Here is a 71,198-nt window from a genome sequence, read left to right on the forward strand (position 1 = left end):
GGGGCCCAGTGCAGTAGCCTAGTAGCTAAATTTAGTTCTCACCTTGCATGTGCCAGGATTCCCTGTGGGCACCAGTGCTGCTCCACTTCCCATACAGCTCCTTGCTTGTAGCCTGGGGAAAACAGTAGAGGATGGTCCAAAGCCTTGGGACCCTGTACCCACAGGGAAACCAAGAAGCTCCTGGCTTTGGATCAGCTCAGCTCCAGCCGTTGCGGCCACTTGGGGAGTGAACCAGCAGATGGAAGATCTTTGTCTCTCTTTCTCTCCGTACATCTGGCTTTCCAATAAAAATGAATAAATCTTTTTTTAAAAAAAGTGGTAATAGGTATGATGGTCTCAAGTTTGTTCTTCCAGAAATGGCTAAGGATTCTGATTAAGCAGATTCATTGCTCTTCTTTGTAACTTGCTCCTGGTCTTTGTAAACTGCAGTATGTAATCTGTTCTGTGGAGATGTAGGGCTGGCAATTTGGAATTAAAACCTATCCCTCTGCTTTCAACACTGAAGTATAAGTTTCCTGCTCATAATCATGTTAAGAAGATGAGTTTAAGGAGAATTTATGCCTCTATACCGCAAATATTAATATAGAGCTCCTATATCCATACTTCATAGAACCACTTCACAATCCTGTGAGGTTGGGTTATCTGGTATTATGTATCCACACTTAATAAATGAAGGAACTTGGGGCTGGCGCTATGGTGTAGCAAGCTAATCCTCCATCTGCTCTGCCAGAATCCCGTATGGGATCTGATTCCAGCCCCAGCTGCTCTACTTGTGATCCAGCTCCCTGGAAAACAGCAGGGCATGATCCAAGGCCTTGAGTCCCTGTAACTACATGGGAGACCTGGACTGGTCCAATTCTGACCATTGCAGCCATCTGAGGTGTGAACCAGTGGATGGAAGATCTGTCTGTTATCCTCTAATTCTTTCAAGAAAAACAAGTAAGTATGTTTTTATTAAAAAAAAAAAAGTGGAGAAACTGATAATGTCCTGTTCTCTGAACTACTCAGAGTATTAAACTAATCTTGGGTTATAGTTTGGTTGACTTGGTTGTGTTTGCTTTGGGCAAGCTTCAGGCTTGCTGTTGCCACATCAAAGGAATAAAATGCGCAAGACAGGAAGAACAATTGAGCAATTAAAGACACGTTATTTCATTGTTTTCCACAAAATGTAGAAGGCAATAGTAGTTGCTGAGTGCTTACTGTGTGTCAATCCATGCTATCCCATACATTGCACACTTTCTGCTTTAATCCTGCAATCACCATGTGAATATCAGCGGCTCAGAAGCTCCAAGAGGTGGGTAACTCAGAAGAGCCAGTGAGGAGGAGGCAGCCACGCAGAAGTCAGGTCTCAGCTCCGGCGTTCATTCATTCAACACTCTCCCTTGATTCTCTTCAGCTGGGCTTCAGGGCAGTATTATCTAAACTGATGAAGCCTTCCTGGAGTCAAGCGTAACTACTACATTGAGATGCATAGCTCTTCACCCACATTCTTATCAACGCAGTGGGGGGCTGGCGAACTCTTGAGATTGATGATATCATAAGGCCTCCTCAGTTCCGACAAGGAATATGACATATGATAAACATGCTAGAGTTCATCTTCAAGAAACAGGAGTGTCTTTCGATAAAAAGCAAACCTTTCAAATGGAAACCTAGAGTGTAGTTTTTAAATTTTTCATGTTGCAACTCTTCAGCTATTAAAGTGTAACATTGTATTTCCAAGCAGCTGGAGATGCTCCCAGGTGTTATTAATCTATTAGCTGGAAGACGAAGTAGCTGACAGTATTCTAGTACTATGTGTACAGTACTATTTTTTAAGCCCACCATTTGCAATTGATTACATGGACCATCTGTAACTGCTTGCGAATCACGTTAGTAACCCTCTGACATTTACTGAACATTTGTCGTCTAGCAAAATATTTAGCGAGGAAAGGTTGACACATAATCAGCTCGGAGATGTCACTAAATCAACTTTAGACATCAGCCTATAGGTAAAACCCACTGATGTGCAGACAACGGAGAGACACGATTTATGATTTGATTGAAGCTCCAAGTCCCCCGCACGTAAACAAAAAGGTCCTCTGTGAAGCGGCGAGGTAAGTTGGCTCCAACCTCGGCGGGGGTGGGAGCCGGGCGAGAAGAGGCAAGGACTCCGCTGAGAAACAAGTGCTATCAGCCGGCGGCTGGGGAGTCGCCCTGGGGGAGGAAACGCGGCATTTCCTCGCTGGCTGTGGCCGAACTGACCCCCCCTTTCACTGGTCGCGGTCGCGCCATCTGTCAGACGGGAAGAAGCGCCGGGAACCGGCAAGGCAGCAGCCACCGCGCTCTCCGAGCCCCGGAAGCCGGCTGCAGGGAGACAGCCTCCCGCCCGCCACGACTCGGCGGTGGCAGTGAGGAACCAGCGCCGGGCTAAGTCCCCGGGACGCTTCGCGTGGTATCCTCAGCCTTGCGGAGGGTCTGGCCGGGGGCGCTGCCCCAAGCTTGGCCCCGCCCCTGAGCCCCTCGGTTCCGCCCCCAACCACGTGATGCGGCGTCCCGGCGGCTCCGCTCGCGCAGCGCGACTCCTTGTGTTTCTTCCCTCCCGCCGCCGTGCCCTTCTTCTCCCTCAGTTCCCATCCCTGCGCCCTCCCCCCACCTCCTCCGCACGCGCCAATCGCGGCTCGAGCCAGGGAGCTCCCGCCCCTTCGCTTTTTTCTTCGCTGCCTCATTGGCTGAGACCTCAAGGACGCGTCCCGAGGGCGGGCGGCAGCCATTGGTGGGATGAGCAATCCGAGTTCCCGGATGAGGGAACATTCTGCAGTATAAAGGCCGCGGGGAAGGCGGGAGACAGCGCAGTTTGAATCGTGGTGCGCCGGAGGAGTCGGTGGTTGTTGTCTCGCCGGGGGGGGGTTCGCATCAGCCTTTTTTTTTCTCTCCCTTGCTTGGTTGAGCTTCCGCAGAATTCGAAATGGTGAGCTGGGCGGAGGCGGGTGCTGGGTGACTGCGCGGGCTTTGGGGGCAGGCGGGAGCTGAGCCCTGGTTCTCCCCACGGGGATGAAGCTCCAGTGGCGACGGTTGGGAAGGCGCGGAGCGGGGCTGAGCTCAGCGGGGGTGGGGTGGAGGGAGGGGATCTGCCGGGGCGAGCGGGGCCGCGGCCGCGGCAGTTGGGCGGCGGCGGTTGGGCGGGCGGCGCCTCCGGGGGCCGGCGGGCGGGGGCGCCCCCGCGGCGCGTGGCGGCCCGGGGTCCCCGGCGGGGCGCACGGGGGGCGGCGGGGCGCGCCGAGGGCGGCGGGGGAGGGGCGCGCCGCCCCGGTAATTCTATCTTCTCCGATCCTCCTCCGCTCGCGGGCGTCGGCGCGCCGCAGGCTGGCGGTAAGGCTGGGAAGGACTCCGGAAAGGCCAAGACAAAGGCGGTTTCCCGCTCGCAGAGAGCCGGCTTGCAGGTCAGTAGTTTAGGTGGCAAGTCGCCTGCGAAATCTTGCACCTCTCCTTCTTGTGTATCTTCGACCCAGATGGGATTTTCGTCTTTTTTTTTTTTTTTTTTTGCTTTTTTTCTCTTGCGTTGGTGATGCGTAGATGCGCGACTTGCGGGGGCTGCCCGCATGGGAAATACTGGGGGGCAGGTGAGGGAGAGGGTTGGGGCGGTCACGTGTCTGTACTGGGATGCCCGTGCTGCACTGGCGACTGTGCCCCTGGCTTTGGCGCGCGTTTAATTTCCCCATCTTGGACTCCATGTCGTTACGCATGCTTGCTTGTGTTTTTAAATGAAGTTCCCGGTGGGCCGCATTCACCGACACCTGAAATCCAGGACGACCAGCCACGGACGTGTGGGCGCGACCGCCGCTGTGTACAGCGCAGCCATCCTGGAGTACCTTACCGCAGAGGTAACTGAGTGTCCGCCTCGGGTGGGCAGGGCTGGGGGACGGGGGGGGGGGGCCGGGGAGCGGCGAGAGGGAAGGAGGAAAGTGATGCAAGAAAACTCGAGGCCCGAGAGGACGCTAGAGGGAGCCGCTGTCCCCTCTCTGGCCTTGCAGGTAGTGGGGCTGGCACTGGGCACAGGAGCCTTGGTGTGAGGGTTTGCTTCTGTCCTGCATCTCGGTCAGAGGAGACTGACCGGAGTCCGCCTTGCAGGTACTTGAGCTGGCGGGAAATGCATCAAAAGACTTGAAGGTAAAGCGCATCACCCCACGTCACTTGCAACTGGCTATTCGTGGAGATGAAGAATTGGACTCTCTCATCAAGGCTACCATTGCTGGTGGTGGTATGTAACAAAACGGGGGTTTGCTCGTACTGATTCCTTTGAGGAAAAAAATACTTCTAATTCCCATTAGGCTTTGCTGTAGATGATGGCATTTAGGAATATTTTCACTGATACCATTTGGCCGTGATATGAGATTTGGTGTGTGTATACAACTGGATGGGTTTTTGATCACAATCTGTGTCACTTCCCCAGGTGTCATCCCGCACATCCACAAGTCTCTGATCGGGAAGAAAGGACAGCAGAAGACTGTCTAAAGGATGCCTGGATTCCTTGTTATCTCAGGACTCTAAATACTCTAACAACTGTCCAGTGTTGGTGATTCCAGTGGACTGTATCTCTGTGAAAAACACAATTTTGCCTTTTTGTAATTCTATCTGAGCAAGTTGGAAGTTTAATTAGCTTTCCAACCAACCAAATTTCTGCATTCAAGTCTTAACCATATTTAAGTGTTAAACTGTGGCTTCAAAGAAGCTATTGATTCTGAAGTAGTGGGTTTTGATTGAGTTGACTGTTTTTAAAAAAAACTTTGGATTTTAATTGTGATGCAGAAGTTATAGTAACAAACATTTGGTTTTTGTACAGACATTATTTCCACCCAGGTGGATAAGCTCAATAAAGGTCATCTCCCAAACTGGTTGTGTTCTCAATTTGCTTGATTGTGGTAGAAACTAGCTTGCAATGTCTTCAGCAGTAACTAAGCCCATTTCATTTCTAACGTCGAGATTGAAGCATTAAGCTTCAATACGGGTCAGGCACCGAGTGTAATGTTTTCTAATGAGCCAGGTTGCACGTGACTGCACCACCCAGGTACGCTAGTCCCCTGGTGGACTTTGAAGGGAGATGCTTGGCACGCAGAACTTCCTCTACGGAATGAGCAAGCCCTCCGGAGCTTTGAGGGTGCCAGGCACTCCTGAAGTAAACTAGGAATGAATTTATAAAAGTATCTGCTAGAACCATTTGGACACCTGTTTTCTGCTGTGTAGTTCCGACTTTTGAAAGGTTTTGTGACTCTGGAGATTATAATACTTGGCATTAAATGGCGCTCCCATCCCTCCTCCCAAAGATACCCATGAGGCACTTAACAGAAGTAATGTTGACAAATCAGAAAAATGAGCCAGTAGTAACACCCTAAGGGCTGGTTTCTGCCTAACTGGATAATGGCTGCAGATCACCAAAATAACTGGCCAAACCCAAATTAAGCTACCCTACCTCTGATGAGCTTGCCAGACGTGTAGGTCAGAAACATGCAGCTGGAACAGGGCATTTCTGATAACCCCGTGCTCCGGAAGCGCCGAGTTTGGGCAGACCCCGCGGTCCTCACCTGACCACGTCCAGGGGCTGGGGGCGGGGCCACGGGCCCTGGGAATTTTCCCTGAAAACCAGCGGCCCCGTCCCCGGGCTCGCGGGTGCAGGGATGGCCGCGCGGCTTCCCATGCGGCCCGCCAGGCCCTGGTCCCGGCGGATCCGCCGCCCGCCAGGCTGGTCGGCCCCGGAGCTCGATCCGGAGCCGGGAAGGATGCGGCTCGCGGCGTAGCGGCCCGCGGGGGGCGGGGAGGCCGCCGTGAGGAGGCGGAGCTCGAGGCCCGCGCGTCCACCCGGGCCGCCGCCGCCGCGGTCCCCTGCGCTCCTCCCGCCTGCCACCGCACGCCCCCGCCCGGGCCGGCCTCACCTCCTCCGCGGCGGCGGCTTCCGCCCCTCGTCGCTGCGCTCCCGGAGGAAACGGAAGCAGGCGCGAGCCATGGAAGGGAACCGGGATGAGGCTGAAAAATGTGTGGAGATCGCCCGGGAGGCGCTGAATGCCGGCAACCGCGAGAAGGCCCAGCGCTTCCTGCAGAAGGCCGAGAAGCTGTACCCTCTGCCCTCGGCCCGCGGTGAGACCTCCGCGGCCCCCGCCTCCCCGACCCCAGGCCCCCGCCTGCCCTGCCGCGCCCCCGGTCCTGGAGCCGAGGGTCCCACACACCCCGGGCCCGCCCACCTCAGCCCCGGGTGCCCTGGGCTCCCTCTGCACCTGCCCCAGGCTGCCTGCCGGACGCCGGTACCTGATTCCGGGATACTTTTCACCAGTGTCTGGCGCCCCTTCTCCTGGGAGGAGACTTGCTTTGACATCTGGGTGTTCGTTATGGCCTGGTCCTCCCCCACGCGCCCCAGCCCCGCTGTCCTCATCACCGCATCAGGCCTAGGCCCCTAATGAAGTGGGAGAAACAGGGCACTCCAGTGGCTCGCTCCAGGCTCCACATCTCTGGGTTCTCTAGAAAACTGTTCCCATCTCGAATACCTGAGATGACATTGCTTTTCCGGAGGAGGGAGAAAGAGAGACAGAGGTGCTTTACATGTGACACAGATGATCGAGAGGCTGAGTGATTTGCTAAGTGGTATCTGGATCGTTATTGATAAATTCGATTTCTAAGGTGGTACACTGACTTTGTTTAGTTTCAGCTCACCTTGTTCATTGTCCTACTTTCTAGGCTTCTGAGTAATCATGGCTAACCCAAGAGAGTGCCAGGAGTTGTGCCTAGTTTTTTTATTTAAATTGTTTTGGTAACTCCTCAGAACAGTCCTCTGTAGAGGCGCAGGATTCCTTGGGACGGGTTTACTGTTGGGAAAACGGAATTTGAATGAGTGAGGGAGGGAATGAATGAATGAATGAAAACATCTTACCCAAGGTTACAAAACAGTGTCAAACTCAGAATAGTAGCTGAGCTTTCAGATTCCAAAAGGCCTTGAACCATTACCCTGGATTGCCTTACCAATGGAGTACTGCTTCATTTGCAAGCCAGAGCATCTGCTGGTTAAGATTATCGGTAAAAATGTGGGGCTGCCTGTTTGCTTTTCTTGTGGTTTTGTTCATTTTCATTTTACTTGGTTGTGGCTTAGTGCCCTTTGCTTTTCTCTCCGTCCTTTCCATTGCATTGAACTCAGCTAACAGAGGACACAAAAGCAAAGTCAAAGTTAATCAGTTTTCAAGTTGCTAAAAAAAAAAAAAAAAGCACGTTTACCATCATAACCATTCTTAAGTGTACAGTTTCATAATTTTAACAATATTTGCATTGTGTAAGGAGTCCTTTGAGCTATTTTTTTTGTTTGGTTGGTTGTTGTTGTTTTTTTTTTTTGAACTTTCTATCTTAAGTTCTAACCTGGACCACCACTCCCTGGAAACCACCATTGTTTGTTTCCATAAACTGGACTACTTTCAATACTTCATGTCAGTGGAGTAAGTGGAATCCCACAGTGTTTGTGATTTGCTTATTTTACTTAACATACTGTCCTCCAGTTTCACATGACAGCACGCAAGAGCATTTTCTTTTTAAAATGCCTAATAATTCATTGTGAATACACTCACGTTTTGTGGTTTTCACCGTGAAGAGACATTTGGATTCCTTTCCCATTGTGGCTGCTGGGATTAACGTAGCTGTGAACGTTAGTGTGCTGAGAGTTTTTGGTCTCTTGAATGTGCATCCAGAAGAAGGGTTGCTGGATCACACGCTAGTTGTGTTTTTCATTTGTGAGTAACCTCCGTACTGTTCTCCAGAGCAGCGACAGCATTTTGCCATCTTGCCAACGGTCCACAGGGATAGCAGTTTCTCGGTGTCCTCAGCGTTACTCTGCTTTCGGAGGGCTGTGTCGACACCATTGCCACTCTGGGGGCTAGGAGATGACAGCACTGCGGTTTTGATTTTGCTTCTCTGGTGATGAGTTGTTTCATACACTTATCTATTTGCGTATTGTCTTTGAAGAAATGTTAATTCCAGTCTTTTGCCCATTTTAAATTCTTGTGTTTGTTTTTTGTTGTTGAGTTGTAGTTCTTTATATATGCTGGATATTAATCCATTAGATAAAATATATTTTGTAGTTGTTTTCTACATTCTGTATTTCTGTATTCTGTAGATTTCTTTTTTACTCTGTTAATTGTGTCCTTTAATGCACAAAACTTAAATTTTTGTATCTCCCATGAAACTGCCATGTTATCACGGTAGTTTATTCTCTTAGTAATTTTCTGTTAATTTAGTGTAACATGGCATTGTAGATATAGGCAAAGTTAGAAAATCCAGAGTATCATACTGTAGATGGTATATTTAAGTGTTTCATTGGGAGCCCTACTTTTATTTGGGAGTAGAGATGTGTACTGCAATGTATCTTTACTTCCTGGCACGCTAGTCCTCATTATACTGCTCATCTATGAATGCATAGAACTTGGTACAGGTTCAATGTTTGGATATGTTTCATTACACATAGTTAAGAAATCATTGCCAGGAGTTGAGTATTTTTTAATCTCCTCTACTGCTTGAATCCCATGATTATACAATTCCATTTAGTCATATCTAACTCTAGAGGGACAATTGTGTAAGCACTCTGGACAGAGCTAACTTGGCTTTTCAAGTCTGGCCCTCCTCCTAATATTAACATTGGGCAGATTGGAGCACCTGTCCAGCCCTCAGCTTTTTGTTCCATTAAATGGGAAAAAATGGAAGTACTGATCTGATTGTACTATTGTTTTAATTGGGTTATTGCATGTAAAACATTGAACAGTAATCACTCAATTAATTTGGGTATCTGGAATGTGAGGCCCTGAGAGAGGCCTTGAAACTTGCCAGAATCTATATTGGCATGCTTCTGTCATACAAGTAACTTGAATCATTGAACATGACATAGTTGTTGCTGTTATAAACAGGAACACAGGAAAGAATAAGAAGTGTGAGGGTGAAAGCCTGCACTACAAACAGATTACATGACAGTCTGTGATGACCAATTAAAGAGTAGGATATAATTGAGATGCTACATAAAAACCTTAGTGCAGATGCACATTTGGCCTTCCATACTTGGTAACCATGGACAAGTTAGTTAGCTTTTATGAGCCTGGGGGGCTTCAAGAAGTCCATGGAAATTTGCTTTCTTTTTAAGGATTTTCTTTAAATTTTTTGAAACCCCGTGGTATGTAGCACTGAAGATGTCATCACAGGTTGATAGCTGAAATAGTTAGTGCAAGTACTTATCAAAGTATGTTTTATATAGAACAATCTTAGAAAATGTTTATTGGAACAATTGAAGAATTCAGGGAAGGGAAAAAATCTGTGACATTCTAGAAAATGTTTAATGTGGAAGGAAATTGAAGATATTGGTTGCAATGAGATTTTAAAAGTTTTGTGTGAATTCCACTTACTCTTAACTATATCTCAGAAATGTGTTCTTCTGGATGTGCCTGATAATAACAACGTAAAAGGAAATATTGCACTTTGATTTCATTATTCTGTTACAGATGACCTTTGATGGTTTGATTTAGCTGTTTTTTCAGCTTTGTTGTGATGGCAAATCTGTATTTCACAGAAACGATACTTTGACTTTTGGTCTTTTGGTCTTTTGGTCTTTTGTCTTATGCCTTTGCCTCCCACTCAGACCTCCACTCCACACCCACTGGGTAGGAGCAGGTAGCAGGCAGCAGCTGCAGCTCCCCGTCTGCTGTGGGATCATGAGGGGAAGCAAGAGGCACCCTACATCATACTGTGTTGTGAGCATTGGGGGTGTTAAGTTTTCTCATGCCATTGTGTCTATGAAACACCAATCTATATCTCTTGGACCTGTGCAACCATTCTGTTTTCTCTACGAATACAATCTTTAATAAATTACATGGTCTCTTTAGTGTTTTAGTGTAAAACGGGTTTGGTGTTTGATAACTTTGTTGAACAGTAGGCTAAATGTTGCAGGATATGTTTAAGGCAGCTTTAACTGTGATATTCAGTCAACTAAGTGTATCTTCAAAGACATTTTTAATTTACCCATGGGTTGTGGGGAAGATAGCCTCATTGTAAACTAATAAGCATCTGTCCAGTGAATGGAAAAATATGAGACTAAATTCTCGCCAAATTCCAGGATTTTTGTCATCTTAAAAATTAAATGCTTGCCAGGAAAGAAGGCTGATTGATAAAACACTTTTGTAAATTGGCATGATTTTTCCTTGTGGAAAATTGCGTCTCTAAAGGGATCTAGGGCATTGTTGCTCTCCATGTTTTTAGTTGAGAATATTTAATTGAGTACAGTTACTTACTGCAGTAGACGTAGGTGAATTGAATTGTATTTCATACTGTAGGTTAGTTAACCTATATATGATGAAGAGCTAGCACATATGAGCTGTAAGTATTTTGGAAAAAGAATGTCAGCAAGTGAAAAGTAAATTACATTTTGGTTTCTTAAGCTGTGCATTTATTATTGGTGTGTTTTGGACTTATATAGAGGAACACAACTTTATGGTTTTAATGATGTATATCTTTATTCTAAGCATAAGTACTTTAGTGTTGTATGGTGATCAGGGAACAGTTTGAAGTATAGAATTGTTTTAAAAGCACTTTTCAATATGAAAAAATTTTAAATAAAAATAAAGCACTTTTCAAGAACTTCCATAATCTGAATCTAACAGTGGCTGATAGCTTCAAAAAAGGCCATCCTCTGTCTCCTTCATGACTGCATAATGTATATTTGCAGCTTCTGTGTATCCCATCATGTGATAGATAAGTATGTTGATGTTTCTTCTCTTTCTTGCCATATTATTTGAAAATTTGTATTTATTAAATTCAAAACTCCCATTTTGCCTTTTTTAAACTGTGATACAGCTGAAGAATTTTTCAAACCTATTCCTTTTAGGATAATTTCATCTTTTTCTGACTTGATTAAAATTTAGTAATGAGTACAAATTATACATTCAAAACAGTTATTTTTATAGCACTGAATTAAGTCTTACAAAATGATTTTTAAATATCAGCTAATAGCCAAACTGCCTCAGATATTGCAGTTAAAGAATCCTGAATTTGGGTGTGAAGCTTAATTTAATGGTGATGAGGTCTTGGGTAAACGGCATACTATTCAAACATCAGTTTCCTCATCTATGATATGAGGATTTGTTTATTCAATAAATATTTATTGAAGACATTTCTCTCTATGGGAGCTAGAACAATGTTCTTACCCTCATGTGACTTACATTCTAGAGAAAATACGGAGTTTCTGATGGACACATAAAGCTTCGGTTCTTGGCATCTGCTTTTGCTTTTCCAAGCCTCAGTTTCCTTGTGTGTAACTGTAAAATTGTCATAAGGATTTTATTATCTTAAGTGTTCTTGAGAATGCGATCTGTTACTATCCAAGAAAACTCACATGGTTGCTTAGAGATGACACTATAATATTTGTCTCTTCCTTCATTTTCAAAGTATTTGAACAGAAAATAATTGCCTTCATTTAAGGTTAATTTTAATCTGGATTCGCCTGCTGATTCCATTCTTAATTACTATTTACTTTTGCCTCACCACATTTCTTCTTAATAGTTTATGAGGGTATTTTGGAAAAGTTGTAAGAAAATAGAATTCAAAGATAAGTTTGTTCTGGTGCAAAAAAACTTCTGAATGTCACACATAATTTTTTGTAGTTTTTAAAATTGTTATAATTTTCTGTAATACAGTTTTGTAGGTAAGAGGGATTCCAGCAACTTTCTCCACCTTCTCACTTCCCGTTTCCCCCATGTTATCACCATAGTATAGTCTCTTAGTAACAGCTACAAGATAAACATTCAGTTACATATTTTTCTTGAACTTTTTGAAGACCCCCGAAACACATAAAATCACAAAAGTTTTTACATCAAAACTGAATCCATTTGCCATGAAGTTTTGTAAGAAGCACTTATTTTTTTATTTTTTCATTTTATTTGAAAAAGAACTTCCATCTGCTGGTTTACCTCCCAGGTAGCTACAATATAGTAACTAATCTGGGCCAGCTGAAGATGGGAGCCTACAGCTCAGTATGGGTCTTACATGAGGGTAGGCAAGGACCAAAGTACTGAGCCATTGCCTGGTACTCTGAGTGTGGTCATTAGCAGAAAGCTGAATTGGAAATGAGGGAGCTAGGGCACTAAGCAGGCACACAGATTTCTGAAAGCAGGAGTTAACTGCCTTGCCAGATTGCTCTGCCTCCATGAGCTTTTTGAAGTACCCATGTATAAGACTCTTTCCCTGGCTTAAAAGTTCTTTTAATCACACTTTTATTTTCCATAATGCCCAACAATATTCTGTGTGTACTTATGGTACATGTAGATCTAGATTTGCTAAAATGATATTGTGTATTTAATTTTATTCCCTTCACTGTAGAGGATATGTTAAATAAATACATAAATGAAAATCTTATACCTGGAAATCAAACGGTGAACACCCCATTGCTAAAATGATGAACCAAATTACCACCCGTTGATATTGGCCCTGAATGTAAATGGATTAAGCCCACCAACGAAATGTCAGATTAGTAGATTGAATCAAAACACAAAACCCATCTATCTGTTGGCTACAGGAGATATATCTCACCAACAAAGATCAGCAGGAACTATATCATGGATTTTGATTTTTTTCAAAACAGTTTTTTTCTCATTAAATTCTTCACTGACTTATAGGTCATACAGTGGCATCATTTTCTTCAAGAAGGTTATTGATTTTCATTTCATCAGCAACACATTTAGTAGCATGTTATTTAAAGTCATGATGTTTTGAATTTCTGTTTTTCTTCCTGTGTTGATTTTGTTTTGTGGCTTTTCATTTAAGGGGATGTATAGTAACTATTTGTGAAGACTATCATATCCAGAAGTGAGGATACAACACAGTATGTGTCTCTACTTCCAGATCAAAGGTAGACTCCCAATGAAGCTTAACTATATCTTCACAGTTGGATGCTGGACTCTGCCATTGTCCATGCCTGCAATATGAACTTATAAGTATTTATGAAGAACTATACTATTGTAATAGCATAGGGGACGTCAGTGTGTGAGGAGGGGATTTGGAGAGGCCGATAAGGGAAGTCCCAGAGCTTGTGGAACTACGTCATAAAATAATAATGATAATAATAAGCTATGCTCGGCTAATGGGATTAAAAATCCTCTTATTTTTCAAAGATGTTCTAATTGTAGATGATAGATCTTATTTTTAATAAGTATATGGCAGAAACTTATGTAATAGAAATATCTCAGTGTTCCACTTTCAGGTTAATCATATAAACATTTTTAATAGTATATTAATTTGTTTTACTGGCTTTTAATATGCAGTATTATTATATGTGAGTTTTGTTAGAACTCCAGAGTAGTATAACTGGAAATAAAAGCATAAAATAAGGTTTGATGGTATTGAAGACAAAATTTTAGGAACCGTTGTTGTATAATAGGTAAAGCTATTGCCTGAAATGCTGGCATACCATATGGACACTGTAGTTCTTGTCCCAGTTACTCCACTTTCAGTGCAGCTCCCTGCTAATGGCCTGAATAAAGCATTGGAAGGTGATCTTAATATTGGATCCCTGTCATCCTTGTAAGCAATAAATGCCTTTTCTTAAAAAAAAAAAAAAAAAAAAAACAGGTTCTGTGCATTGGCTTATAAATACTGTTGCCCAACTAGTGTTTGTTAATACCGTACCTCACTGTAGATATAATTGTATGTGACAGCTAAGACAGTAAAGCAGAAAAAGAGTCCAGTGTATTCTCAGTTTTGTCAGTATTTAATTTGAATCATGTTATGCTCTCATGATTGGTTGTAGTGAATATAGGAAGCCTCCCTCACTCCACTAAAAAAAAATGTTACTTAAAGTACAAAAAATGAGAACTCCTTAAGTTTCTGGTTTACTTCCCAAAGGACTCCAACAGCTGGAGTTGGGCTGGGAGTGCAGGAGAACCCAGGAACATTCCCAGGAGGGACCCAAAACCAGGGACCAGCTGCCCCCCAGGGACTACGACAGCAGGAGGCTGGAGTTAGGAGATGTAGGTAACAACTGTTAGGCCAGCTGCCTGCTGACATTTATTGTGTTGTGAAGACGAAGAAACTGAGTTTTGAGTCTCAAAAGTAACAGAACTTGTCCAAGTTTTTACTCTGTGGAATCAGTGTGTAGTATGTTTACAAACACAGCTATTGTTAGGCAAAACCCCTGTGCATACATTTGTATAAATTGTAGAGACGTTTTTAGTATCATAACTGCTGAACATATAAAACTATATGATCCTGTTTAGCAGTGTCTGACACACCCAGCATGGCCAGAAGGACAACTGATCATGTTTTTGTGCTACGAATGAAAGTTACAGATAACTTCTGACTAGCATGTGGAGGGTTTTTGTGGTCACTTGTAAAATATTAAACATATAATTATTTTCATATCCAACTCCCTTTTAAAAATTCGTTTGCCAGCTGAACTATTTCTATAAAAGCATACTTCCCACTCACCTGGCTTATACTTACGCAGCCGCACTAATGGTTTAGGTAATTGCTTTTATCATTTATCAGGGAAAGGAGTTGATTCCCATTCATTCTCTAAAAGCAATCCACTAGTGTTCTCTTTGGATCTTTGACTAGTGGGGGCTCCATATAAGTTTCTGAGACCTAGAGCTGTATCTTCAATAGTCCTGAATAGTTACCATTCTCTGTGCGGTAAGAATGTTACAGATTCCTCTTCTACACTTTCTGTACTACATTAGAATCACCTTTGTTTCTTAAAAGCCTATTTTTTGCTATTTTTAGTGGAAAGTGGTGTTTGAGCATTACAATCTGGGTCATCACGATCCTGTGGCTACCAGACTATTCATTGTTTCCAGGCCTTTCAGTACACAGAACTAGGAAATGTGTTGTGGTTTTATTTAATAAGATAAAACAGCATGAGTTCCAACTCAAGTTAAACACCTTGGGCTTGTACTTAAACCTTCCTAGTTTATATTCCCATCTCTTTTTTTCCTAAGTAGTAATTCTGGTTCTTGAATATGGGAAATTCTAGATTATATCATGATTACTCATTTATTTTTGAAATATCTGAGAGACAGATGGAGCAAGCATCCTCTTTCTGCTGGTTCTTACTCCAAATTCGTGTAACTACCAGGGCTCAGAGGGACCAGAGGGAGAAGCCTGAAATGCAGTCACTGTCAGGTCTCCATGGGTGGCAGGATGCCAGCTGCTCAGGCTGTCATGACTACTGACTGCCGTGGTCTGCGTTAGCAGAAACTGGAGTCTAAACGGGAGCCACATACCAAACCCCGGTAGTGTATGGGGTTAAAGGTGCTTAACTGTTCCGCTACACACCTGCCCCACCCAGTTGTTTTAGTCTCATCATGTATATAATCATTTCAGAGTCTTAGTACCAAGAATAGTTGTAGACTTGATGTTTTACTGCCTCTAGAGAATTCAGTGTTTGTTTTCTTTTTGTTGTTGTTGTTGTCAAGTGAGGAAATATGGCACACACGTGAGCCATATTCAGGGATAGAGCAGGCAGAGAGAGGAAAGATGGGAGAGCGATGTTTCTCCTTTCCTCTTATGCAAATGGGAAGAGAGAGCACATCCTTCCCTGAGCCTGCAAAGTTGCGTGGTTACAAGATATCACTCCCAAGTCCTGGTAGGCAAGGGGAGGTATGGCTTCCAGTTCATGTCAGGTAGACTCATTTCCTACCTGTCCCAGTTCATTCTCCTCTTGGAGGTTTCTGACCATTAATCTTCATTCTCCTCTTGGAGGTTTCTGACCATTAATCTTCAGAGTGGCTGAAGAATGCAGATGCGTCTCACTTTCTGTGGATACTTATTGCTGATTAGGGCTGTCGGTCTTGGCTGTGCCAGGTTTAGAAATCTTTATCTCCTCTCATGGGTTTGTTTCACTAGCCAGAGAAATTTCAGTCAGTATCAATGGCCACTGTATTGTCATTGCCACTCCCAGAAGTCATGCATTTACAACAGGTCCACCAATCTGCATCTGTAAGATTGGAAAGAAACATATTGCAGGTATAGTGCTCCCTAAAGGAGGGTTGCATGCTGTTGTTTCCCAAATACTAGGTAATGATACGCTGCTCTTTTGCATATTGAAAAACCATCCAGCTCAGGTACAGATGTCTCTGTGTCTTTTCTGGGACAAGGATGTTCTCATACATGACCACAGTAAAACTATTACATTTATGAAGTTAATGCCTCCATACTTCATTAAGTTCTGCCAAATTTCTCAATTATTTGTGTCCCAGAGGCACGTGTCACATTTATTTGGCATGATATGTTATCCTCTAAATTGGTTCCTTCTTTGATTGGCATTTACATTTTTTTCACGAGGCAGAATAACAGAACTACCATGTACTGGTTCACTCCCTGGATGCCACAGTGACTGAGGCAGGGTTGTGCTGAAGCCAGGAACCAGGAGCTCAATCTGGGTCATCCATGTGGGTAGCAGGGATCCTGTCCCCTTGATCATTACCTGCTGCCTCCCAGAGGCTGCATCTGCAGGAAACTTGCATTATTGTCTTGAGCTAAGAATCAAATTCAGCCTCTGCAATAACAAGATTCTGGCATTTCAATTGGTGTCTTACCTGCTAGGCCAAATGCCTTCTGCTGACTTTGGCAGTTCTGATGAGTTTAAGCCAGTTCATACATCCTTTCTTGCTTTCTAACACGAAGAAATCGCAGACACAGATGATCACAATATACAGATAAGATAGGGGAAGCATTATTTCTTACTCACTTCCTCCTTGAGCAGATTCTTTAGATGTCCTTTTAGGCCCAAAGGCATTCTTCTTGGTACTTGCATGCTTACTTGTTGTTAAACTTGTTGTTGGTGTCATCCTGACCATCAGGAGCTTCTGGCCAGCTGGTAGATGTGTTTCATGAGAATCTGCTTAGTTTTTGAGATGTTTCCATTCACCTTCAGGTATGATCTGTGATATTTGTGGTGGTCAATCTCAGATTCACAGTATCTCCTGAGCAGGTGACACAAAATCCACATCCTTCTCATCCAGGTCACCGTCTGGCATTCAAGTGCTGCGTGCATCCTTTAGCTTACCTGTATCCATATGTCTACCCTTCTGGTGTTGCAGCATGGTTCTCCAGCATCAGGTCCGGGGGTGGATGGGCATAATATGCTGCTTATTGTATACAGTTTGTCTCATTTTGAGTTTGGCTGATATCTCTTCATATCTATAATGATTTATTTTTTATTGGCAAGAGTACCTGACAACTGTTCTTAGTATAAAGTTAGACACAGGGTACTGATTTGGTTCTTAACTTCTGGGGTTGATCATTTTGTTAAGTTGGTTATTGCCAGGTTTCTCCACCATGATGTTACTTGTTTCCTCTGTGTAATAAATGTTGTGTGTGGAGATGCTTTGAGCCTTTGTAGAGGCTCTAGTCCTCAACAAACCTTCCCTTTCTCCTTGTAGCACCCATTGATTCTTTGCTAAATAAATTATGAAGGGCAGTCATTTGGCATAATGGTTAACACACTGGTTGGGATGCCTGCACCCCATACTGTATGCCTGCTTTTGAGTCCTAGCTCCACTTCCAAGTGTAGCTTCCTAATAATGCACATGCTGAGAGGCAGCAGCTGATGGATCAGTTACTTGGATGCCTATTACTCATGTGAGGGATCTGGACTGAGTTTCAGGCTCCTGACTAGGACCTGGCCTGCGCTTGCTTTTGGCAGTCATTTGGGGAGTAAACCAGAAGATGAAAGACCTCTTTCTGTCTTTGTCTCTGTCTCTCTCTGTTCAGATAAACGTAAGTAAATAAAAGAATTTGAATAAATTATTGGTGGTTGCCAAATGTTGATTTTCCAATTTTAAAATTGCTTATACATGTATTAGTTGGCATCACCCTTAGTTGTCTGTGTGGATTCATGTATTCCATTTAGTCCATCACTATCATTTATTGTTGGGCTCAGTTTTCGTCAGTGGGTGCCCTGTAAGATGGCTCATATATCCTTTGACATGTATTCATATAGACCTCATCAAAGTTTATACTCATGGTCCGGGAAAAGCAGTAGAAGATGGCCTAAGAGCTTCTGCCCCTTCCACTCAGATAGGAGAGCTGGAAGAAGCTCCTGGCTCCTAGGCCTGGCCTGGCTCAGTGCTGGCCGGTACGGCCTCTTGGCAAGTGCATCAGTGGATAGAAGACCTCTGTCTCTCTGTCTTCCTTTCTGTAACTCTGACTTTGAAATAAATAAATAAATCTTTAGAACAGAAAGACACATGAAGCATGCAATTTTAAAAATATTTGAGGCATTTCTACACCGTCAGAACACAAATGTTTGGTAATATATGCTGTCTTTCAGCCATCACTTAGTCTTTGTTCTATTAGTTCACTGTTGGTTTTTATGTCAGTGTTCAAGTGCATGTAATTATAGTTATTATGTATTCCCTTAAACTTGCTTTCTAGTAGTTCCCAGGAACTACTAGAAAGTTGGGTCTGTATTTCTAAGTTCCTGACTGCTTGAAGTTACTTTAGTAGAAAAAAAAAAATCCTTGTTTCACATTTTCTTTCTTTGGGCATCTAATTATATTAATACATTGTTTCTTGTACTGCTGATGAGCAGTCTGATGACAGGCCTGCCACCTTGTGCACAGCTGGTCAAGCCACTGTTCAAGATGCCGGCACTTCATCTGAGAGCACTTGTTTGAGTCTTGGCTGTTATACTTCCCATCCAGCTCCCACACATGTATCTGGGAAAGCACCAGAGGATGGCTGAACAACTTTGGCCCTTGCTACTCATGTGAGAAAACTGGATGCTGGTTGCTGCAGCAATTTGAGGAGTGAACTAGCAGATAGAAAACCTTGCTCTCTCTCTCCTGCTCTCTCACTCTACCTTTCAAAAAAAATATATTTTTTAAAACATTTGATGACATTCTAATTATAAATCATTATAAATTATAAATCATTATAAATCTAATTATAAATCATTCTAATTATAAATCTTTGTTAATGACATACTGCATTGCTAATTTTACTGGAATTTATTGGTGTTGGTTATGTTTGGTTCATTTTCTTAGGTGATAATCTGCTTTTTTTATTATGTAGTTTCAGATGTTTTTATGTATCAGGAAATCTTTCTTCAATTATTATTGTATTGTGTTCTTTGTTTTTCTTCTTTATGACTCCTACGTTAATTTTGCTAGATCTTGTTTAGCTGTCTTTAATATTTACCACTTTTTCTTGAATGCTTTTGTTTCTCTTGAAACTTTTTCTTTCCTATAGTTTAGTCTTAATTGATTTTTTTCTTTTACCCCTTTTAAAAATATTTATTGATTGGAAAGTCAGATTTGGAGAGAGAGAGAGAGACAAAGAGATCTTCTGTCCACTATTCACTCCCCGGATTGGTGCCACGGCCAGCACTGGACTAGGCCATATGGGTAGCAGGGGCCCAAACACTTGGGCCATCTGCCACTGCTTTTTCCAGGACAGTAGCAGGAAGCTGGATTGGAAGTGCTAGCCAGAATTTGAACCATAGCCCATGTGGGATTGGTAGAGTTGTAGGTAGTGGCTTAAACTACTGTGCCTCATCACCAACCCCTTTGTTTTCACTTCTCATTCTCTTCTGAGTTTTATCATATAAGTTATGGATAGGAAATTTCTGAGTTGGTTGTAATTCTTACAGAATTGTTTCACTTCATGTGTGATTTCTTTTTCTTTATTTAACATGGGCTTTATTTATTTGATAGGCAGAGAGAGAGACACACACAGAGAGAGAGAAAGAGTGTGATCAAGGGAAGAAATGGCTGTTGTACACAGGGCTGGCTCAGGCTGAAGCCAGGGGCTTCTTTCAGATCTTCCACGCGTGTGCAGGACCCAAGCACTTGGTCTGGTCTCTGCTGCTTTCCCAGGCTCATTAGCAGGAAGTTGCATGGGAAGTGGAGCAACCAGGATTCTACTAACCAGTGACTAGTGGTATGCTGGTGCATAACCACAAATACCACAGCACTGTCCTCTCCTGTGCTGCTTCTTGTCTCTTCAGGTTATGTTGAAGTAGTAGGTTGTAGTTTTTACCAGTTTTGTGTTCATTTTTTGGTGATACAACGCTCATTGTCTTCAGAGATTTACTGTTTTCTTCTCATAATTACTTTATGTCAGCTTTGACTTCTGTCATTTCATTTTGCTGCTTTTTAACATGATGGCCAGTTAGTTGACCTTCCTAAATATACAGTAAGTTTCATGTAGTGTTCAAAAAAATATCCCCTGGCTCTATGAGAATTTCTCATTTTTGCCATCCCCACTTTTATATGGAATTTCTCTCTTTTTTAAGGTTAACTCACTTGCTTCACTTGGTACCCTTTCCCCAGTAGTTACTTCTTCATGTGACTTCATTTTGGAAGAGAACTTTGAGTCTGTTGTAAGTGTAGTTTTCTATGTTCGTGTAGGATTTGTTGTGAATCTTTGCACTGATTTGCTGTTGTAGTGGGTTGAACCTATTCCTTTTTACACACCCTTTTTTTTTTCCACTTTGCCTTGCTGTGCCGTAGAAAGAGTCCATGTTGCTTCTTTTGGGATTCTTATGGTTTGTGGGCCAATACATGCTTGTCAGTTATCCTGTGCTTCTTCCCTGGCAGATGCTAATACTGCACAGATCCTGTAGTTTTGGGTTGTTTGCCCACAGCTTGTTAGAGTTCAGAATTTGAGGATGAATATTCATTTGGCTCACCTGACTTTATGAGAAGATTTGGAAAGATTTGAAATGTTAACTGCTTAAACATTGTGAAGCATTACCTGCTTAAACCATGCTGGCTTCTACTGTGATTGTATTAAATACAAACAAAATAATACTTTAAAATTTACTATATAATATACATAACTCTTGTTAAAAATTGTTGCCATCTAAAATGAACTAGGTTGTTATAAATGTTTTATGTCTTTGATGATCTGTTAAATGCATTAGTTATGCATATACATTGGTAGAAAGATGCTGTGCGTATGCATGTAATATGGTAGAAAGAAGTTCTATATAAATAAATTACAAATAATAGCTACACGTTGGCACATTTGCCAGTAGCACTGCTGGGATTTTAAATATAGAAAATGGTGTATTGAGGTATCATACAACATGTTCATTTAAAGCATATCATTCATTGTATATTCACAGAATTGTGTAAACATCACAACAATCGATTTTAGAACATTTCTTCACCTTAAAAATAAAAACCTGTCCTCACTAATAATGGTTTACTTCCTCCAATGATGTCCTTTTCCCACTGTCAGTGTTGGCAATGACTTATCTATTTTCTGTCTCTGTTATTTTGTCCTTTCTATACAGTTCATATTAATGAAATCATGTGTATATTCTATTGTCCCTAGCTTCTTTTTCCAGCATATTTTTCAGGTTTAAACACTATTGTAGCACACATCTATATTTCCTTTTTGTTTTCAAATAGTCCATTATCTGAATATATCACATTTTATTTAACCATCCACCAGTTGAAGGCTGTTTCATTTATTCTACTTTTTGCCATTGTGAATAATGTGGCTATGAACATTCTCAACTCAGTTTTGGGGTTCCTACATGTTTTCATTGCTCATACATATATAGCCAGGAATGGGATTATTGAGTCAAATGATAACTAAGTTTAATCTTTTAAAGAACTATCAGCTGAGTTTTCAAAGCAACCCATACTATTTTATATTTCCAGTGTATTAAAGTTCCATTTCTCTACATCCTTGCAAACATTTGCTGCTATCTTTTTGATTGTTGCCACCCTAGTGTAAATTGGTGTCTCTTTGTGGTTTTGATTTTCATTTTTCATTTCCTGATGGCTAACGACATTAAGCAGCATTTTCATATGGTCACTGGTCATTTGTCTAGAGAACCATCTGTTCAGATCCTTCACCATTTTTTGAATTGAGTTTATTTATTACTGAAATAATTATGTATCTTAGATATGTTTATTTTAAAATTTATTTATTTTTAAAGCAGACTGGCAGACTCAGATTTTCCATCTGCTGGTTCATTCCTCAAATGCCCTCAAGCCAGGGCTGAGCATATTGAAACCAGGCGCTAGGAATTCAAAATAAATCTCCCTCACAGCAGCCGAGACCCAACTTTTTAAATCATCTCCTGCTCCCTTCCAGGGTGCATGTCAGCCAGAAAGGGAAATAGGGTGCAGACCCAGGGCTCAAAGCTGGTCATTCTGATGAACCATATAGGTGTCTAAATGATGTCTTAGCTGCTGTACCAAACACCTGCTCCTAGATGTTATTTCTTTTATCAGCTGTACAATTTGCAAGTATTTTCTCTCTTTCTTTATCTTTTCACTCTATTGAGGATAGACTTTGAAATGCAAAAATTATAAATTTTGATGAAATATCTCTAATTTTTAAGTCACTTTTGTTGTAGTTAGGGTTGTGTTAGGGCAGGTATTTCGATGCCACTCAGGATGCCTGCATCCCATGTCAGAGTGCCGGTGTCTGAGCCCTGGCTCTGCTTCCAGTTCCAGCATCTCGCTGATGTTCACCCTCAAAGTAACAAATGATGGCTCAGGTCCTGGAGTTCCCACCACCCATGTGGTATACCCAGATAAAGTCTCAGGTGTTTGACTTCAGCGTGATCCACATTCTTTTGTTACAGTCACTTGAGGAGTGATCTCTCCCTATTGCCCCCTCTGCCTTCAGATGAACAACTAAGTAATTTTTAAAGAAAGAGTGTTTTGCTTACACCAAGATCAGGGAGATTTACTTTTGTATTTCCTCCTGAGTTTTGTAGTGTTAACACTTACATATAAGTGTGTATTTCACTTTTAGTTAATTGTGTGTGATACAGTGAAGGGGTTCAGATTCATTCTTTTGCACTTGGATATCTGGTTGTTGACTAGTACAGAATTTACCATGTGGTAATAATTTTTTTGCGATTTGAAGAGGATGATTTTATGATCTTCTATAATGTGATCATTTGTCATTCTTGATGGTCTAATAAAAAGTGAATACTTACTAGTTGGGTATAATGTTTTATTTCTTATATAAAATTGAAAAATTAGATGTTTATGTTGTGAGTAGTTTTTTTTTTTCAAAGATCTATTTATTGGAAGGCAAAGAGGGGAAAGGAAAGAGAGAGTGAGAGAATGAGTATAAGAGAGACGCTCTTCTGTCTACTGGCTCACCTCCAAATCTCCCCAACAGCAGGGGTTGAGACAGGTAGAAGCTGGGAGCCTGGAACTCCATCCATTTCTCCTACATAGGTAGCAGAAATCCAAGCACTTGGACAATGATTTTCTGCCTTTCAGGAGCATTGGCAGGAAGCTGTATCAGAAGCATGGATTGTCTGGGACTCCAGGCATCTGTGGTTATGTACATGAGTATCCCAAGTGATGACTTGACCCACTGAGCCTGCCCTGTCATCTATACTCTCAGGTTTTGTTCTGTTTTTGTGTTTGTGTTTTGTTTTGTTTTTGTAATCTAGCTTATATGTATTAGGAGCTGCTATCATGGTGATAGTTTCGTTGGTTTATTCTTTTCTAGTTCTGTTAAAATTTTTTTGTTTAGTTTTACCTTTGTTTGGAAAAGTTTCCTACATTCATAAAAGCAAAGAAAATGATAGAATCAGCCCTTATTTTTTAACCTGTCTGTAAACTATGAGTAAACAAAATCCCAATGTTTATTGCATGCTTATTGCAGTATCTGCAATTTTTTTTTTTTTTACTCTTAGGCCTAGCAGGAAACATTTTTCTTTTGCCTGACACTTATATACTATGAATAGTATTTTCCTGTAAAATCTTTCCAGAGTAAATTCTCAAGAGTTTTTGTTTGAAAATATTTTTGTTATGTGTAATTTCTGGAAAATTGGTACAGAACCCAAGCTGACTTTTTTTCTGAGTATTTTGAAGATAATATTGCAATGTGACTCTGCTGTTGAGAAATAAACCAAGAGTGTTTATTTTTGTTTCTTTGTGATCTCATTCTCTGAAGACTTTTTCTGTGGAATTCTGTATTTTTACTGTCATTTTAAAAAAGTATATCATAAGTAATTGAGTGATAGTAATTTCAGTTTGTTAGCATTCTACTTGTAAATAGTGGTTGGAATTCTACAAATAGTTAAATACACACAGAAATTTTTACTATTAAAAAGATCCTATGGCAAATCTTTTTGGAGAACACAAAGTAATCTTTTTGCATTATGACTTCTTTTTCAAGATCCTGTGTGTATGTAAATAAGCAGAGTACACTTTTATCTTCCCACAGCACTGTTGGAAATAATTATGAAAAATGGGAGCACAGCTGGAAATAGCCCTCATTGCCGAAAGCCATCAGGTGGTGGTGATCAGAGCAAGCCTAACTGCACGAAGGACGGCACGCCTGGCAGTGGTGAGAGCGCCAAAGGCTACACCAAAGACCAAGTAGATGGAGTCCTCAGGTAGGAGCAGTACCTTGCTATTTCAAGTATAATTGACATGAATATTATGAATATTGATTAAAAAAGCAAGTTTGAAGCATTATTTAGTAGGAAAATAAACATGTAGAGATTGAACTCTAGCGTGTATCTTATGCTTTATATTATGTGCAAAATCATTCTGTGGAAGAACGCATCTTTTAAATTCTCAGTCACAAACCTTCTTTCCAAAGGAAAAATTATTTCATTCTTCTGATGCAGTTCATTTTAAGTAATGGTGTTGAAAATTATGTTGTTTTATAAATATGAAAATCAGAGAAGTTTATCAGAAATTTCAGTGTAAAATGAACAGCATTTTTACTGTTAAGCATATCTTAATAAGAATAATTTTTTGTGTTTTATTTTCAAGGTTATTTTTGTATATGTAAACAACAGAATTTCCTTTAATGTTTTTCTTAGTCTGGTTTTTCTCTTTCTGAGTTAGTATTCATTCCTAATAGACTTGTACTTAAGACAGAAGAATTAGGTGGCATTGAAAAATGATGAACTGGGTTGTAGGGGTCTGGCTTCCTTGATTTATAGATAATGAAAGTTTATCTGGAAATCAAATGATACTTTATGAAGCCATGAAACACTACAGAAAAAAAAAAACAAAACCTGTTTTGTGTCCTGATAAGGAAGATGTATCAATGTTGCCCTCTTTCAATGAAACTAAAATTTAAAGATTAAAAACTCTGAACTGTGGTTTCAGGCAATTCTTATGGAGAGTAAATTTACAGCGTAGCCAACAAAGTTAAGAAGAGTGGGTGAGTGTTACAGTGCAGCTGTGAAGGGTTTGGACACATTTGTCCTCTGTGGGAGGGCTGCTTCTAGTCCCTGCTGCCCCTGGCTTCCACACAGCTTCAAGCTGTTGTACCTGAGATGGCTTGGGTTCCTGCCACCCAGCCAGGCAATCGGGAGGTAATTCTTGATTCCCAACTTTGGCCTGTCCCAGTTGCGTTTGGTGAGTGAATCAGTAAATAAGTAATCTCTCTCTGCCTTGTAAATACATAGATTTTTGTTTTAAAAAGAATAAGGAAAGTTTAAGTATTTTTCCTTCACTATTTTATTTATCATTTAATCTTTTTGTACTTTTTTCCAGTCACTTTTACTTAGAATCATTGGTAATTGAAGTATGTTTTGAGATGTTTTACTTCTTAAAGAAAGTGATCTGTCGCCACATTGAACTTTTAAATCAGATATCAGTATATTTATATTTTTCCCCATGTACTCAAACACTAAAGCTTGATTGTGATACTTTACCTGAGTTTGCTGACAATAAGAAAAAGATTCCCTGATCATGGTGAAGACATATTTGAAAAGGTATTTGAATTACATGAATGGTAGTAAAGCATTTTGAGAGTGTGAGTAATGTTGTCATCCACTTTTATAATTGTAATACCATGTCAGATATGGCTGAATCCATGAGATAAGTAAGACTTGCAATTGAATTTGTTTCACAAAAAGAAGTAATCAGTGTGCTAAAACACATTCCTGTTTGGGAAATGCATTCTCAATGAATGAAGTAAAGCTACTCGTATTTTTTTTTTTTCTTTTTCTTCAGAAAGTTGTTGGAATCATCTATGTATTTGAAAGTTTCATGAGAAAACTACAGTTAAAAGTTTTTAAGGATTAGGAATCTCCTATGTCTAATGTTATTTCTTTAAAAAAAAACCAAACTTCTTCATTTCCTCTATTCTTACCCTGAGTCCAATGTATTGTGGTAGAAATAAGGAATAGCAATTATACTTCTTTGTTTTAGTATTGGGGAGAGAGAGAGTGTGTGTGTGTCTGTGTGCATTTCAGAGCCTGGATGACCTGCCTTTGGACAGGGGGATATCTTGAGAATGGAGCAATGAAAGGTGATGATGAGCATAGATAGTATTTTATATGGTAAGTTGGACACTTAGAAACCTAAAATATTGAAGGAATTTCTGTCTTTGGGTTTGTATTTTTTTCTGTGAAATTGGAAATGGAGTTGATTCTCAGAATTTCGAAGAATAGGGATGAAGTTGAAAGCTCAAGGAGAGTAATGAAAATACGTGAGATTTAGAGAGATGGAAACAAAGGGAGTGAAAAATGACTGATTCAGCATTGAGAGCCAAGCCACAGTTGAGCAACTGTTACCTTAGATCCTTGGAGTGGAGATTAGGTCTGTGGTCAATAATTTTATTATACACTTTTTACTACATAAATGTGATTTGTTTTCCTTTGGGGACTAAATATGTTCAGAACATTCTTTAGGAGAATCCTTTGTTATTCAAAATATATAGGTCAATACTTTCTCTAAGAGTTACGCAGCGGAACCGTGCAACACTTATTTATTATGTTGCCTTTCATAACCCTTGGTGTAGCGAGGGAATAGATCATCAGCAAACACCTATATACTGTATGTTTTTGTATTTTTGTTTTATCTGTACACAGGGGATTTTGCTGAAGAAAGCCGTATTGTTGGTTAGCACAATTATGCAAACAGGTTGCTCAATTACAATTTGGCTCAATGGGGAGAAGCCATGCAATAATGTTGTATCCATTGCATAAGTAAGAGCTAGCTTACAGTGAGAATAACTCAGAAGTATGTAACTTTGCAAATTAATATTTTGTGTAACTAAGTACACTTGTCTTTGAGGTAAAATATGTGAATAAATAGGTTGTCAGGGATCTAATTGAAGAAGTTTTAAGAAACTATTGAAAAAAGCACCAACTTATGTTTAAAAATGTACACAATTGGCATGAAATCCCTAACATAGCTATCATATTTATCAATTAGAAATACTTCTGTGAAAATGTTAAGTTATTTGAATTACAGGAATTTTAATGTAAGAGCTGATTTATGCTACAATTCCATAAATGAAAAAAATTTTTTGTTGTAAGCAATCATGTCTTGAAAGTAAATATTCCTTCAAATATCAATTAAATTTGATGTCTTTAAAAATTCAGCTACAGCGCATGAAAAGAGAATTGAAAGAGGACTGTTCCCTTCAGCTCACTGTGTTTTCATGCAAATGAGTAGATGTCAGAGCAGACAGACTTTCCATTGCTCAGCTCTAGCCATCTTGTTGGCCTTGCTGCACACTCGCAACTTACAAGATGGGTAATGTGTTACCCATCTTTTAAAATTCTTTCAGTGAGACTGGAGGTTTGATTCTTTCAGAAAGGAACAGGTTGTAAGCATTTTGACGAATGCACTTAGCTGATGAAAAGGAACCTCAGGAGCAGCATATGTAAATTTAAAAAGATACATCTGTGGTAAACCTCATTCAGATTTGAAAATGTTCATGAATGAATAGTTCTGGAACATTACATGAAACCCATAGTCTTCAGCCTAGCTAGTGATCTGATGGCAGTTTATAGTTCTCTGTTGGCTTTTCAAGAATTTCTCCTTTAATATAGTGAAGGAAAGACAGTGAAACTGGATACAATTAAGAATTTAACTGTCTGCCCTCTTCCCTGTGTGACTTTAAAATATATATATATTTATTTTTACTTGCAAGTCGGAGTTACAGAGATAGAGGGAGAAACAGAGAAAGACACAGATTTTCCATCTGCTGGGAGCCCGGAACCTCTTCTGGGTCTCCTATGTGGGTCTAGGGTCCCAAGGACTTGGGCCATCCTCCTCTGCTTTCCCAGGCCATAAACAGAGTGCTAGATAGGAGGTGGAGCAGACGGGACACGAACCAGCACCCGTATGGTATGATAGCACCATGGAGCAGGATTAATCTGCTGAGCCACCATGCCCACCTCTGTAACATTTCTTAATATTCTTTTAATGTTTATTTGGAAAGACGAATGAGAAGCAGAGGGAGAGCGAGAAATAGAGACAAGAGAATCTTCCATGCACCAATTCATCCCCCAGATACCCACAGCAGCCGGGGCTGTGCTGGGCTAGGCCAAAGCCAACAACCATAAACTCCACCTGAGTCTGTTGGTGCAAAGGGCCCAAGTGCTTGGACTACCATTATATGCCTCCCAGAATGCATTAACAGGAAGTTGACAGAAGTGGAATTCCCAGGACTTCAATCAGCACTCAAAATTTGGATGTGGGAACTCCCTAGAATGCAGGAATCCAAAACTGTGGCTTAAACCACTGTGCCAAAATGACCACTCCAACACTTCTTAATTTATAACTCATATTTAGAGCTTTGCACATTTTACCGTACATTTCCTCATTCTCTAGCATCGCTCTCTTGGGTCACCTTTTTCTTTTGCTCAACCTTTTGTACTTAGAAATATTGACAAAACAGTGTTAGAAAGTTAATTTGGGGTGTAATCCAGCATCAGATTCATTCACACCTAACAGTAGTAACTTGAAGATGATTGTTTATTTTGTCACAGCCTTTTTTGCCTCCTGTTTTCAGGTATGGCTATTAAATTCTTAGCTCCATTCCTTGCCTCCCATTCTGTTTCATTTCTATTTAGTTCTCTTCTATTTCAAATTGAGTTTCAGTGCCAAATGCATTTCAATATAACATTCATCACCTTTGACCTTTTAAAGTTCTTGCCATTTCCACCCTCAAGTTGAAAACATTATCTACCCATTTCTTCCTTTATCCATTGATCCTTTTTTCCTTTTGTGTATCCCAGAAAACCCCATCTGAATGTTCTACATGGATGGCAGGGGCGCAGTCTTTTAAGTCATCATTTTGTGCCTCTCCAAGTTTCATTAGCAGGAAGTTGGATGAGCAGCAGAGAAGCTGGAACTCAATCTGGCACCTCCATATGTACTGCTAGTGTCTCAATTGGTGGCGTAACCCACTGAGCCACAGTAACTGCCCCTGATTAGGGAGTTTGTGGTTGTTTTTAAGATTATTTACATACTTGAAAGGCAAAGTTACAGAGGAAGGGAGAGAAGGAGGGAAGTGAGAACATATGTGTGAGAAAGAATCAGAGAATCTTCCATCTGCTGTTAGTTCACTCTCCAAATGGTCATAGTGTCTGCTGGCGCTGAGCCAAGTCAAAGCCAGGAACCAGGAGTTTGATAGATCTTCCATGTGGATGGCAGGGGCACAAATACTTAAGCTGTATTCTACTGCTTTTCCAAGCACAATAGCAGGGAGCTGGATTGCAAGTGAAGCAGCCAGGACTCAAACATATTCTGTTACGGGATGCTGTTGTCACGAGCCACAGCTTAACTTGCTGTGCCGTAATACCAACTGCTCTGATAGGGAATTTTAAAAAATTGTTTTACATGTATTCATTTTATTTGAGAGGCAGAACAGAGAACTGTCTCTTACTTGATGGTTCACTTCCCAAATGCCCAGAAGCTGGGGACCCAACCACTGGAACTGTCACCTGTGCCCCAGGGTGCACATTACCAAGAAAGCTAGAATAAGGAGCAGAGTCAAGATGTAAGCCCAAACGCTCCAGTATGGCCAGCAGGTGTCTTAACTGCTGTGCCAGGTGTCTTCCCCTGAACTGGAAGGTTTTGAATGCTTTTTTTTTTTTAATCACTGAAACATCTGAAACAGCATCTCAGACAAAGTAGGTGCTCAGTACATTGTTTTTAAAGAAATAAATTCTCGTTGTTACCTAGCATTTGACTGTGTAATTTTAGACAATTTATTTAGCTACTTGAAACTTCAGTTCCTTGGCTGGTTAAGTAGGAATCAGATCTACCTAATGAGCAGTAAATGAGAGACCTTGTGTCAAATGATCAGCCTAATAATTCTGTGTTTCTGTATGTAAAATAAGTAAACTTGATGTAGTTCAGAATGCTTAATATTTATTTTCATTTTATTTGAAAGGCAGCAATACTGCCTTAAGTCATTTTACCTGTTACATATCTCTATCATCAAGTCACCTGTGGCCAGAAAAGTTCTGAAATCAGAAGTACCCTAGAATATGTTAATGTACCCATGGCTTTTGTGAAGCCAAATTACCAGGTGATGCAAGAATGCTGACATTGAAAAGTACTTAATGTTCTCTGTTCCATTCTTTTCCATTTCCATCACTCATTTCCAAAGAATATGCTTTCCCATTCCTAGTATACTTTAAGGCTTCAATCCATATTAACTTTACAATGTAAACTATGTCAGTAGCATTCTAACAGTATATTCATAGAAATGAAAATTCGGTATCAGACGTTTTTTCAGAGCCATGTCATTTTATCATGAGACTTTTATGTTTTCAGAGAGTTACACTTATGAATTGTCTGTAGCATAAATGGGCTGAATTACCTTGACATTTAAATTACAGGCTATGACAGATGTTTTGTATATACTAATCTTATTTGCTTAGATCTACAGAATTCCAAACTTCTTGGGTTGTTTTGCTTATCAGTCTCAGCTATGGAAAACTTTTGAGAAGCTTCAGAAATTTTTAATCCCACCTAAGAGTAATATTAAATTATTGTTATTCTTTTCTTTGAGTTATCTTCTGTGCATCACCCACAATTTTTACGGGTCCGGGCCCTCCGCTTCTTAGACTGGGAAGAGATTGGAGGGATGATCCATGACCCAAAAATAAAATGGACCACACTAACCCTTAAAGGGATAAGCTGTCACTACATTTTGAAAATGCAGTCCCAGATAGGTTTTTTTAAATACTATTATAATTAAAAACTGGAACATGATGTTATTCCTTGAAATTTATATTCTAACACATTCTCTTGTTCACAGCATAAACAAATGTAAAAATTACTATGAAGTACTTGGCGTTACAAAAGATGCTGGTGATGAAGATTTGAAAAAAGCCTATAGAAAACTTGCCTTGAAGTTTCATCCAGATAAAAACCATGCACCTGGAGCAACAGATGCTTTTAAAAGTAAAGTAAAATCGTTTAAAGCAGTTTTTTTCTAAACTTCTAGAATTCACTTTGTTTTAAAATACTAAATTTTGTTTTTAAAAATATGTATTGTTTTATTGGGTATTCAGGGTTACCAAGAAGGGGAGTTTCCATCCACTGATTCACTCCCCAGATAGCTATAGTGGCTGGAGCTGGGCCTCATCGAAAGCTTTTTCCAGATCTCCCATGTGAGCTGTAGGGGTTCAAACACTTGGACCATCCTCCACTGCTTTCCCAGGCCACTAATAGGGAGCTAGATTGGGAGTGGAGCAGCCAGAACATGTACTGTGACTAATATGGGATGCCGGTGTTGTAGGTGGCAGCTTTACCTGCTATACTAAATGCCAACTCCTAAACTGTGTTTTTGGACTGGTGAATTTAGATGTCAGCATAAGTAAGAGTCATTGCCCTCAAAAATTACAAGTCCTATCTATTGTAAGTTAAAATCATTTTATTTAAATATTTTTACTGTTGTAAAAATGTTTAAAAAAATTTTGAATGTGGGTTAAAATGTGTTTCTGATTTGCTTAGATGATTTTGGTGTTCTGCATTATTGTAAAGAGTGTTAAGCTTGTTCTTTCTTCCACTTTATTGATATCATGTCACCATTATAGCTTGTAACAATACTAGGCACATATACCTGTATTTCTGCATCAGTCTCAAGATATGAGCTATGCAAGTGTCTCTCTAGGATGCCAACTAAACTCTCAAAAGTGGTTGTACATTGGTGTGATATGTTGTGCTATGCACAACTAGAAACTTAGTACTTATGTACGCACTGGGAGGTGATTAACCCCAAGAGATGAGACTCATATTATTCAGTATACAAGAGGTTATTTGTAAATCAGAATGCAAATTCAGTAGTTCCAAAGAGGGTCAAAATTTAGGGAGTTGGTCAATTAATACATTTTTTACTGAACGGAAATGCATAGAAAACCCAACTTGTAATCCATAGATGTTTGTTGAGTATAGGTGGTTAATTTGAAAGTATAAGCTAAAGTCATCATATAGAAATGAAGAATTTCATTCCTTTAGTACTCAGAATGTTTTTATTGCCTTCTGAATTATCTTATTTTTAACCCATTATGTTTTTGGAATATTAAACTATTTGTCTTCAACAAAAACCATATATATGTATATGTGTGTGTGTATATATACATATATATTTATAAAAGCTAAAGTACAGATCCATTTTTATATAATTACTGAAACTTTTTTTTAAAGATTTATTTATTTTTATTGGAAAGGCAGATATACAGAGAGGAGGAAAGACAGAGAGGAAGATATTCTGTCCGATGATTCATTCCCCAAGTGGCTGCAGTGGCTGGGGCTGAGCCGATCCAAAGCCAGGTGTCCAGAGCCTCTTCCTGGTCTCCCGGTGCAGAATCCCAAGGCTTTGGGCTGTCCTTGACTACTTTCCCAGGCCGCAAGCAGGGAGCTAGATAGGAAACAGGGCTGCTGAATTAGTACCGCTGCCCATATGGGATGCCGGGGGCGTGCAAGGCGAGGACCTTAACCAGTATGCTACCATGCCGGGCCCCTGAAACTTTTTTTTTTTAACAGAAAATAGAAGCCATTTACTTTTTCATTTTCTCAGGGAATAGAAAAACAAAAGATAATTGGTTTAAGGGATTACATTAGAAAGAGATGTTTTCATTTTGTGTTTTGTAAAGGTTTAAAAATAAATGATTGTTCTTAAGGAAAATGGATATTTTGTCTTTCTAGTTAGGGCTGGCTGTAAGTTTCCACAAGTAGAGAATATTTCATTTACCTGTTCAGTAACTTACACAACCTATGTAAACACATTTTTTAAAAATATCCTGATGAAACGGATCCCCTTCCTTCTGACATTGGTATCTACATTATCTTTAAAGATGCACAGGTATTTCAGAGACTATTTGAATAATACCAGTGCCTGTTTAAATACACATGAATATAGTAACGGTAAGGCATGAAGTGACTACATATTTGTTTGCTTGTTTAATAATAACGTAGCAGGTGCTATTGCTTTTGTTAGGTGTTGTAGTTCAATCTTAGCAACTAGAATTTATCTCAGAGAACATGAGCGTTAAACCTACTCTTTGGTCTACTTTTTATAGAGATGTACAGTGGGAAAAGATGAGATGTCCTGTTTCTCAAAGAATTTGTGATTCATAAAGGGAATACAGGACTCATACAGGACATTTGCAGCATGTTATGCCGATCATTTGATGGGTGTCTTATAGTTTTTCCATTATTTGTTTGCTTGTTTAATCCCTTTAAAAATCTCACAAAGTAGTCAAGGGACCAGTATCCTTCTAATTTTACAATACGAAAATTGAAACTGTCAGAGATTAACTGGTTTACCCAGGATTTCCCAGAAGACTGGCTATAATTTAAATCCCAAAACAGAGCACAAAAATGTCAGAGAGATGAAATAGCATTACAATCAGGGTAACTGGGAATGCCTTCAGACAGTTGGTGGGAATTAAGAATTTTCTCAAGAGATGAATACAGTATCAAAAACAGGATGACAAAAACCTGAAAGTGGAAGTGAGGCAAGTTTTTAAAAAAATCAGTGAGGAGGGCCCGGCAGCATGGCCTAGCGGCTAAAGTCCTCGCCTTGAAAGCCCCGGGATCCCATATGGACGCGGGTTCTTGTCCCGGCAGCTCCACTTCCCATCCAGCTCCCTGCTTGTGGCCTGGGAAAGCAGTCGAGGACGGCCCAATGCATTGGGACCCTGCACCCGCGTCGGAGACCCGGAAGAGGTTCCTGGTTCCCAGCTTCGGATCGGCGCGCGCCGGCCGTTGCGGCTCACTTGGGGAGTGAATCATCGGGCGGAGGCTCTTCCTCTCTGTCTCTCCTCCTCTCTGTATATCTGACTTTGTAATAAACTGAATAAATCTTAAAAAAAAAAAATCAGTGAGGACTTCCACTTTCAGAAAGCTCAGATTGATACATTCTTCTCTGTTCTTCCTACCAAATAAATTTGAAAACCCTGAACATTATATATAACAAATAAACTTGGGAAGACTGAAAGATGGAGAGAAGATAGAAGTGAGTGGCTTAGTTTTGGTATTTTTGTTTTTTTGACTCATACATGCCAGATTGGGTGCTAGAGAAAAAGGCAACTGCAAAACCCCAGTAGGCAGAGCCAGAAAAACCCCCCAAGAAAAGCCTGTTGTCTCTTGCCACGTGAGTGGGAAAGGAACAGCCTAGAAGATTGCGAAAGTAATAGCTGCTTTACTTATGCCCAGTAACTAGAAAAATTCTGTATTACCCCTACCCATACCAGTATAGGTATGAGGGTTCAGATCGCCACCTTCTTCCTGCTGAAATGAGTTGTTCCAACCTCTCTTCTGTGGTTCTGACAGAGAAGAATGATTAGGGCGCTTGGACTCTTCACTCTGCAAGGTTCCCTCCTGTCTTACTCCTCCTCCCACTCTTCCCTCATGTTAGTGGACATCAGGTGGGAGCCCTGGTGCTCCAACCAGCAGAGCCAGTAACGTGGACAGGGAGAGGGTCTGAGGATGAAGCACCGACAGGAGACCAGTGATGGTAGAAGTCTCTGTGAAGTCTCCCCTTATTGCTCCTTCACCTCTCTTTATATACTCTCCCGCCCATATCCTCATTTAGCAGGATATTGGATACAGATGAGCCCAATTAGTCTAGGTGTTTTTAGCCACAAGCCCAGTTCCTGTTCCCACTCAGCCCAACTAGCACTAATCAACTCCTTAGCCCACAATACCTGGGCTTCTGTTTTCTCCTCCTGGTGGTAAAAATGTAGCCATTCTCTGACCCTGGGAACTGATGTCAAAACAAAGGGGACCTAGAAGAGGGTTGGGACTTAGACCACCATTCAGAGGTAACACATCACTATCTTCCTGGTGTCAATGAAGCTACATTGGGGAACAGTTAGGAAACATCATTTGCCCTCACACTGGAAACCTGAGGAGGAGCTGGGAATCTAGCTTCACCCAGCGGTAATGGGAACCCTCCCTCTCAGTGTCATCAAAGGCAGGAGGAGCTCGGAAACACTGCTCCCACCTAGGAGTGGCAAGGTGCTGCACTCTAGTCAGCTGGAGGAAGACATGTTGAATGCATGATCAAGTCCTCAAGATGACAGAAAAGTTAGAAATGCCTATAAGGTATCTTATTTTAAAGATACAGTTTTTAAAAATTTTTTAAAGATTTATTTAGTATAAAGAAAGAGTTACAGAGAAAGAGGGTAAGACACAATTTGATCTTCTTCCGTGTGCTGATTCACTCCCCAAACTGCTGCAATATCCAAATGTCAAGATCCGGGAAATTCATCCAAGTCTCACATGTGAGTAGCAGAAACTCAAGCACTTGGACCATCTCTGCTGCTTTCCTGAACACGTTAACCAGGAGCTGGAACAAAAGTGGAGCAGCCAGGACTTGAAATGGTGCTGATGAATTGCCAACATCATAGGTGGCAATTTGACCTCCTTTACCACAATGCCAGTCTCTATTTGTTTATTTTAAAGACAGACTGACAGAGAGATAATGAATGAGAAGGATTGAGATCTTCCATGTACTGGTGTCTTGCTCATAACTACAATGCCCAGGGTTGGAGTGGCCCTAAGTTGGATGCCAGGAGCACCATCTGGAGCTCCCATTTGGGTAATAGGAACCTAAGTTCTAAGGCCATCATCCCCTGGTTTTCAGATGCATTAGCAGGAAGCTGGGTCACAAGCACATACAGCTAGGACTCAGTGAATGGATACTTGCATAACGGTTACAGGAGTCCCAAGCAGTGACTTAATCCTCTGCACCCTAGTTGTTCTCTGGAAAGATTTTAAAGTGACATCATGTAAATGTTTAAAGGACCAATTACAAATATTTTTGAAACAAACCAAAAAGTACCAGTGAAGAAATGTAAGTTATAAAGAAGATAATGGAAGTGTTGCAGCCCAAAAATCAAAAAAACTGAAATAAAAATCTGTCAGTGAATGGAATACACGGAATATAACACAGAGGAGAGACTTGGTGAGGTAGAAAATGGATAGACTAAAGCAAACAAGCAAACACTGCAGCCTCGGAGACGTGGGATTTGAACAAAAGGTCTGATATTTAACTCATTGGATTTTTGGAAGGAGGGGAGAGACAGGAGAGAGCTTGAAAAGTACTAAAAAAAACTAAAGATAGAAAGCCCTCGGGCCTCCCCCCTGCCCCCAATTTTGGGAAAAGATATTTAGCTCACAGATTTGAGAAGCTGAATGAACCCCAGATAAATCTACAGAAACCATACCATCACATGCATCACAGTCAAACTTCAAGAAACAAAATAGGAAAACTAAATTGGGAAAGAGCAAAAGAAGAATGGCATTTGTGCCTATATTGGAAAAGCTGTTCTGATGATAAAATCGTTCACTTCAGAGCCTAAAAGCAAGAAGAAAGTGGCATATTTTTCAAGTACAGAAAGAAAATGATCTGTCAGGGGCCACAGTTGTGCTGTGGATTTAACCACTAACAATGCCAGTGTCCCATATCCTAGTGCCAGAGCCAAATGCTCTGCTTGCTTTGCAACTCCATGGTGTACCTGGGAAGGCAGCAAAAGATGACCCAGGTGCTTGTTCCTCCTACTGTTCATGTGGGAAACCTAATGGGACTTCTGGCTTCAGCCTGGACCAAACCTGATTATCATGTCCATTTGAGAATTGAATCAGCAGGTAAAAGATAACTCTTTTACTAGTTCTGTCTCTTCTTTTTTTTGTTGTTGTCCTCGCTTTCAAATATATAAAAAATTTTTAAGCAACAACAAAGGTAATATCAACAATCCTAAAATTAACAAAAATATCCTTCTGGAAGGAAGACATTTTGAGTTGAAGGAAATATAGGAGAAAGTAGACATGTGCTCATGGTGTATCTGAAGGAAGTTCTCTAAACAAATGGAATGGTCAAAGACTCTTGAAATACCAAGAGGAGAGAAATAGCATGGTGTTATGGTCAGGTTGTAAATTACCAATGCACTGGTTTTAAGGGATGAAATCTTTGGAAAGGAACTTCCACACTTAAAGATACAGTTAGAAAGCATCATTCATGAACTAGAAAGCAAGCCTACAGAAGACATTGGATCTCTGATGCCAGCATCCAGAGCTGTAAATTCCTGCTCATAAGATACCCACCTTATATTTTAGCAATCTAGTTGGACTAAGATCTATAGTAAACAAGAATATAGACAAAAACAATATACTTTACCTCTCCAGTTGAATTTCTAAGTTACATTTGAAGCAGAAATTGTGGCATTGTCTGATAGAATTCTAAACATGTATAGAAAATTGAAAGGACAGGGAAGATTATGGGGAGTATTAGGAAATATGAATTCTGTACTTAATTTAACTAGTAAAATGAGGATACCACTAGTCTTGGATAATACTTGGAGTGATCTCTAAAAAGCTGTTCAAAGTATATATCTAGCACAATAGATGAATGAAAATGGAATTATAAAAATATTTGGATAAGTCACAGGAAATTAGGAAAAAAAATCAGAAAAATGAAAAAACAAGCAGAAAACAAAAAATAAATGACACACATACTCCTTAACTTACTAGTAATTACATTAAACATAAATGCTTAGAATATACCAGTCAGAAAGCAAACGACAAAGTGATTTCATTATATTATCTTTTATTATGCATTTCATTATATTGTCTTCAACAAACATAACTGCATTTACAACAATATGGGCAGGCTGAACGTAAAGAGGTTAACCAAAGATATATTGGGCAAACATTGGCCAAGAGAAAGCTGAAGTTACTCTATTATTGTTAAAGTAGACATTAGAAGTTCGACTTTAAGGCCTGAGTGCAGAGGACTAACAGCAGCCTATTGACTGCTGGGAACTCCCAAGCCAGGTTGGACTCAATGCTTGGGGCCCTGGCCATAGCCAACACTGCCACACGTTGTGCAAGTCCTGACTTTTGGGCTCAAGAGACCTCCCCCTTCCTGATGAGTATGCTGGGAAGGGATCTCTTGGGAACAAAGACAGGCCTTGGCCCAATCACCATTACCATTGAGGTGGCAAGCTCTGGGGTCTTGGGGATGTGGAATTGCTACCTAGATACCGTGAATGAAGCCACTGTGTGTGTTGGTGAGGAATCAATCCTATGGAACTCTCAAAAACAGGATATCGTCACTTGAAGCTAAACAAGGGTACTGAGAACTGGTGGTTTGGAGAGGAGAAACCAGAAGAATCTGTAGGGTCAAACTGATATGCCAGCATACATGTGAGTCCTGTGTAGGACTTGTTACTACCAAACAGTGCCGACCACCACACGCTAGTCCATGCGAAAGCTAAGACTGTGGGTCTGTCTAGCAGGGCTAGATCCTAGTACTTGACAGAATGCCAGATCAGGGGACAGGTCACATTAAGCAGGGTCATGTCACTAACCAACACACAAGAGAACCATGTCCTGGAATAGATTATCTGGGGGATGTGTGGGCCCAACCCTGTGGAAATACAAGTCCCACTGGTTAGCTCAAGAGTTGAGATGGTGATGGGCTGAGCTAGGTGTGACCATGGAACCTGCCATCACTCACAGGTAAAGAGACCAACAACAGTCTGGGCAGGTCCAGGCAGCAGCACCCGCATGTGCATTCTAAAACAGGGTGTGGGGCAGGCTGGGCTGCAACGTTCACCAGATGATACAAGGCCAAGATGAGAGGGCAGACTATGCTGGGCACTGGCCTAACACCCACTGGCATATATGAGATCTGGGTCTGGGAGTGAGTCAAGTGGAGGAACTTGGGAAACTCCCCCCCCACAAGGGGTCACAAGTCTCACTGACGATCACATGGTCCAGGCCTGGGGGTCAGGCTAGCTGGGCAAAGTAGCTCCAACTGTTGGCTAATGTGTGGGCTGGTTATAAAAGGGGGTGGACCAGGCAGGGCTGAGGAAACCTTAGCTCACCACCAAGAGCAGAAATCAGGCTGAAGCATAGGTCATGCTAAGCTAGGCAATTACACCTACTGGTTTACATGAGCCAGGAATGGGAATAGACTGAACAGGACGAGGTTCCATCACCTGCCAGCAAGAATATGGACAAAGGCCAAGACAGGTGAGGGGCTATGCCAAAGCTAGGTCAAAGCAACCACTGACACATGCACGATCTATGGCTGGGAATAAGCCTGGTTGGGGAGCTAAGGGGACGAAATGCCTGGGTTGGGGTTCCAACAGGTGAGTGCGAGGGCCATAGTGGGACCTGCATTCTGGTCTGGATATGACTGCAGTGTCCGTTGACACAAGAATAGACTAGGGCTGGGTACACTAAGCTGGGCTAGACTCTGGCAACAACTGGTGCCCTGGAAGACCAAGATAGGTGTAGGATGGGCTAGGCTAGGTCTCTACACTACTGAGCCATGTGTGAGCTGTGTCTGGGTGTGGACCAGCCCTGGCTGGGCTGAAACATCTACCAGTAAGAACTGGAATGGGTTGAAGACCAGTCAGAAAAGGCCACTCTTCCTTCCAGGACAGGAGGTGGACTAAGTAGGGCTGGCCCATGGTCCCACCAATGTGTATGAGATCTGACACTGGGAGAGGTTCTGTTGGAGGAGCTTGAGAAACTCCTCTTTCAGGACACAGTCCCTGCAGGTGAGCGCAGGAACCAAAAAAGGGAGCAGCTCAGACCAGGACTGGGAATGGTACCCAACAGCATAAATTTGGCACAGGTCGAGGATGGACCACGCTGAACCAGTTCACATCACCCACTGGTGAACCTAAGCACCAGAATAGAGTATGGGTCAAGCCAGGCTCGGTTGCGACACAAACCAGTACACATTACAGCTGGGATTGGGTTCCTGCTGGGCTGGGCTAGGCTGTAACCCCCGTGAGTGGGAGCTGCAATTGGGGTAAACTGGGCTAGGCCAGGCCAAGCTACAATACCCACTGGCAAATGCTGAGAAGAGGTGGGCCATGCCAGACTGGGCCATAGCACCCAGCCAGCACATATGAAAACCAGGCAGGGAGAGGTCAAGCTGGTAGGGGGAATGTAGAGGGCTTGCCTGCTGGACCACCACTCCCACTGGAAAGCATGATTTGGGATGCAGGCAGACCAGACTGGGCAAAGCTACAACACCTGTGGGCCTCATGTGAGCTAAATCAGGGAAAAGCCAGGCTGGGCTAACTGTTCCTATTGGTGCAAGCATAAATCAGAGTGGGTGAGGGTTGGTTGTGCTTTGCCACAGCATCAGCTAGCAGATACTGGCACTGGGGACTAATTCTGTCAAGTTAAACTGCAGAACCACCTGGAGAGTGAGAGAGGGCCCAGTAGGGAAATAGAGGGCACTTTCCTCTTGGGTAACCACTCCCACTGGAGAGCATGAAAACCAAGACTGGGGAAGACATGGCTGGACAGAACAGCACCTGCCAGCATGTGTGTGGGCTGGATAGTGTGGCTGGTTGGGTTGAACTAGGCTTCAATGCCCATTAACATGTGTGAGAGCTGAATGGTATGTGGGACAGACTAGACCAATCTGCTATACATACCGGCAAGCATGGGATCCAGGGCAGAGGGCAGGCCTGGTGGGGGTCATTGGGAGTCGTCCAACTAGGCTGCAGCTCCTACTGGTTTACATGGTGGGCAGGATTGGGGTGGGCTCCAATACCCATTGGTTCATGTAGAACACAGGGCTGGAAACAGAACTGACCCAGCAACTGCAACCACCAGCATGTGCATAAGCTGATTGGGGCAATGGACTGTGTCAAGCCCTGTACTGGCATGCACACAAGAATCAGGTCTGAGATCATCTTGGACAAAGTTTCTTTGGGAATCCCTCCAATTGAACTGCTGATCTCAGAATCCCAACCATGAAGAGAAGTACAGTTTGTGGTCTGATCATGGAGTGCATGTGTCAAAGCTGAGCCTCCTCAGAGGTTCAGCAGGAACAGTGGACAGCATATTCAGGTGCACATGGAGGATAAGGCAGCCCTTTGGAACCTGCAGAGGACACCTGGTACCACAACAGAGAGCGGAGGACAGAACAAATTGGTCAACTACCCCAGACATATGTTGGCAGTGAATACCTGGGCAAATGGAGACTCTAAAGTGGACTATGTCAGCCAGTGGATTCTGGAGAGATTTCATTGTGCTTGGAATGGCGAGATTGGCAGCAGTTCAGAACTGTTGAGCTCTGAAAACCACTTGAGCAGTGTCTTCAGAGCATGCCCCACGTTGGGGACCTTGGAATGGTTGGGAGGCTGGGTGGGACTTCTCCATTTATCTTCCCCGCTTACCTGAGATACACACACACACACACAAATGTGGAAACAATGGTCTTACCCATTTTCCTGTCGCTCTTGACCCTTTGTGCCCTAATCAACTCTGTAAAGATTATCAAAATAAAATAATTTTTAAAAAGTAGACTTTAGAGTAAAATAGTTTCAGAGAACTATGTTATGTATATAGGAGTCAATCTGCCAAGCAGATTTACTGATATAAATGTATATGTGCCAAAAATATAGCTAGAAACACAAGTAAGAACTGATAAAACTGAAGGGTAAAATATAATCACTTCAAGAGTTCTCTCTATCAACAATTGATAGAACAATCAAATAGAAAATCAACAGGAATTTAGAAGAACTGAACATCTCCATCACCCAGCGAAATGTAATCAACATTTATAAACTACTACAGCCATAAGACAACAGATTGTTTTCAAAGTTTTTAGAAATAGAACAATATAGAGCACATACTCTACCATAAAATAAGCCTCCCACTTTGCTGAAATCTTGTGAATGTATTTTCTGACAACAGTACAACAAAGTAGAAATCAGTGGCAAAGTTAATGGGAAAATGCTTGATTACTTGGAAAGTAAGTGACACATTCCTAAATAATCCATGGGTCAAAGAAGAGGTCTCAAAAAATTTTTTTTAGATTCATACAGAAGTAGAAACACACAACATACCAAGATTTGAGGAGTCTAGATAAAGTGTTTTTGAAAAGACATCTGTACTGAATGACATGAGAAAAGAGAAACAGTTTCAGGTCAAATTTCTGTTCTCCTGCCTCACTAACTTAGATAAGGATGAGCAGAGTAACCAAACCAAAGTAGGAGTATGAGAGTAGAAATCAATTAAGTAAAAAATAAAATAACAGTAATAAAATCAGTGAAACACAGAGGATTGCTTCAATAGATAAAGCTGACAGAATGACAAGAAGAAATTCACACACACACACTTCCCATGCTCAGATGCGTTTCCTATCCTAAGCACTTAAGGAAGAATTAAAGTAAATTTTATGTAGTCTACCAGAAAATAGAGGAGAAAAATAATATTCCATTTCATTTTATGAAATAAGTTCCAGCAAGTTAATAAAATCAGTTTAAGATATTGCGAAAAAGAAAAGTAAGAAAGAAAAGAAACTGCACAAGAAACAAAAACCATGAAAAGGACAGATCACTATGATTTCCTGGGAAAAGCCTGCAGTCTATCTTTAACAAAGTTATCAGAATTTTGTAAGGCAGAAATACAGTCACATGCTCAGCAAATGGAATTGAAATATTTCAAGATTGCAAGGTTTTTTCACTAAGCGTCAGTCAGTGTAACCTGCTAGTTACAGGCCAAAAAATGAAAAATCCTGTGATTATATTAGTCACTGCAGTAAAAACACTTAACAATAAAGGGAAACTTCTCCAACTTAAAAAACTAAGTATCTTCCCCCTGAGATCATAAATGAGGCAAAAATGTCTGTCCAGCTTAGTGTTGTGTTAATATGAGAAAAAGACAAAAGATATACAGATTGAATAGGCAGAGATGAAACTGTCCCTATTCACAAATAACATTATTCTGAAAAATATTCCAAAGAATCTGTAGAAAACTCATGATTTGGAAGTGAATTTTGCATGGTTGCAGAGTGCAATGTAAATATTGAAACAACTGCATTTGTGTATGCCAGGAATGAACAAATAGATACCAAAATTATAATACATTATAATCATAATCACTTTCAAAATGATATTTAGTTGTAAATTTAACAAAGCCTGCAACAGACTTGTATGCTAGAAGTTATGTTATCAAATATTGATCAGATAAAGCTGATCTAAATAAAAAGCATAATGTGTGGCTTGGCAAACTCAACCTAATAAAGCACCCCAAATTGATATCCAGGTCTAAAGGTTTCTTTTATAATCAAAGCAAGATTTTTGTAGATGGAAATGAGTTTATTCTGAACTTCATGTGGAGAGACAAAATAAGCTGAATAACTAAAAATGGTTTATTAAAAGAATAAAGTGGGAGTAGTCCATTTACTTGAATTCAGCACTTAATATATGCCTGAAATAATCACAACTGGGTGATATTGGTAGAGTAATAGACTAACAAATATAGACTAATAAATATACACAGCTGATTATTTTTACAAAGGTACAGAAATAAATGGAGGAAAGATTGCCTTTTAAACAATTTGTTTTGGAACAATTAGACATTGATAGGCCAAAAAACATAAACTTTACCAAAGAAATTTGAATTAAAAGTAGAGCATGAATATAAATATGAAATGATGTATTTTTCACTTTTTGCAAAAAAAATTATGGCAGCAAATACATAGATATAGGGCTAGGTGATGATTTTTTTTAAATATTTATTTTATTTATTTAAAAGACAAAATTAGAGAGGGAGGGAGAGACAGAGAGAGAAGTGGTCTGCCTGCTGGTTTACTCCCCAGATGGCTACAGCAGCAGAGTTGGGCCAGGCCAGAAGTTGGAACCAGAAGCTTCTTACAGGTCTCCCTTTTCTTTGCTGTCCAACGTCTCTGCTGCTTTCCCAGGTACATTAACAAGGAACTGGATCAGAAAGGGAGCAGCTGGGAGTTGAACCAATATTTATATGGGATCCTGGTGTTGTCAGGTCTATGTCCTGTTTGTGATACTGTCCTGTAATTTTCTAAGATACTTGCCATTGGAGGAAATTAAGTAAACGGTACAGGCAGGTTCTCTATATTATTTCTTTAAAAAAATATTTATTTATTTATTTTTATTGGAAAGGTAGATCCGCAGAAAGAAGAGACAAAGATCTTCCATCTGCTGGTTCACTCCCCAAATGACTGCAATGGCTGGAGCTGAGGGGATCCAGAGCCCAGGAGCTACTTCTTGGTCTCCTAAGTGGGTGCAGGTGGAGGCAACTGAGCCAACATGCCGACCTGTGTGTTACTTCTTTTCTTTTTTTTTTTTTTTTTTTTTTTTAAGATTTATTCACTCTATTACAAAGTCAGATATACAGAGGAGGAGGAGAGACAGAGAGGAAGATCTTCCGTCTGATGATTCACTCCCCAAGTGAGCCGCAACGGGCCGGTGCGCGCCGATCCGATGCTGGGAACCAGGAACCTCTTCCAGGTCTCCCATACGGGTGCAGGGTCACAATGCATTGGGCCGTCCTCAACTGCTTTCCCAGGCCACAAGCAGGGAGCTGGATGGGAAATGGAGCTGCCGGGACTAGAACCGGCGTCCATATGGGATCCCGGGGCGTTCAAGGCGAGGACTTTAGCCGCTAGGCCACGCCGCCGGGCCCACTGTGTGTTACTTCTTATAAATGTTTATAATCTCAGCTAAAACAGAAAATTTTAAAAGAAGTGGAGTGGAAGGTGCCATTTGCTGTAATAAATGAAAATGAGATGAAAATGTGTTTTGTAAGCTTTTTGAATACCACAAAATAAACAGAACGTTACTGTGGTCATAGTATATAAATTATCTGAGATATATATAATATATATAAAGTTATGGATTATATTAGTATTTCAAAACTATCTTTCAAATATATCAGCGATTAGAATTATGTATTTGAAAGGCAGCACATCAAAGAGAAAGCCAAAGAGCTCTCATAACCCCAGATTGCCACAACCACCAGGTGTGGACCAGATGGCTAAATTTCTGAATCACAGATTTCTTTGAGACTCTCAAAAAAGTTTGGGGTCATTCATCAGAGAAATGGACCATCCACCTAACTTCTCATGCAACAAACTCACAGCCCACCTGAAAGCTATGTCTGAATATCACTTTTGGGACACTGTTAGAATAAAAGCTCCCGGGTGGCTGTATGTAATTAATTTCAGTATCATGTTTAGCTATCCAAAATAAACACCTAATAAGCATCTCTTTGATCTGACAGTGCCCATGGAATCCAAAAAACGTTTTTTTAAAATGTATTTCATTGTACTTATTACAAGGATCATAGAATAAGATATTTTTGCTTTAGAGTCAAAGTGTGAGCATTTCTAAATTGCCTCAAGAAGACATTCTGGTGACTGGTATACCACTGGAAACAGGGCTATAAAGTGGGAAAGAAAATTCTTTGTTAAAGTCATCAAAGTAGAAAAGTGAAATGGTGGGTTCCTCCACCTTGTTGCATAACCATAGTTCAAGTTCAGTTGAAATTCCCTCTTGGCAAGTATATGCCAAGCATAGGGGAGGGTGGGGGGAGAATCCCAGATTCTATGTAATTACAACACAATGTAATTAATGAATAAATTTAATAATAATAATTTAAAAATTTTAAAAAACAAAAGAATAAACAAAAAAAAAAAGAAAAGTGAAATGGAGAATAAAACAGGATTGTCTGTGTTACTCAAAAATAATTCAGTCTACACTTTGAGAATATTGTAGTAGAAGCGTAGAAGTCCCTGCTCTACTGGAGTTTACTGTTCTCTGCAGAATAAATTGTTTAGGAATAAAATGAAAGGATAGCTCATTCTGAATGCCAATGTACACAAAAAGATTTATGGGATGGTGAAGGTATGGTTGCATGGAGTGGTGCCATAATACTTAATGCGGTAAGAATTTAACTTTGAGTAAGTTATTTCAAATTTTTGGGTTTCATTGTCTTCATTTGTAAACTGAAAACAATAATGGATAACCAAATAAAATGTGGGGTGCAGAGCCTACCGGTTGAGAGGCACTGATAATGGTGCATACTGAGGCCTGAGTTGTGACACAGCATGCCACCTGTGATACTGGCTCGATTGACTAATACTCATCCTTCCTTCACTGGGATCCTCTGTGGGCACCAGTTTGTGTCCTGGCTGCTCCACTTCCCATCCAGCTCCCTGCTTGTGGCCTGGGAAACTATTGGAGCATCCACATAGGAAAACCCTGAGGAAGCTCCTGGCCCCTGTCTTTGGATTGGCTCAGCTCCGGCTGTTGCAGCAATTTGGGGAGTGAACCAATAAACAGAAGATGTTTCTGTTTCTGTTTCTCCTTCTCCTTATAGATCTGCCTTTCCAATAAAAATAAAAAAAAATCTTTAAAAATTTTATTTCAGAGAATACAGAACAGTATTAAGAAAGATTAGTCCTTTGATTCCAAGATAGTAGGGGGACTTGCCTAATATAAAATTTAGGGAGAAATAATACATTTAACTGCAAACAATGTGTATCTTTACAAGAAATTACAGTTTCAGATCATTTTTAACATAGCAGTGTCTTTTATATGATGGAGTAAGAACTCTGCTTACCAACTTTTGCTTCTTTTTTAGAAATTGGAAATGCTTATGCTGTTTTAAGCAATCCAGAAAAACGAAAACAGTATGACCTCACAGGCAATGAAGAACAAGCCTGTAATCATCAAAACAATGGAAGATTTAATTTTCATAGAGGCTGTGAAGCTGACATAACTCCAGAAGACTTGTTTAATATATTTTTTGGTGGTGGATTTCCTTCAGGTACTTCAGTGTTACTTGTAAATACTGTGTTTTGTGAAGCTGGATCCACTGCTGCTGTTGGACTGTTTAAGAATTCATCTACCCTCTCTCCTAAATTTCCTGTAGAGTTGGTGATCCTGTCATGGATTTTTAGAGGCCATAGAAAAATGTTAGGTTATTCGTTTTACCATACTTGCCTTTTCTGTAAGATATTTTTGTTTAAAAATTTCAAGTACAGTTATTCTTTATGTAAAGAATTGGTCAAGTAAGGCAGAAATCCAGTGACAATCCAGTGTCCTAGTAAGTATTGTTACATATACAGGAATGTCTTTTTCCCTGATGGTTATTTGTCTTTGGTTCCATGGGAATCTTTGTAGCTATATTACTAATTGAATTGTAGATTATTGATTTGGATTTATGTAGAGGTCCTCATCTGTATTTCCATAGAAACAGTAAAAGTACTGATTGGTAAGTTATCAATAAAGTGTTTTTAAAACTATATTGATAGAAATAATTAATTGAACTAGACTGTCAAAGTGAAATAAAAGTTGTTTTGATGTTAAATGGATAGATTTTATCATATAAATGAAAGTTGTATTGCACTGAATTTAAACTTACTGTTATTTATGTAGAAATTAGTTTTCTTTGAGAATAGTTAAGGTTCTTAAAATTATGGTTCTAGCCTTATTTATAGGATTTGTTTGTGATATGAAATTAGCCATCATTTGCAAACTGGAGTTTTTATGAATGTATTAATATGATTTAGCCTTGGAACCTCTTCTGAAAGTTATTGAAAAAGATTGGTTTCATGAATAGGACATTTTTGCAAAGCATCCGTAAAGAAGAGAGATGTATAAATATGAATGAGTGAATAACTTGTGTTTTCACCTATTAGAATACGTAATTATCTCACAGGAAAAATATTAAAGCTAGTAATTTTGATGAAAATGCTTAGTTGTAGTCAGAAAACTTTCAAGCAGTACTAGTGTTTTTCTAGAAGACAGTTTGCATTCCTTTTGCTAGTTATGATGTAATTTATAAGTGGTAGTCATTTCTGATTCGTCATTTTTTTGAAAACAAATTGAATATCCATTACCAAGAGAATATTTAGATATATTGTGATCTACCTCTACCGTATTATATACTGTTTTTTCGAAAGCCAACTACAATACTGTCTTGATTTGTAGAGACGTTTGTGATTCATTTGATAAATGTCAATAACAGAGTTTCAAAGTAAGGTTCCAAAGTTGGTAAAAAATAAGGAAGACAAAAATCACCTGTGTGTACAGTGTTACAGGAACTCATAGTGAGGCTTTCTAAAGAGGAAACCTCTGCCTTGCTCTGCAGCAGGCAAAGTATGGGAAGTGGCATTCCTGTTTCTGCCCACCCTTCATTTAGGAAAGGAGAGGACATGCAGCACTTCAGTAATTTAAAAAATAATAATGCAAAAGAAAGTTTAATTTTTCTTAACATAATTGCACTCCCTAATTTACCCTTGTTTTCAATTTTCTAGGTAGTGTACATTCATTTTCCAATGGACGAACTGGTTATAGCCATCCACATCAACATCGGCATAGTAGACGTGAAAGAGAAGAAAGAGGAGATGTATGTTTATGACATGATTAGAAATCACAAAATGGCAAATTTCAGCTCAGGAAAAACTATTAGAGTTGTCTAAAACTAGGGCTAGTTGTTTTTAAAAATAACAATGAGTTTTCTCTTACCAGAGGCACTCAGTAGAGACCAGAGAAGTCCTATAAGGATGGGGGAGGGACAAGGACAGAGGCCAGGGAGGGGAGGTGGCTGGACAGTATGACCCCTATGGATTTGGTGTTCTGTGGTTCTAAAAAGACACAGTGGTGCTGTTCATGTTTTTTATTTTTTGCTCTTTTTACAGTAAAGCTCTTATTCTTGGTCCTAGAGAAATTAATTAATATACTGAAAAATTTAAATTGGAAATAACTCGTTTTTCTAATACAGTTATACCTAATTGCCTATAGCAGTTAAATTACATGAAGTGCAAAGGTAAATGGAAAGAACGCTAGACTAGAAATTAAAAGGCCTGGGCTCCTGCTCTGCCACTCATCAGCTCCCATCTTCTACCCTCAAAAACAAGGTAAAAATAGTTTTACAACCTGCAACTTGCTGATAAGTCACTGTGTATGTAAGAGAAATGGAGAGATAATACTTCATCCACAAAAAACAAGATCACATTACCTCGGTGGTTTTCAAACCAGAACTGATGCTGCCTGGAAAGCTGTATTTTAACAATCACCCCAAGGGTTTAGAATGATCAGGCAGACTTGAAAGCAGTGAGCGAGGTGATCTTGAATGTTATTTTTACCGCCAGAAATGCATGACAGTTGTTGGGTTATTGAGAATCACAATTGTATTACAGTTTGCTATTCTTTGATTATTTTTTTATAGGGAGGTTTTTCTGTGTTTATCCAGCTGATGCCTATTATTGTATTGATCCTCGTGTCATTATTAAGCCAATTGATGATCTCTAATCCTCCTTATTCCTTGTATCCCAGATCGTAAGTAGTTAACAGTGAAGTTTTCTGTAAATGAATTTTTGCTCTCATCTACTTCCTTAAAGCTTTTATGTACTTTTAAGTTTTTAAGTGCCAATTTTATTTAAAACCTCTAGTCTTAAAAATTGCCACTTAAGTGATAAATTTATATTATGTTGTTTGTTTACACTTTTGTTCCACTGTGAATAAGAACAGGGGCTATTTATAAAATTGCTAGCAATTTAAAGTGGTGGGTAATGTGTTGATATTAAAGATGAAAGATATTTTAGAAGAAAGACAAAAATTCTTTAAAGACAGAAAAAGTAGTGATTGCACAAAGATTTGTGTTGTAAAGGGGGAAATGAATGCTTTTTTATTTTTAAGATATTGACTAAATACAAGCAAATGAAATTATTATGTGAAGTATTTCCCTGACATGTATTTTATGAAAAAGATCAGGATATAAGGGAAATTCAAAACACATCCATTCTAAACAATTTTATTACAATTAGCTAATGTAAAGGAAACTTTGCAAAATCATTTTGTCAGTGATTTTACGTTATTAAGAACACTGAATAGGGCCTGGCGCAATGGGTCTGTCGCTTAATCCTCGCCTTGCACACGTCAAGAGTCCATATGGGCACAGGTTTATGTCCCAGCTGCTCTGCTTCCCATACAGCTCCCTGCTTGTGGCCAGGAAAAGCAGTAGAGGATGGTCCAAACTATGGGAACCCTGCACCAGCATGCAAGACCAGCAAAAGGCTCCTGGCTCTGGATCGGGTCAGCTGCAGCTATTGTGGCCACTTGGGAAGTGAAACAGCAGATAGAAGTTCTCTTTGTTTTTTCTTCTCTCCATAAAGTCTGCCTTTCCAATAAAAAAAAATAAATAATTCTTAAAAAAACCCATAGGATTTCAAAATGAAAATGACCATTTCTTCTAAATAAGATTTTTATTAACTAAAAATTGAAAGAATGTTGTAAGAGTATAGCGTATTGAAAGAGTAGGATTTTTAATGACTTGAAATGATTTAGGCAATTTGAGGGTGTGTAGATTATTACTAATATTAACTTTAAATTATTTTTATTTGGTTTATAGTAGCATATTCGAATGCCTAGTTATAATTAAGATAGTAATTACTATGCTTCTGTTTTACAGTGGATCAGGTCAGACTGTTAAAATGCGGACAGAAAACTTGGGTGTTGTTTATTATGTCAACAAGGACTTTAAAAATGAATATAAAGGAATGCTATTGCAAAAAGTGGAAAAGAGTGTGGAAGAAGATTATGTGACTAATATTCGAAATAATTGCTGGAAAGAAAGACAGCAAAGTAAGTTTGTCAAATTTTTACTTTTTAAAACTTAGTCACGATCTCTGATTATTGTAGATTTCCCTACACAAGGAAAGGGAATAACCTGATAGAAAATTGAAACTTTACACCTAAATGAGATGTTTATAATCTGTGTCTGAGAGTGCCCTCTGTGTGAGTCATCCAATCCCACATTGAAGTAGTTGAAGAAAAATGAAGGATTATATTTGTAGTGAACATGTGTTCACATATCATTAAGTATTACAAGTAATGCAGAGATGATTTGAAGTACGTGAGATGGATATGGAGGCTATATATGAACACTGTGCCTTTTTTTCTATATATATATCCAAAGAGAGTCCTGAAGCAAGTCACCCATGGGCATCAAAGAATAGCTGTAATATGTTTTATATACAGAGTGCTTAAAACACACTAGTTGGTACATCATAAGGACTTAATAAATGCTTGTGTTATTGTGGATATCACCCGAGTACTGGTTCACTTGCAGATGACCACAACAGCTGAGGCTGTGCCAGGCTAGGGTCAGAAGCTGGGAGCTGAGTCCAGGTCTCCCATGTGGATATGGTGGACCAGCTGCTTGAGCTGCCAGCTGCTGCCAGCTGCTGCCTCCCAGGTTATGCACTGCAGGAAGGCGGCCTTGAGAGCAGTGCTAGGACTTGAATGTAAGCACTGCAGTGTGGGATTAGGTGTTCCAGGTATTAGCTGCTATCTCAGATGCTCTCAAGCAGATTTCACAACTACGTTATTTATAAATAGTTGTTTCTGGAGATCATTGCAAATAGAATCTTACATTCTTCCTGTATGTTTTGATTGTGGTCCGGACAACGATATTCTTTTCTTTGATCACTGTTTCCTAGAAAGTAAATGCTGCTTTTCCTTTTTATATTGTATTGTCTTTGAGTGCTCCCACCCTTTAGAAATGCTAGTAAATGGTGACATGGCTGAAAGTAACAAGAAAAAAACAAGGGGTTCTTGCTGAAGAATTATGATTTGTAGCCATGTATTATTTATCATTGTGTTACCCACATAGTGAAGTAAATATAAGGCTGAATGCTGTTACAATATGAAACCTTTTTCAGTTTCTTCTGCAATGTTATTGTATATTTTAAATACAAGTAAACAGAGAGCAGAATTTTTAAGTTTTTATACTGCCGGCTTGAGATCATCTGGAACCTTAACTGAAAAACCACAGCAGAAGTAACCATGAAGATATTTAGCATAAAATATTCTCAGGATAAGAAAGGTCAAGTGATGCTTTAGCATACTGGGTTTTAAATTGCTGAGACTAAGAGTGGAAGCAGAAGAAGCTGGCATGAGTCCACACGACTCCATCCACTTCTTTGCTGTGTTTCTTTTACAAGCTGGCCTTTAGGTAAAGTTTCCAATTTCAAAAGTTTTTCTACTCAAATGGCTTTTAAGTATAGTATTTTCTTTTTCTTTTTTTTCCCCTGAAGTTAGTAGAAATCTGTTGACTATCTTCCATGAAATATTTGAGTTTAAGCTTTAAAGTATCATAGCATAAGTTGTTATTTAACAGCAAAATATTTTTATTTAACAGAAACAGATATGCAATATGCAGCGAAAGTATACCGTGATGATCGACTTAAAAAGAAAGCAGATGCCTTGAGCATGGAGAACTGTAAAGAATTAGAGCGGCTCACCAGTCTTTATAAGGGAGGATGAACTGGAATTCCTGTTTATACCTTTCAGTGTACTCTTTATTTATTTTTTTTTCTGTAAGTTTAGTTTCATCATGAAAGCTGAAGAAAATCATTGGATATTAAAAACCAAATTAATCAGTTGGTTCCTGAAATCTTGGACAGTGTATGGCCTAATGGCGCGTTTAAATAGTAAGAACTGAAAACTAAAGATAATAATTTTAGTTATGCTTTTGCAGTTACTTTCATCCTAAATGCCTACATGATTCTTAAATAAAGGTGTCTCCAGAAAGAATACTACCACATCTATAGTAATTTCCAGTCTTGGTGGTTCTTCATTTTTACCCATGTCATAATAAATATTTATAGAATGATAATTTTGTGTGCATACAGGTTACCGCTTTTGTATTTAAATTTTCTTAGTGTTTGGTCCCATGAGGTACTTCAGTTTAAGTTAATGGAACAGGTATTACACATAAATTGCTTTTCCTTGTGTGTTAAATAGGTGGGGTTTGAACAATGAGATTTTTTTTCCAAAAAGAAAAAAAAATAAGTTTATGTAAAATCTTATAGCATTATCAGCTTAGAGGAAATGATATTTTTAAAAATGCCATTATATTCCAAAATATATACTGAAGTAAATGAACTGGTTTAGAGTTTCAGTTTGCTGTTTAGTTTTAGGAATTGCTGAGCCATGCAAAGAAAAAGAAATCCCTTAATGATGGATTTTTAAAGAAAATATGAAGAAATGGCTATAAATATTAAACTAAAAGGGTCCTTAGTAGTGCATTCCAAATATGTCATTTATAAATCCAGTAATTAAAAAGCCCCAAAATGTTCATTTATATGTCTTTAAAGGCATATGAAGAAGAGGATTCACCTAATTTTTTGCCCGTGGAAATTTGCAGTTTTTTAAACAATCATTTAAGCAGAATCCAAAAGTAAATGGGTTCTTTTACAAATTAGTAATTAGAAAAAATACTACCGAAATACAGCTTTGTGCCTTTAACCTATTGCCAACTCTAAAACTTATTAAGTAGATATAGTACACTTACTTGATCAGAGCATGTTCTGTTTGGCCACATGCAACAGTGAGCAGAAGTATAGCAGCAGGTAAGGTAGACTAGTGACTTGCAGCAAGTTATCCATAAAAACTTCTGAGCTAAAACCTATTCACCAATGAGTAATTTAATTAATCTTGTAGAGATAAGCTCTTTGTAATTAAATCCATAAAGTGAATTAGAAGAAAATCTTAACAGCTGGAAATTAAAATTTTGGTGCCTATATACTGAATATGAAACTATTTGATTTCTGGTTTTTTTTATGTTGTAATATTTTAATGATTTTGCTTCACAGCTAGTCAAACACGATCATATCTTTGTCTCTTTTTGATGGGTGAGAAAAATGATAGATTGACTTTCCGATCTTTTACTTAGAAATCTTTTTCTGAGTGTAGTTGAGTTATGGCATATGTTGAATAAAATTTATCATCTTCTCTTAGAAATGTTCTGTTATATCACCTTTTCAAGTGAATCATTTAAAATGCCTTACTGAACCAGTAGGTTAACCTAAATAACGGATTGTCCTTGCAGAACTGGACACTTTAAGTTGCTTTTGGAAGTGTGACCTTTTGTTGGGGAGGAAAAAGATAGCAGTGCTTAAGAGAAAATACAATTTAAAATGTTTTCCTTGAGCTTATAAAATAACTTTGGTTAACAAGTTCATAATGTTCCAGTTAGCTCTTTGCAAGCTCATATGCATCAGAAATTTTATAAAAAGTTGAATGAAACAATTTCTAGTTTTAAAAGGAAATTCACACTACTGTGGTTGATACTTGCATGAACTAAACTGCCCTGATGATTTTTCCTCTTAAATCCTGATTTTAAAGAGATGAAGTTATCAAGTAAAGTTGTGTGTCATGAAGACATACATGGCTTAGGCACAGTATTATATTTCAGTTGCATCATTGCATTCCTTTACATCTCATAAGATGTTAAAGGAAGTGTGTTTGATACAATAAAGTTTTTGGCAATTTTTGGAATTGCCTGACAAATTTAAGTTACATAAATTAAATTTGCAAATAATAAAAATCATATTCTGGTGTAAAAACCCAGTAGGTGTCTTAGAATTTGGGACTCATTTTACAAAGTAACAAGGCCTTAGATATTTGGAGACATATGACTTTCATATTTACTTGTTTTATATAACAAAAATCATAATATTTTGCCATCTGATTTTTAGTTACAATTGCTTTGCAACTTTATTTGATCTTTTTAATTACCACTTCAAACTTCTCCATCATTTGATTTGCTTTACTAAGGTCTCTTATTGGAGCTTGGCAGCAGTTGTTTATTATTATTTTCCATTTTCATGTTTTTGTGTATTCATATACACATCCTTACATACATGTGGGTAGGTAGGAAATAGCACCTTCTATTACTGTTCTTTTGATTCTTTAGTTCCCAGATTGGTGTTAGTCATAGGTAATATTTTATTTTGATGAAATAAGACACTGAATTTTTCAACAGTATGAAATTTCAAGTTATATTCTATCTAATAATTAAGAAAAAATAATATATTTTGGGAGCAGATTGTACTGAATGCCTAAATAAATGTGCTTATTTATTACTTACAAAGTTGTGGTAGAAAAAAAATGTCCTAAAGGCATATGTTTACCACTGGATTAAACTCCCCTCCTTTCTGTGTCCGCTCAGGAGTCTACAGAAACAGCAATGTGGAATGACATCCCTTTTCTTTAATTGTACTACCTAAGTTTAGTTTTTCTTTCTGTTAAAGCTTCTGCCACATTAGTATGTACTGTAGACACTATGACTTGATTTATGTTATGTTGGTCTGTGTATTTTAAAATACAGCTGTTACTAACAGGACATGCTGATATTACTTAATGCATTCCTATATATTTCATCAAAACAGTAACTCTCCCACCTGTGTCAAGGCAGTGACCTCTTTCTTGATATTGGTCTAGGGACCAACTGAGCCATCTGTACAGTAAACAAGTATGAGAAAGTTTCAAACGGGAGAAAGAGGAGAATGTGTAATTTGTTTAGCTTCCCTGTGAATGCTGAGCTGAGTGCTCACCTGTAGTACTTCCTTTACACTGAATGAAGCAAAGTGAAAGGCAATTTGTAAATTTTTTTTCTTACCTAAATAGAAAGAACTGATGAAAACAGAAAATAAATGAAATTCTAATCTTTAATAAATAGCTGGAAAACCTTGTCTACTGGCTATATTGGAGTGCTGCCTAGTTAAAAACCATGAAGTTCTCTGTAAGCCAGTGGGAGTCACCTGGCAGTCATTTCCAAATTTTCTTAAATTCTGATTTTCACTTAAAAAGAAAATGGACAGAATAAGTCTTTTCAAGAAATTCGTGCATACCCTTTAATAGTTTGGCAAACAGACTTCCTTTTTGGTTTCTTTACTATTGAATAGATACTTTCGTATAAATGGAAACATTTTTCCTCAAAACATTTAATTCAAAACATATTCCTTATATTAAGGATTATGTAATCACAATTTTTGTAAATTGCCTATGTGTAACTTTTTTCCTGTTGGTATGTGATTCCTTTTCCTTTAATTTGATTATTTGCTGGTGTTGGGGCCAATAGATCTGTGAATATTTTGTTGATGTGTCCACGTTTAAGTGTATATATTTATATTTTTTCCAGCTAATACCTCAAATGTATGATTGTTTAATATATGCCACACTATGTTTGCACAGAGCAGGGCTTCCATTAGTAGTGGATCATCTTATTTCTAACATTGAAATAAATCCACAGAATTTGGTTGGTGTGAACTCTTTCCATTGATCTTTGTTCATGTTTTAATACACACATTCCTAACATAAAGCTCTTACCTTAAATGTAATTATATCTTTCAATATCTGGCAATCTGAAACTATTATAGAGGTAAGAAGTGTTTCTTGAAATGGCTTAATTTCAAAAGTTATTTTAAAAATTGGTCTGGATGATTGCCAAGATGTCTGATTAACTGCATAGCATATGACACTTGGCATGAATGTGAGCAAGTGTCATTTACTCCAGCATGAAAATCCAACCTTTTTCATCCGGTACCTTACTTCACCACTTAAGAGCAAGCACCATTAAAATAATAGAGATCTTTGTTGAAATTGGAGTATTTTAAATCAGTTTCAAAATTAATTGTTCTTATTTAGATGAATATGTAGGCAAGAGAAAAACTCATGTTAAGTTCTTCTGTAATTCGTTTGTATGAAGAAATGCTTCTTACCTATTTTTGCCTTGATTTGTGTTTAGATTTTAGATTGCTACCTAAGGTTTTTGATTTAAAGTTCATGTTTTAAAAAGCTACAGGTAATTTTCAAGGTGCGGTGGAATTTTAATGGAAGCCTTGTATAACTTAAAATGAAACTGGTAAGAGATATTTATTGACACTACATTTAAGATCATTCAATTAGGTTTAAAAGGAATGTCTGATTTGTAAAATATGTAATGTCAATCAGACTTATATAAAATAGGATTTTCTGTGTGAGAACTCTGTAAAGAAAATGCATTTGATTTTTAATGAATGTTCTGAATGATTTATGACAAACTTTTGTCTTTCAGTCTCTGTAGTTTATCTCAAAATATTAATAAAAAGGTCTGTTCTCCCAGTTAAACATTTGTTTTGTTGTGTTTTATACTCCTAATATGTCCATGTGTGAATGTCTGCTGCATACCAGGTAGGTATATATAGCTGGGTGTTAGAAATTATTCTTTGAACAATCCAGAACCCTGATGGAGTTCACGTTTAACAAAGCAAATAGATGTGGAAGGAACTAGCAGGCAACTGAAAATGTCAACCTGGAACACAGATGAAAGGTACAGCTTTAGTTCTCCTATTCTCAGAGAACTGTGGAAAGAAAAACGTGATGGAAAAATAGAGACATGCTGGAGAAGGCCCATCCTCCGCAGAGGAGACTGGGGTGAGTGCAGCATCCAGAAGGGAAAGCAAGCCAGCCTTCGCCCATAATGCCAGCTGCAACACAGATGTCCGGTTCATTCATGATTAGGAGGTCATTTGTCCTCTCCAGGAGAACTCTTCTAAACAAGTGAAGTATCTATCCTGCTCTTTCCGTCCAACTTTTGGGTTAGAAGTAGTTTCTTTTGTACTCCTACTTTCAGGCACTAAAAATGAAGAGGAACAGATTCCTTTAGAGCTCATTTTCCAACGTGCTGTATTCTGTTTTGAATAAATGAGAACCAAGAAAATCGGTAACTAAAGCAATGAACTTCAGTTTTCCTAGGAGAGGCCAAGACAATTCTCAATTACGGTGTGATTTTTGTCCCCAGAGCATTTTTAACTGTCACAAGGGAAGTGTGTTGCTGGAATCTAGCAGATACCAGGGAGGGGATGTTGCCACACGTGCTATGTGCAACCCCTCTGACAAATGTTAGTGCCAAAGCCTAGAAACCTTGTGCTAAGGTGACTGCAGAGTTACCACATGTAGGAAGCTTGCTAGTATTCCTACTACCTGCTTAGGCTTTTGTTGAATGTGCAAACAAAACACAAACCAAAAAAGCATAGGCAGGCCTTCAGAGGCACAGCTGCAGGCCAAGAATCAATGAAAGGCCCAGGTCAACCCTAGGAGCAGACAGCACTCTAGAAAGTATATGCCCCTTTTATGTGAAGTAGGTGACGTCTGTAACACGGAGCACAGGAAATGCAGCAATCCAGGGTCCTGTGTGAAAGTCCTCGGTTCAAGTCCTGGTTCTTCCCATTCAGCTCGGCTTGCATCTTGGCACTTGTGGGCATTTGGGGAATTGAACCAATGGCATGGAGGACCACCCTCTCACTCTACCTTTCAAGTAAATATTTTTTAAAAGGCATAGGGGAAGAGATATAAAAATATTGGGATCAGAAACCTATACTCTTCCAATTAGTGGCCATCTGGTGCTGATCATTACGTTTGTAATGCCATTCTCCGAAGTTTTCCATCTTAGGAAAAACAGTTTGAGATGATGGTCACTGACAAACGGGGAAATCCTGCACCGTGTCCGCGTAAGCATGCCCTCCAGCACAAATTCCGCAGCTTCCGCTGGGTTTGACTCGCAGCCGCCGCCCGGGAATCCTCCCGCAGGGCAGCAGCGCGCAGGCGCGCCAAGCCGCTCGCGGCGGGCCCGGGAGCGACGCGGCGCGTCTGCGTTTCCGCTCCGCCTCTCCCGGAAATTCCGTCTAGCGCAGACGCTTCCTGCAACGCAGACGGGGTCACGAATCATGTGACGGCGCGTTTCTGGGGCACCTGCCTTGGAGCTCTGCCTGAAGTGACAGCGGGGAGAACCGGGCGGCCCTGAAGCCGAGGTAGCTGGCAGCACGGAGCCCGGTGCGCAGGGCTGTGCCCGGGCCGTGGTGAGATGGGAGAGAAGGGGAGGACGCCCCTGATCCCCGTCTTCGGGCGCCGCTCTCCCTGCGGGGCGGAGTGGGCTGGAGGGCGGCGACCCCGGCTTGCTGCCGGTCGCTGGGCCGGAGGAGTCCGACTTCAGCCGAGAACTGCGCCGTCTTGACCTGGCTGGGGCCGATGTCCCTTAGGCTGGAGGAGGGTGAGGGGCAATGAAGCCTGGAGGTGACAGTCACCGGGGGTTTCTCTTCCAGGCGTGGAGATTGATCCTGCGGGAGGAAGGGGTTCGTCATGGCGGATGTGAGTTGACACCCCTCGCCCCCGACACACCAGGGGAAGGGGAGGCAGGCAGAAGTGGAGCTGCCCAAGTAGAGATTGGTTTTGTTTTTGGTTTCCCTGCATTCTCCTAATAAACCGTCTTCTTTGGAAACCTAGAGCGGGTGACGAGCCTGAATCAGTTAGCAGAGCCCTGGGTAGTTTGCCTGGAATTGGGTGGAGGACCCTAAGGTGCCCTCGGTCGAGAGGCTGGTATTCTCACCCTCCACCCTACCTTCCCGGGGACAGGAGCGGCTCTGCACGGTTACAGCGGGAGCCGATGGCCCTTCCCGGCAGTGTGTTGAGTGGGAGCTGTGTTCAGAATCAGTTTATCCCAGAAAGAGGTCGTGGTGGCTCGTTGGGTTCATTGTGTCAAGTTAGGATGGTTTCTAACCCGTACCGCTAGGGCAGTGTTAATGCAGATGGTGTGTGTGCAGTGGAACAGCGGAAGTAAGGTAGTGGGTGTAACGTGGAACAGAATGATCGATCAGGTTTGAAGAATGAGATTTCCCAAACAACTGATATCTGCTTTATCTACGTAGAGGGCGTAAGCGATACCTCAGTGACCAGTAGTTCATGAGAATATGAGACAAAGTTCTGTTCTTACACGTTGAACACTGACACAGTCATTTAGTCATGTTAGGAAAGTTAATCAGCTGACTCAAAAATCAGGAGAATGGTAGTGCAAATGTGTGAGCGTGGGAAGATGTTCTCGGTTGAACACAGCAGTCAGGTATAAATTAGTAGGATGCATATGATCTGATTTTACAGCTGCAGTCCCTTGGTAGATACGCTGCAGGAAGCATGCTGCTACAAGCCTCTTCTCAGGCAAACTTGAGCAGTCCTGTGACTCACTCAGGTCGTCATTATCCCTTTTGAGAAGTAATGGATTCAAAGCTTAGGTAAAGGAGAGGGTTAGTTAACGTCCCAAGTTACTCAACTGCTGGTGTCAAAATGCAACATAGGAAGATAAAAACACAAGCGTGAAATGTTAGGAATGATAACTTAAGGTTTCCGCAACAGGGGTAGGATGAGAACCTAGAAAAGTCATGAGAGGTGATGTTATAATATGACTTTCAAAAATGTTTTCCTTTTAGGACCTAAAGCGATTCCTGTATAAAAAGTTACCAAGGTAAGAGATTATTGGTTTTTTTCAATTGGAATATTATACCTAACACGTTACTCTCAAGAAAGATTTTGTTTCTGTGTAGATCAGTGTTATGTGCATTTTATGCTACAAGTTAGCACTTTAAAATACCTAGTAAGTCCCTAGGAAGCTGTATAATAAATGACCTTTGAGTGCTTAGCTGTGTCTGCATGACCCGAGGCTCCGTGTCCACGTGGGATGCCAGTGCCACAGATGGAGGCTTCACTTGCTTTCCCACAGCGCTGGACCCAGTGAGGGTCTCACCTTAACAACTAGATCTATTCCAATGGCACTGAAAATGGTAAAGCTGTCAGTGTAGAATTTAATAATCCAGAATGTATTCATTTTTACAACTGTATGGCTCTAGTGTTAACCAGAAACATCTGGAAAGTTTCTTCTTTGAATTCTGGCAATCTCTCCTAAGTAGTGTTGGTAGTGTTGATCCAAAAGATAAACTCAACAGAAGTATATTTGTAAAAACATGATGAAAATCCATCCATAATGGCAGTAAAGGAATTGGTACCATCTGTTTGTTTCCAGAATGACTGAGTCTACTTTGAATCATCCTCATGATTGTTCCTTGAAACTAGATACACTTAAGAGACAAAAATAGAATATCCAGTGATTAATTGCCAGCTGTGTGTCTGGGTGCAGGCCTCATGGCCTCAGAGCTGTGGGTCCGTGCTTGTAACTGTTGTCCTACTATGCATTTATGCATCCTGGTTGGCTAGCAGTTCACATTGGTAGAATGTGTGTTCTTATTTTTGAATTCTGTTAAATATGAGGGTGCTTCAATAACTTCATGAAAAAATGGAATCAGAAGATAAGCTTATTACCTAAAGAGAATTTTGAAATCTCTGTACCATTTTTTCATAATGTGTGTTTTCCCTAAATTGTTTTTAAGACCTCACATATTTTTTTTGGATTTGTGTTTTAAAACTTACATGAACCCAAACTAGTCTCTGGCTTTATTCACAACCTTTTGCTTTCTGAAATAAACAAATGTTTCTTAATTGTGATTCATACTCAGTGTATTTGTATTACTAATGTAACATCGGTCTTATAGAATAATCAAGCTTAAGGTTTCAGTTTCTGTATTTTATAAAACTTACTCTATAACTATAGCATATCTATTAATGAATTAAAAATGTAATAGATAGTAAAATTTGTTTTCATATTCTTTGTCCACTGTGTGTAAAATTGAAAAAACTTTTGTATTGTAATCAGATTTCTAAAACCAGCTACTTTAATTAAGAGTGTAAGTTTTCTGCTTACTTGGCCACATACCTCTCTGGGATTGAGACCTATTTTGTTGTTTGTTTGTTTTTTTTAAGAGTTCTTTCATTTCTACTTCCCATGGTGCATTGGTTGCTATTTAAATAATAACCATGAAAACTAGAAAAAATACTAACAAAGTGGCACAAGTTTTTCTGAATGTTTCTAAAATACTTTTAATGTTTTTTAATGTGTTTTGTGATAGGTAATACATTCATGAAGTTCAGGATTGAAATGTTAACCCAGGGTCACAGAGCAAGAGACTTCCCACCCTGCCTCCCAGCCTGCGTTCCCATCTCACAGGACCCTCCTATCATCCACAGAGATATTTTTCCTGTCTTTAAGTATGCATGTGAGGAAAGACAGTATTTACACATTCTGTATCTCAAACCTGCGCACTGTCTTCCATAATTTGGCTCTGGTACATATTATTCAAAACTTAGTTTTTTACGGAATATGACTTTGATATTAGTCCCACCTTGGTAAAGACTTCCTCTTTTTGTGTGTGTACAGGCTAACCATTGTACATGTATAACAGAACTAATTTTGGGGTTTTTTTTTAAGACTTATTTATTTATTTGGAAGGTAGAGTGATGGGGGCAGAAGCAGGAGCAGGGTGCTCTTCTATGTACTCCCCAGATGATTGCAATAGTCAGAGCTGGTCCAGGTCAAAGAGCTCCATCCAAGTTGCCAATATGAGGCCCAAAAACTTGGGCATGTTAGAAGGGAGCTGGATTAGAAGCAGAGCAACTGGGACTTCAACCAACTCACTCTGATAACACTGGCTCCTAACTTTTTTTCTTTTATGAAAGTAGATGTCTCAGCTTTATCTATGTCAACTTTATCTATTGTGTTGTGTCAAGTTGTGTTGCTGATAACTGCACAAATGATTTACATGCTTGCAAGTATCTGTAGGATGTGATTTTGGTATTTAATTTTTATTTATTGAAGGCTGAGAGACTGACAGCTCTCACCCGCTGGTTTGCCTCCCAGGTGCCCATAACAACCAGGGCTGGGTTGGGTTTGGTTAGGCTAGGCTCACTGGGAGCTGGGAATTCAGTCTGGGCCTCTCATATGAGTGGTAGGAATCCAGTTATTGATCCATTACCACTGTCTCAGGTTGTGCAATTTAGGAAGAAGCTAGAGTCAAGAGCTGGAACTGGTTTACAACCTAAGTGCTTTGGAGTGGGAAACAAGCATACCAGTGTCTTAACTGCTAGCATCCTTGCCCTGGATCGGCTTTTACATTTCACTAGCTTTTAATCTAGAACAATACATTTATTTTATGTATTAATACTACCTAATGTGTTTTAATCGATACATAATTTCAGAGTTGAATGATAAGTATGGAATAATAGTAGTAATAGTGTAAAAATACTTTGAAAATCATTGATACGAAGTTGTTTTTTTCATTTTAAGTATGAGGATAAAAAATGAAGTTTGTAATATTTCCACTGAAATTGTAATAAAACTATCTGACTTTAAAAGTTTTTGACAACGCGATTTTAAAAAACATAATTTCAGCATGTTAACATTAGATTAATTAATTGCTAAACTACAACATGATCAGCTTAATAAGAAAAAAATAATTTTGTGTTATAATAGAAACACTGAATGGATTTATACGTATTTAGTAATATGGTTAATAAAGTTTACAAATTTTTTTGAATCTTGAAAATATTTTCTGCATTTGAAAGTATTTTGCATTTTAACACTTTCCTGTTACACCCTGGAATCTGTTTCTTTTTCTCTCTCTCTCTCTTTTTTTTTCTTTGAAGATTTATTTTTATTGGAAAGTTACATATACAAAGAGGAGGGGAGACAGAGAAGAAGACCTTCCACTACTGAATTGCTCCCCAAGTGGCCGCAAAGGCCAGAGCTGATCTGATCCAAAATCAGGAACCAAGAGCCTTCCTGCTCTCCCATATGGGTGCAAGATCCCAAGGATTTGGGCCGCCCTATACCGCCCTGCCAGGCCATAAGCAAGGAGCTGTGTGGGAAGTGGGGTGCTGGGATTAGAACCAGCACCCTTATGGAATCCCAGTACTTGCAAGGCAGGAACTTTAGTCATTATGCTACCATGTCAGACCCGGAGTCTGTATTTCTTAACTGCTTATTTACGTGAATTCTCAGTGATAAATTGGTGCTTAAACTACAGTGGTAAATTATATTGTTGTGCATAATTGACACCATTAGTGTTCATTAGGACTTTTGAATGTTATCTGTGTACTGGCCTGTGCTTTACGTGCAATACTTAAAAATGTTTACAGTAGCTATGCAAGTAAAGCTATTTTTATTTCAGCGTGCTAAACTGAGTCTTGGAGAGGTTTCAAAATTGACTTAAGGTGGCCAAAATAACTTGGAGACAGAGTCCAGACTGAAATCTGGGCCTTTCTCAAATGAAAGCTGTAGCCTTGGCTGTCCTGCTCCTGCTGTAAGGATCACCACATGACCTCATCCTGGATGCCCTTTTTCATCAGCCTGGGTTGATTCCACTCTGCTTCACTGACACACCGCTTTCCCCAGAGAAGCCTTCCCCAACCTGCCTCTTTGCATCATCCCTCTCGTTCATCCCTGAAGTGTGAATCTTAATAACATTTGCCACAGTTGTAGCTTTAAACTTAGGTGAGATTTTCTCACAGCTGTTTGGAGATTATAAGCATTGTAAAAGCAACAATTGTATGCTTGTGGGGCTACTATAATGTCAGAATATTAAGTGCCAGAAATACTTGAACTCGAAATTGAATGAGAAAAGACACTTTTTTTTTGGTCACTGTGAGCACCACTGATAACCTTTAATACTTCTGTAAACCCCAGAATGGTAATACGTTAGGAATTTTACTAGAGAAGCAACTCTGTTGATTTCCACCAATAAATTGTGTAAAGGTATAAGGATTACGTCAGTAATACACATTCAATATGAGGAAGAGTTTTGGCAAACACATTGGAGCACATGATACCAATAATTACAACACTGGATGTTTTCAGTAATATATATGAGAATTCAATTATAATTTTGAGGTATGTATATTGAGAAAATAAAATGTTTTATAATATTTTACCCTTTTTCTCTTTCTAGTGTTGAAGGGCTCCATGCTATTGTTGTGTCAGATAGAGACGGAGTACCTGTTATTAAAGGTAAAATTTAAATGCAAATGACATCTTGCTTTTGACTAAATTGTATGTATAAGGCACTTACATTGGAGGAATTAAAGGGAAAGGCATGAAACTCACTAAATTCAGGAAATGGCTCTAGCTTGGGAAGAGAGGTTTGTTTTTCCGTTTTGATGGCTAGGTTGGAACCTCTACTGGATAGCACATCACATGCATCATGTTAATGTTGAGAGTTTCAGCATGCATCTCTCAGGGTCAGTTTCTCATAAGACATTTATAGTAGAATATAAGCTGTTGCCAACTCTCTGAGTGTAAATGCAGCTAGATTTGTTAACACTGGAATATTTTAGTGGCTTTACCCACAATCAGATAACATTCTGAATGTTGCATTCACAGTTCACTTTCCATCTGGGATTATCATAGGTATCAGTTAACGCAGAATTGAAAGGTTTAGAGATCACCAAATTTAGTTTCTTTCATTTTACAAATGAAGGTAAGTCAAAAGCAAAGAGACATTGCCCTCTAGTTGGTGAGGAGATGGTAGGGAAATCCACTGTTTCCTGATGGGTTTGTCTAGAGTTCATTCTAATCCATCCACATGGGTGGCCCGGGGCAGGTCACTTGCCTTTCTTTGTTCTGTAATGAGTGCTTTGAACAAAAGAGTCTTGCTTGTTTTTCCACCCTAATGCCCGTTCTGAGAATCTGTGTTAAAGCCCTAAGCTCTGCATTTGTTCAGTTAATAACAGTGAGTGAGGAAAACATGAAACAGGTAGACATCTGCCAGGGTTATTAACATCTGTAAGAGACACTGCTGCTTTGGTTTTTGTGACAGACACAAATTTGTAGCTTTTTTCATTGTGTTAGCCTAGCATGGCTGTCAGATAACCAGAACATTCAATTTATTAAAGGTACTACATGATCTGTCTTAAAAAGGTCTCAGGGAAACTAGAAACATTCAGTATTCCTCACCCAGTAAGTTAGCATTTCTTCCTTTAGTTCTGGGCACTGAAGTTTCTGATTGAGCAGTTTATCTCATTTAAATTGGTAAGATACAATTACTAGAATGGTTTTAAATATAAAGAATAACTTTTCTGCTCAAGTGTTTGTGGGTTTTGTTTTTTAAAATAGCCCTGTAAACTGTCTGTCCCTCTCTTCCCACACCCCTCCCTGCCTCACCCCTGTGCCTCAGTGGGTGTAGTTCTCATCTGAATCCCTTGTTCACAGTGGCCAATGACAACGCTCCAGAGCATGCCTTGAGGCCTGGCTTTCTGTCCACTTTTGCCCTGGCGACAGACCAAGGGAGCAAACTGGGACTTTCTAAGAACAAAAGTATCATCTGTTACTATAATACCTACCAGGTAAGTTCACGTAAGGGTTTGCTGCTTTCAAACATCTCATTTTTTTTTAAAATATCTGCATGAAATCACTTTTTACAGTTCTAAATTTTAGTTCTGAAAACAGATGACTTTTTCTTTGTAAGTTAGACCTTTAGATTGGCTATTTTAAACATGATCGTAGTTTTGCTTCACAGGATCACATCAGGAAATAATTACCTTGGCGAAGTAGTTAAAGATTTCATCAGTAAGGACTTGCTCTAAAGAAGGCACATTGGATCATTGTTACTCCAGTAGGTGGTGCCCTTAGCCAGACAGCCGTGAGTTTCTCGGCTGACACCGTTGTTATTTTGACAGCTAGAAATTTTTCTTAAAAGTTAAATTATAAGTTGCTTACATTAGTTCTTGCTGATTCTTTTATATAGTTTGAAATGTTTAATATAATCACAGATTATTATTTATGATCTCCAGCTGCGCTGTCTTAAGAGCAGCTGCTTTTTTTTTTTTTTGCTACTTTTGCACTTTAGACTGTTATTAAGTAAATTAAGGATTACTTGAACGTAGGCCTCCAATAAAACTGTTAAATATACCTAGACAATAAATAAATATACCTACACAGCGAAATACCTGACTCTTTCCCATTGCTTGTACCTACTGTGTCATGATGCACTTGAAGAACAGTGAAATCAAGACCACAGCTGAAGGACTGTGTTACTGTGAAACATGCGACAGTGGGGAGGAGGATGGGGAAGCCCCACAGCTCAAAACAGTAAAACAGAAAATAAGAATAAGATAAATAAGAAGAAAAACAAAGCACTGCAATATCATGGCCATTTATCACATAGTGGAGAAAGTCGCTGCATGACTTACCTGGTATAAACAAAATGGAGTGTTGGACGAAGGGCGGAGTCCCTTCGCAGGCGTGGTACAGCAGGGTGGTGTGAACTTTCACGATGCGGGTCAGAATGGCATGCAGTTAAAAACTTAGATGTTATTTATTTCTGGACTTGCTCATTTAAAAATTTCAGGTTGTAGATGACAATGGGAAAGGGAGGGTACTAACATGGCCGAGAAGAGCTGTCTTCATTTAATTCTCATTTGGTCAGTGAGCTTCTGCTATTTCATTGCAATACTGGGGTTTAGAGACAAAACATGAAGAGAGGTTTCCACCTTTACACTTGGTTAACTAAGTGTACTGTGTTGGTATTTCTGAGGGATAATCAATGACTCCATTGTCACGGAAATACTTTCAGCTGCTTCATATTTCAGGGTGTAATATGATGTTAGACTGTGATCACTGGCTACCTTAACATTTTTGGAAAATTATGACATTCTGGTTGAGGTACACTGCCTTTCATATTACCTCGATTGTATTTTCTTTTTAGGTTGTGCAGTTCAATCGACTGCCTTTGGTGGTGAGTTTCATAGCCAGCAGCAATGCCAATACAGGTATGCTCAAATAATCTTAAGTGCAGCTTTTAATTGTATAATTTTCTATGTGCATTCTAGTAGGAGTAGTACATTTAGAGCAACAATGTTTCAATTTTGGTTCAGCTCTATCATCTTTTCCCCTTAAGCTTAGGAAAGGTGATTTGTTTCCATCCTAGTTTCCGTATTTGTATAATAGAGATAATAATCTACTTTCCCCGTTTTCTGGGTTTACTTATACTTAAAGTGAGACAATGTATAGTGATTTTTTCTTTTGAGATAGAAAGGAAAATTAGATATGTTACCTCAGGTGCTATATCTTGCGCACATTAAAACGGTTTAAGAAAATAAAAGGAGGTGGCAAAGTATCCACAAAATGATTAAGGTGAGTTTCATTCCATACAGACCAATATATTGGTAGCAGACAAGATGCATATGATGGAATGTTCAAAGAGTATGAAGTGTGACCATACTCCCATTCATGAGGGCTGAAGAATTTGAGAACAAATGCTAGAAAGCTATATTCCCATCCATAAAAAAATAGTTAAGTCCTATCATATTCAACAATCTTCACTGGATATCTGTCTAAAGTGATAAAACTGAATTGGATTGTAATTTTTAAAGTGTGGCTCCATGGCTCCACTTTTGATGAATTTGAGATATATGGAGATATGTGTGTGTGTGTGTGTGTGTATTATATATATACACACATTATGCATATATGTGTATTATATATACATTATATATGTTTAATATATATATATATAAAGGGTTTTTTAATTTGAAAGTTAGATATAAAGAGAGAGGGAGAGACAGAGAGGAAGATCTTCTATCTAATGATTCACTCTCCAAGCAGCCACAACAGCCAGAGTTATGCTGATCTGAAGCCAGGAGCTGGGAGCCTGATCCATGTTTCCCATGTGGGTACAGGGTCCCAAAGCTTTGGGCTGTCCTCAGCTGCTTTCCCAGGCCACCATCCTGGTGCATGCAAGGCGAGGACTTTAGCCACTAGGCTACTGCACCCGACCCTATAGATGTATTTTTAAAAGATACATTTGAAAGTTACAGAGAGGGAGGGAGAGATGGAGAGCTTCATCAGCTGGTTTACTCCCCATATGGCCCCAATAACTGGAGGTGGACTAGTCCAAAGCTAGGAGTTTCTGTCTGGGTCTCCCGTGTAGGTGCAGCAGTCCAAGCACATGGGGCATCTTCCCTGCTTTTCTAGGCACGTTAACAGGGAGCTGGATTAAAACGGCAGCCAGGACTCAAAACTAGCACCCAGATGGGGTGCCAACTTTGTAGGCAACAGCTTACCCTTCATGCCATAGCACCAACCCCAGATTGTCATTTCTTTACTCCATTTTGAATAAGAATAGGACTGTAAATTATATAGGGTAGTAGTGGTGTCAATTCAGTATACTTAGTTTCAATTTTGATAATTTGATAAATCTCCAGTCACATTCTAATTATCAGTTGTATCTATTGCTATTATGTATAGAATTTTATCTTAGATCTTAAAACCTTTTCTTTAGAGTCCAGGTCCTTTTATATTCTATAAAAGGAAGATCTTTACTTGTTTGAACATAAACAGGCACTAAGGTGTCATTCTTAAGGTTTTCATTCTTGAAAACTAAAGTGAAGCTAAACGTGCTAATCTGGATGAGTTTGTCTCTTAGATAAGTCACTGACCTTTTTAAACATCTGTGCTTTTTAAGCTTCTGCATCTTACCATTCACACTTAAAATATGTTTTGTTTGAAACACCCACTTATGTTTTAGCTTTGTTGAACTCATAAAATAAATTTCTCATTTCCTTTGCCCAGTGTGCACAGTTATTTGCTTGTCTTTTGGTATAAACCTTTCCAACTGACCCAGGAAATGACTGTACCTTATTTAGTAAACAGAAAGTATGAGTTCTGAATCATTGCCTGTTTTGAAGCAGTAAGGCATAAAGTCGATATTTTTCTGTTAAACTAACAAATTACATTGCATATGAGTTATTCTGTTTTTAATGATACAGGTAAACATTTCCTTAAGTTTAATAATTGTATAGGGTTAATATATCAGAGAAAACAAACTTGTAATGAATATGGAATTTTTGGCTGCTCTGCTCTGGATTGCAGTGTTTTGCTTGAGCTTCAGGGAATCTTTCAGGAACATTTTGCTAACAATCAAATTTTCTTGATTCCTTTGTTTTAGGTCTAATTGTCAGCCTTGAAAAGGAACTTGCTCCATTATTTGAAGAATTGATCAAAGTTGTGGAAGTTTCTTAATTTGACAGTCATTTTGATGTGTACCTTATCTTCGTTGTAACAATACAATATCAATCCAGCAATCTTCAAGACTACAATAACGCTTCTCTACTCAAGAAAGGGCCCTTTTCCCACTTTATACTAGAGAAAGAGCCCATAGATTTAAGTTATGGACAGGTCAGTTGTATTTCCTTGTGCAGGGTCTTTCTTAGTGAGTGAAATCCGGGGATACCACAAAAATGGCTCAGTTATCATGGCTCCCATGGAGTTAGTCCAGTCACCAAATGCAGGTGAGATTCTCCTCAGTGGATCAGAATCAAAATGGTACCTTGATCCACCTGAGCCGTCAAGTGCTCCCTGTTGTACCATATGCCCAGGCCTGCAGAATGAAGCAGACCCTTTTTATTGTGAATAATAATGAGGACATATTTTTCTTCAGATTATGTTTTATTTCTTTGCATTGAAAATGAGAAAGATAAGATAGCTTAGTAAAATAAAATCAGTACAATCACTAACTTTCCTTTGTAAATGTTATTTTGCAATATAGATGAGTATTACTAATCAATATGTGATTCTTTTCAGAGGGTGCTGTTCTTTAATGAAAGTGAAAATTATTGCTAATGGTTTTTTCCCAACTTTGCTTTCTATAACCAATCAATATTTTAATGTTTATGTGTCCTTTATGTAAGATACAAACAGGATTTATTATTGAATTATATTGCCAATATATATGTATGTAAACCCAATAGTATGAGTACATTTTTTCATATACAAGTATAAATAAAATAGTATTTTTAAAAATATTACTTGAGCATATATAAAATTTTTGTCATCAGATTTCTCTCAAAAGTTAAAAAAAAAAAAACGTGATTAACTTTATTTTTCATTTCACTCTGTCTACCAGATGAACAAGTATTGCTGGTAGAAGTTAGTTTGGAAGGTACTTAACTACTAGAAAGCAAAGTAGAAAAGAAACCTCCCCAATGAGCCCAAGTAAATCTCCATAAAAGAGGCAGCAGAGTTCTAGAGTTGCACAGTGTAACAATTGGCCTAGCACTGTTCTATTTTTCCTCCTGCTTCCACAGAAATATAAAACTGAATTGTAGTACTTGCCTATAGGAATTTACAGTTCAAAAAAGGAAACCCAGTTATAGAAACTGCCATAATAGAATTATACACCAGGTGCTATAGAATCACAGAATCAGAGTAGCTGAAAGAGGCAAGAAATACAGCCTTCACCAAAAAATGGAGGCAAGAAGCAAAGTTTTATCTACAGGGAGCTGTAATTGTTACAGTTGACAGAGACAAAGAGAAATCCATTAAAATCTACAATTCCTGTTATCTGAATTACAATGTAGTTATATCCAAGAAATTAATAGTGCATAGGAAAAGAAGCATTTTTAGCAATGAAGTGGCTATATTTTTAGTTGCAGGATATTGGAGTTGTATGGCTAAAAGTCCAGGAAAAGAAACTTAATAACTAAAGCTACTTAACTTTATATGATGAATACTAGTACTATTAAAATTTTCTGTCTGAAAAGGTAATAGGCAAATTATTCTACAGTTCATCTGTAAAAATTGCCAAGAGATTTTTGAGAAATCAGAGCTAAATTTTTTTGAAGATTTTTTTTTTAGTGGAAAGTCTGATATACAGAGAGGAGAGACAGA

At 39.5% G+C, this 71,198-nt stretch overlaps 3 protein-coding genes across 8 annotated transcripts; all 3 read left to right on the forward strand.

Moving 5' to 3' along the window:
- The first annotated feature begins 2,720 nt into the window (after positions 1 to 2,720).
- Positions 2,721 to 4,872, forward strand: LOC101533038 (histone H2A.Z). Its single transcript, XM_058666999.1, has 5 exons — positions 2,721 to 2,947; positions 3,342 to 3,419; positions 3,747 to 3,860; positions 4,108 to 4,237; positions 4,430 to 4,872. Exons 1-5 carry the CDS (start codon positions 2,945 to 2,947, stop codon positions 4,489 to 4,491), a joined length of 387 nt encoding a protein of 128 aa, XP_058522982.1. The 5' UTR covers positions 2,721 to 2,944; the 3' UTR covers positions 4,492 to 4,872.
- A 939-nt stretch (positions 4,873 to 5,811) lies between these two features.
- Positions 5,812 to 52,823, forward strand: DNAJB14 (DnaJ heat shock protein family (Hsp40) member B14). 5 transcript variants are annotated; one of them, XM_058667000.1, is made up of 8 exons: positions 5,812 to 6,108; positions 24,193 to 24,364; positions 30,997 to 31,142; positions 46,629 to 46,814; positions 48,307 to 48,398; positions 49,221 to 49,330; positions 50,463 to 50,635; positions 52,194 to 52,823. In XM_058667000.1, exons 1-8 carry the CDS (start codon positions 5,976 to 5,978, stop codon positions 52,316 to 52,318), a joined length of 1,137 nt encoding a protein of 378 aa, XP_058522983.1. In that variant the 5' UTR covers positions 5,812 to 5,975; the 3' UTR covers positions 52,319 to 52,823. The 5 variants fall into 5 exon arrangements, with proteins under 5 accessions (XP_058522983.1, XP_058522984.1, XP_058522986.1 ...); XM_058667004.1 differs by lacking the exon at positions 24,193 to 24,364 and having other exon boundaries at positions 6,005 to 6,108; XM_058667001.1 differs by lacking the exons at positions 49,221 to 49,330; positions 50,463 to 50,635; positions 52,194 to 52,823 and adding an exon at positions 48,794 to 49,210 and having other exon boundaries at positions 5,813 to 6,108.
- A 5,668-nt stretch (positions 52,824 to 58,491) lies between these two features.
- On the forward strand, positions 58,492 to 69,634 carry LAMTOR3 (late endosomal/lysosomal adaptor, MAPK and MTOR activator 3). Of its 2 annotated transcripts, none has more exons than XM_004594304.3 (7): positions 58,492 to 58,629; positions 58,921 to 58,966; positions 60,079 to 60,113; positions 64,483 to 64,541; positions 65,742 to 65,875; positions 67,237 to 67,300; positions 69,478 to 69,634. In XM_004594304.3, the coding sequence occupies exons 2-7, from the start codon at positions 58,958 to 58,960 to the stop codon at positions 69,549 to 69,551; spliced, it is 375 nt and encodes a 124-aa protein (XP_004594361.1). In that variant the 5' UTR covers positions 58,492 to 58,629; positions 58,921 to 58,957; the 3' UTR covers positions 69,552 to 69,634. The 2 variants fall into 2 exon arrangements, with proteins under 2 accessions (XP_004594361.1, XP_058522988.1); XM_058667005.1 differs by having other exon boundaries at positions 58,538 to 58,677.
- The last annotated feature ends 1,564 nt before the right edge of the window (positions 69,635 to 71,198 follow it).

The sequence above is a fragment of the Ochotona princeps genome, chromosome 7 (assembly GCF_030435755.1).
Source record: "Ochotona princeps isolate mOchPri1 chromosome 7, mOchPri1.hap1, whole genome shotgun sequence".
Classification (NCBI taxonomy): domain Eukaryota; kingdom Metazoa; phylum Chordata; class Mammalia; order Lagomorpha; family Ochotonidae; genus Ochotona; species Ochotona princeps.

What these genes read in the sequence shown, in the direction of transcription:
- LOC101533038 (XM_058666999.1), top strand. An exon ending in CGCAGAGAGCCGGCTTGCAG is followed by an intron (nt 3,420 to 3,746) that starts GTCAGTAGTTTA and finishes TTTTAAATGAAG; the next exon opens with TTCCCGGTGGGCCGCATTCA. An exon ending in TGGAGTACCTTACCGCAGAG is followed by an intron (nt 3,861 to 4,107) that starts GTAACTGAGTGT and finishes TCCGCCTTGCAG; the next exon opens with GTACTTGAGCTGGCGGGAAA.
- LAMTOR3 (XM_004594304.3), top strand. An exon ending in CTGTATAAAAAGTTACCAAG is followed by an intron (nt 60,114 to 64,482) that starts GTAAGAGATTAT and finishes TTCTCTTTCTAG; the next exon opens with TGTTGAAGGGCTCCATGCTA. An exon ending in CAGCAGCAATGCCAATACAG is followed by an intron (nt 67,301 to 69,477) that starts GTATGCTCAAAT and finishes CCTTTGTTTTAG; the next exon opens with GTCTAATTGTCAGCCTTGAA.
- DNAJB14 (XM_058667000.1), top strand. Translation starts at nt 5,976, where the DNA reads ATGGAAGGGAACCGGGATGAGGCTGAAAAATGTGTGGAGATCGCCCGG. An exon ending in CAAGTAGATGGAGTCCTCAG is followed by an intron (nt 24,365 to 30,996) that starts GTAGGAGCAGTA and finishes TCTTGTTCACAG; the next exon opens with CATAAACAAATGTAAAAATT. An exon ending in TATTCCTTGTATCCCAGATC is followed by an intron (nt 49,331 to 50,462) that starts GTAAGTAGTTAA and finishes TCTGTTTTACAG; the next exon opens with TGGATCAGGTCAGACTGTTA.